This window comes from Dipteris shenzhenensis, chromosome 30 (assembly GCF_047967505.1).
Source record: "Dipteris shenzhenensis isolate YYH24624 ecotype China chromosome 30, Dip_SZ_1.0, whole genome shotgun sequence".
NCBI classification, from domain to species: domain Eukaryota; kingdom Viridiplantae; phylum Streptophyta; class Polypodiopsida; order Gleicheniales; family Dipteridaceae; genus Dipteris; species Dipteris shenzhenensis.
This window is the reverse complement of record NC_141625.1, coordinates 35,115,611-35,187,699: the sequence shown is the minus strand read 5'-3', so window position 1 is coordinate 35,187,699 and position 72,089 is coordinate 35,115,611. Positions and strand designations below refer to the sequence as shown.

Sequence of the window (72,089 nt, the reverse complement as noted above, 5' to 3'; positions counted from 1 at the left end):
TGCCGCAGAAATTGCATCGTATGCCTTTGTGCAGAGATATTGGGAGTTGCAGATTCATGCTTGTTGCCTATTGATGCAAAATCGTCACTAGGAAGTGACTGTGTGGTGAAATACCACTTTCGTCAGTTTTGCAGTTCTGCCCATGTGAGGCAAAAGCTGTGTTTTTTGCAGTGACAGAATATTTTGCAGTGTTCTGTAATGGCATCTGATTCTCTTTCACAGGTTGTCACTGAAAAGCTTGACAAGAACAACTTCCAGGTATGGAAGTTTAGAATGACGAATTTCTTGATGGGAAAAGGCTATTGGGAATTCATTACAGGAAATGAAGAACCTGTTCTTCCTAATGTTCCCAATCAACAGGAAATGCAGGCATTCAAAGGATGGCATGAGAGAGCCAGGAAAGTTATGTACTGGTTGTTTATCAGTATTTCGGACTCCATGATTGTGCATATTCAGGATGCAAATACGCCAAAGGAGGCATGGGATACTTTGGCAAAAATGTATAGCACAAATACGCAAGCCAGGAAAATGCAACTCAAACAGGAGTTGCACAATGTGCAGAGAGAAAATTTGAGCATAAACGACTACCACATGAAAGTGAAGAAAATTGCAGATGCACTTGCTTCCATTGGGTCGCCAGTGGATGATGACGATTTGGTTTCTGTGACCTTGAATGGTCTAGGAAAGGATTATGCACAATTCCGGACATCCATTGCCGTCCGTGAAAAATTTCCAGATTTTGAGGAGTTGATTGCTCTTCTAATTTCTGAAGAGCAGAGAAATGGGGGTGCATCTTCTTGAGCAGGAACTTCAAAAGAAACTGTCTTCTACTCAAATGCTGGTAGAGGTAGAGGCAGAGGTAGAGGAGGCCGATCTGCAGGCCGTGGTAGAAATCAGAATATGCAGCAAACGCAAGAAAACCAGTCCTATGCAGGAGGACGTGGTAACTCTAGAGGCAGGGGGAGCCAAAGAGGCCGTGGTGGATGGCAGAGAGGCCAAAATGCAAACAGCAATGTTGAATGCTACTATTGTGGAAAAATGGGTCATATGGCTAAGGACTGCTATAAAAAGCAGAATGAAATTATGACTGGAAAATTGCAGCAAGGCAATTATGCATCTTCTAGTAGGCAGGGTGATGACAGAAATGAGCATCTATTTATGGTGCAACATATGACCAATTCTGTGACAAGTGCAGAAGAACGAAATGATGTGTGGTATGTTGACTCAGGTGCGTCAAACCACATGACAGGTCATGCAGAATGGATGCAAGATGCAAGGAAAATGGAAAAACCAGGATTTGTGGAGACTGGTGATGATACTGCACATCCTATTGTACATATTGGCAAAATTCCTTTGTCTATGCAGGATGGGAAAAAGAAATACTTGTCTGATGTATTTCATGTCCCGAACATCACCAAGAACCTGGTTTCTGTTGGTCAGATGGTTGAGCAGGGCTTGCAGGTCAGATTTAATCCTCATGGATGCTTTGTTGAGGATATGAAAAATGATGGTCGCTTGATAGCAAAAGGAAAGAAGAAGGGCAGGATGTTTACATTGGATGCGGACATGCCTGAATTGAGTGCAGCAATGTTTGCACATGGGACCGGTGTAGTTGCAGATATTGATATCTGGCGCAAACGCATTGGTCATGTTAATATACAGCGACTTAAATCAATGCAAGCCCAAAATATTGTTGCAAGATTGCCTAAATTCAAGGTTGTAGAAATGCACAAGGTTTGTGAAGCCTGTCAATTTGGGAAACAGGTAAGGAAACCTTTTCCTAGGCATGTTCAAGAGAGTAAAAAGCCATTGGAATTAATCCACTCTGATGTGTGGACTACAAAAGCTCCATCTATTGGAGGCTGTCACTATTTTGTCACATTTATTGATGACTTCAGCAAAAAACTGTGGGTGTATTTTATGAAAAAGAAAAGTGAAGTGTTTGGGCACTTCAAAGCTTTCAAAGCTATGGTTGAAAAAGAAACAGGCCTGCAAATAAAATGCCTAAGGTCAGATGGAGGGGGAGAGTACCTCTCAAATGAGTTTGCAAAGTTCTTGCAAGAGCATGGTATAAAGGAGCAATATTCATGCAGCCATACCCCACAGCAAAATGGAATTGCAGAAAGAAAAAACAGGCATATTGGAGAGGTATCTCGGGCTATGCTAAATGAAAAAGATCTACCAGATTATTATTGGGCTGAAGCAGTTGCTACAGCAGTCTATATAATGAACAGGACTCCCACTGCAGCGCAATACATGGCATGACGCCAGAGGAGATGTATACTGGTAGGAAACCAGATATTTCTCATCTGAAGATTTTTTGTTGCATTGCCTATGTCCATGTGCCAGATGAGTTGAGGTCCAAGTTGGATCCAAAAGCTGAGAAGTGCGTCTTTATTGGTTATTCTCTGCAACAGAAAGGGTATAGATGCTATAACCCTTCTACACGTAAGTTCATAATGAGTAGAGATGTTGTTTTTGATGAGATGAGCAGCTAGTATAAACCAATAAATGTGATGATTGATGTAGATGCACAAAATGGTAATGCTGCACAGAATGCATAGCAGCAATCACAAAATATCAGTGGACCTGGAGTGTCCTCTACCAGTGGTTCACATACTTTGCCATGGAGAGGCAGATTGAGATCAGGAGAATCCCCTCAAAGCAATGCAGAGAGTGGTACGCAGGTATCACGAAAAGGAAAAGAGAAGGTAGATCAGCCCATGTTTGATGTGAATGCAGGTCACTCTTGTGTGGATGGTGAATCCAGTGGCTGGCTCAGAACAGAGCATTGATGATGAGTTGGGTATTCCTTCTGTTGTTACACCTGGAGTAAGGAAGACCAGGGATGTTTTGAGAGCACCTGGAAGTGAGCCTATTTTGCGCAGGTCTACCAGGGTTAGGTATCCTGTGGATAGGCTGAAATATGATGGATTTAAAGCCATTCACTATGCCTATATGGTCAAAGTGATACAGGAACCAAAACCCACTTCTTTTGAGCAAGCCATGGGAAATGAAAAATGGGAGAAAGCCATGGATGAAGAAATGGATGCCTTGGATGCTAATGCTACATGGGAATTGGTGCCTTTGCCTAAAGGCAAGAATGCAATTGTTTGTAAGTGGGTTTATAAGATCAAGCACAATGCAGATGGTTCTGTGAATAGATACAAGGCAAGATTAGTTGTCAAGGGGTATGCACAGACATATGGCATTGATTATGAAGAAACTTTCAGCCCGGTTGCAAGGATGGCAACCGTAAGAGCAGCCATTGCTATGGCTGCATCAAAGGGATGGTCTTTACATCAGATGGATGTAAAGAATGCCTTCTTGCATGGTGATTTGCAAGAAGAGGTCTTTATGGAGCAGCCAACAGGTTATGTTCATGCTATTCACATTGAGTTTGTTTGTAGGTTGAAGAAAGCCTTGTATGGATTGAAGCAAGTACCTAGAGCATGGTTTGACAAGATAGGACAGTATCTTGTCACTATTGGCTTTCAGATTTCCAAGGCAGATTTCTCACTCTATGTGAGAAAAATAGAGAAAGGGATTATGCTGCTGGTCATTTATGTTGATGATTTGATCATCACAGGTGATAGTGATGAAGATATCCTTCATGTGAAAATGCTATTGACGCAGAAGTTTGAGATGAAGGATTTGGGAGAGCTGCGTTATTTCTTGGGCATTGAGGTGATTAGATCACCAAGTGGGATACAGCTCTTGCAGAGGCAGTATGGATTGGACATGCTGTCCAAATATGGGATGACAGGCTATAAGCCTATTTCAGTTCCTTTGGAGCAGAATGTGAAGCTGAGCGTAGATGCAGGTGAGCTTCTGGAGGACCCTACTATGTAGAGACGCATAGTAGGAAGTTTGATTTACATGACTATTACCAGGCCAGATTTGAGCTATGCTGTTGGGTTGGTAAGTCAGTTTATGTAGGCTCCAAGGAAACTGCATTTGGATGCGGCTAGACGCATACTCAGGTATGTGAAGTCCACATTGTAGTATGGACTATTTTATGAGGCTGGGGTTCAGATACAGTTGCATGGATACACTGATGCTGATTGGGCTGGTAGCATTTCTGATAGATGATCTACCAATGGATATGTGTTCTCTTTTGGGAGTGCTGCAGTCACTTGGAGCAGCAAGAAATAGCCTATAGTTGCCTTGTCGAGCACAGAGGCTGAGTACAGGGGTGCAGCAATGGCTGCATGTGAGGTAGCTTGGTTGCATAAGCTACTCTATGATATGCATCAGTCTACAGATGGGCCAGTTGTCATTTATTGTGACAACATGAGCAGCATACACTTGGCAAAGAACCCAGTCTTTCATGCCAGAACAAAGCACATTGAGGTGCATTATCATTATGTGCGGGAGAAGGTTTTACTAGGTCCTATTGATTTAGTTTATGTCAGCATAGAGGATCAGGTAGCTGACATATTCACGAAAGCATTGGGCGCAGAGAAGCTGCACAAGTTCAGAGACCTGCTTGGTGTGCAGGATTTGGGATTGAGCTCGAGGGGGAGTGTTGAGATATCGAGCTCCACTCGCGATATGCTAGGGTGACTGTTGTGCATTTATGTCACCGACTTGTTAGCTACAGATGCGGTTGGTACACCGCCCATGAATAATAGCTGGATGACAGCTATCCTTATCTACACTAGTACGTGGCTCAGTTAGTATGCCACCTTAGTTAGTTGAGTTTGGTTTGAGACCCACATATAGGGTTCTTCTATTTCTTTGTACTAGAGTTCTTTTGGCTTTCACAACTAAGAAGAGGAAAACTGTTTTCAGCCTCCACCTTTGTGTGTATTCCCCCATTGTGTATGTGAGAAAGCCACAAGTGAGACTCCTTCCCTCTCTCCCACAATCTTCACATAGGGACCCTCTCTTTTCCACATGTCCACATCCTCCTTATTCCACATAGGAGTTCTAGAAGGATTCCTCTTGACTTTACACTCCTCCACATGCCTTCCACACGCTTGGCATGTGGCCTCTCTTATATTATTGGAACACATGGACATGAGCCCACCTCTTTATATGACTCACTCTTCCTATTTTCTAAAAAACTGTATAATATGCCGATTGCCTAAATTCAAGGTTGCAGAAATGCATAAGTTATGTGAATCCTATCAATTTGGAAAACAGGCAAGGAAACCATTTCCTAGACATGTTAAAGAGAGAAAGAAGCCATTGGAATTAATTCACTCTGATGTGTGGACTACTAAAGCTGCATCTATTGGAGGCTGTCATTATTTTGTCACTTTTATTGATGACTACAGTATAAAAGTTTGGGTGTATTTTATGAAAAAGAAAAGTGAAGTGTTTGGGCATTTCAAAGCTTTTAAAGCTATGGTTGAGAAAGAAATAGGCCTGCAAATAAAATGCCTAAGGTCAGATGGAGGGGGAGAGTACCTCTCAAATGAGTTTGCAAGGTTCCTACAGGAGCATGGCATAAAGCAACAATATTCATGCAGTATACCCCACAGCAAAATGGACTTACAGAAAGGAAAAGCAGGAATATTGCAGAGGTATCTCGTGCCATGCTCAACGAAAAAGACCTGCCAGATTATTATTGGGCTGAAGCAGTTGCTACAGCAGTCTACATGATGAACAGGACTCCCACTGCAGCAATACATGGCATGATGCCAGAGGAGAGGTATACTAGTAGGAAACCAGATATTTCTCATTTGAAAGTTTTTGGTTGGATTGCCTATGTTCATGTGCCAGATGAGTTGAGATCCAAGTTGGATCCAAAAGCTGAGAAGTGCATCTTTATTGGTTATTCTCTGCAGCAAAAAGGGTATAGATGCTATAACCCTTCTACTCGTAAGTTTAAAGTGAGCAGAGATGTTTTTTATGAGATGAGCAGTTGGTATAAGCCAATAAATGTGATTGATGATGTAGATGCAAAAAATGCTAATGCTGCATAGAATTCATAGTAGGAATCACAAAATATTAGTGGAGTTGGAGTGTCCTCTAGCAGTGGTTCACATACTTCATCATGGACAGGCAGATTGAGATCAAGAGAATCTCCTCAAAGCAATGCAAATAGTGGTATGCAGGTATCACAAAAGGTAAAAGAGAAGGTAGATCAGCCCATGTTTGATGTGAATGCAGGTCACTCTTATGTGAATGATGAATCTAGTGGCTCAGAACAGAGCATTGATGATGAGTTAGGTATTCCTTCTATTGTTACACCTAGAGTAAGGAAGACCAGGGATGTTTTGAGAGCACCTGGAAGTGAGCCTATTTTGCGTAGGTCTACCAGGGCTAGGTATCCTGTGGATAGGCTGAAATATGATGGATTTACAGCCATTCACTATGCCTATATGGTCAGAGTGATACAGGAACCAAATCCCACTTCTTTTGAGCAAGCCATGGGAAAAGAAAAATGAGAGAAAGCCATGGATGAAGAAATGGATGCCTTGGAAGAAAATGCTACATGGGAATTGGTGCCTTTGCCTAAAGACAAGAATGCAATTGGCTGTAAGTGGGTTTATAAGGTGAAGCACAATGCATATGGTTCTGTGAATAGATATAAGGCAAGATTAGTTGTCAAGGGGTATGCATAGACATATTGCATTGATTATGAAGAAACACTCAGTCCGGTTGCAAGGATGGCAACCGTAAGAGCATCATTGCTATGGCTGCATCAAAGGGATGGTCTTTACATCAGATGGATGTAAAGAATGCCTTCTTGCAAGAAGACCTCTTAATGGAGCAGCCACTGGGTTATGTTCATGCTATTCATTCTGAGTTTGTTTGCAAGTTGAAAAAAGCCTTGTATGGCTTGAAGCAAGCACCTAGAGCATGGTCTGACAAGATAGGACAGTATCTTGTCACTATTGGCTTTTAGATTTCCAAGGCAGATTTCTCACTTTATGTGAGAAAAATAGAGAAAGGTATTATGCTGCTTGTCATTTATGTTGATGATTTGATCATGACAGGTGATAGTGATGAAGATATCCTTCATGTGAAAATGCTATTGAAGCAGAAGTTTGAGATGAAGGATTTGGGAGAGCTGTGTTATTTCTTGGGAATTGAGGTGATTAGATCACCAAGTGGGATACGGCTCTTGCAGAGGCAGTATGGATTGGACATGCTATACAAATACGGGATGACAGGCTATAGGCCTATTTTAGTTACTTTGGAGCAGAATGTGAAGCTGAGCGCAGATGCAGGTGAAGACCCTACTATGTACAGACGCATAGTAGGAAGTTTGATTTATATGACTATTACTAGGCCAGATTTTAACTATGCTATTGGATTGGTAAGTCAGTTTATGCAGGCTCCAAGGAAACCGCATTTGGATGCGGCTAGACACATACTCAGATATGTGAAGTCCACATTGCAGTATGGACTATTTTATGAGACTGGGGTTTAGATACAATTGCATGGATACACTGATGCTGATTGGGCTGGTAGCATTTCTGATAGACGATCTACCAGTGGATATGTGTTCTCTTTTGGGAGTGCTGCAGTCACTTGGAGCAGCAAGAAACAACCTACAGTTGCCTTGTCGAGCATAGAGGCTGAGTACAGGGGTGTAGCAATGGCTGCATGTGAGGTAGCTTGGTTGCATAAGCTACTTTATGACATGCATCAGTCTACAGATGGGCCAGTTGTCATTTATTGTGACAACATGAGCAGTATACACTTGGCAAATAACCCAGTCTATCATGCTAGAACAAAGCGCATTGAAGTGCATTATCACTATGTGCAGGAGAAGGTTTTACTAGGCCTTATTGATCTAGTTTATGTCAACACAGAGGAGTTGAGATATTGAGCTCCACTCATGATATGACAGGGTGACCGTTGTGCATTTATGTCACCGACTTGTTAGCTACAGATGCGGTTGGTACATCGCCCATGAATAATAGGTGGATGACAGCTATCCTTATGTACTCTAGTTCGTGGCTCAGTTAGTATGCCACCTTAGTTAGCTGAGTTTGGTTTGAGACCCACATATAGGGTTCTTCTATTTCTTTGTACTAGAGTTCTTTTGGCTTTCACAACTACGTAGAGGAAAACTATTTTCAGCCTCCACCTTTGTGTGTATTCCCCCATTGTGTATGTGAGAAAGCTGCAAGTGAGACTCCTTCCTTCTCTCCCACTATCTTTCACAATTCCATGTAATATCAAATGTGACCCCCATCGGCCCTCATAGCCCGCCAACCCCCAGATTTAGCAAGGTGTCCCTATGGCTAGCTCTAGCTAGTATAGCCAACCCCGTTGCCACCACCCATACAAGGTCCACAACCCCCGCTACCTCGCATCGCCCCAGTCAACCAAGTGTTGGTAGAAGAGTTGCCCAAAGACTGGAAAAAAATAGATTCTGATCATGGACCTCATGATTATTACCCCTACGAGGAAGGGAGTGGAGCCCTAGCTCACTACCTCCTGCTAGAGGATCAACATTAAGTCCATGTATTCTAGACTACCCCCCTAAATGCAAAAGTGAGAGATTTGAACTCAAATGCTCGGAGGCCCCTACTCCAATGTTATGCCTGCCAAGGTCCCCATAGAGCAAGTGAATGCCCCTACCAAGGCACTTCAAACCCACCAATGTCGTGTTTCAAATGCCAGGGGCCACACTTCTTGAAGGACTATCCATGCAGGGATCGTACGCCCACCGCCCCAACCGCAACCAACCCCACCCCCTTATGTGTAGGATGTGGCATGGAGCATGTATTCCAGGACTGTCCTACAAGAAGACCAACCACTCCACTCACCCTTCCAAAGAGCACCAACCTTAATCTACTTAGCATCAAACAAGGCCATGTGGCCACAGTGCCACTACAAGTCCTTACAAGGATGTAGGCCAAGGCACTAGGCAAGGCCATGAAGAATCTCACCAAGAAGGGTAAGGTATCCCCGTTGCCCAGTCCCGAGATTCCTCTACAGCCTTAACTTGTTCCAAGAAGGCCATTCGAGTAGGTGATGGTTCCAATCAGGTGCTCATCTAGGATGGTTCCAATGAGGAGACAACTACCCTTGCCACCTCCTCTGCTTCCAAATAGTCTTCCACCCAGGGTGACCCTGAGGTACCCCTAGTGCGAGCTGGCTACCTTCCTATCTACAAAAGTGAAAATGCTGATCGCGTCTCTGCTAAGAGGAAATCCCATCCTATGGCGTGATCTGTCCAATTGGATGAATAGATCGTTCTTACCTCTAGCCCTTGCCAGCCCTAAGACCAACCAATCACTGCTAGAAAAGGCACATAACCTACCCAAGTTTTGTTGCAGATATAGCAAGCTCCAGTCGTCATCATCCACCTGATGGATGATCTTATTGTGTGGATGTCGTTCTATCGGCAGTATGTATAGCAGAGTAAGCAATAGCTACCCGCCAGTTGTTCATCTAGGATTTGATATTACTAGATAGACTTATGTCTTGTACACTATGACCACTATGTTAGTCATATGTGGACTTAGGGTATGATGGAATAAAAAGTAAGAAAAGGGGACACACAGAGTAGTCTTCCTACTACTCCTCAACACTTGTGTCTTGTGCTCATTGTCTCTCCACCTCCTCCTTCTCTTTTAACATGGTATCAGAGCACCAGGTGTGCATCTCGTAGTCACGAGGGAGTTGCATCGGAGAGAGTCTTATGCTCAGCCAGTGAGCAGCTTTTTCGAGCACATACAGAGGAGGGGCAGCCGCCATACCACAAAATCCAACGGTGGAATTTTGGGACGCCGTTCGCGGTGAAGCTTCGGGTGGTCAAGGTCTCTCAGCATTCCGGGGCCATCTTGACCTTCATTTTTTCGATATTCGTCATTTCCGCAAGCGATTTCAGACACCCTGTTTCTGCGCGACAGAGTGGTCGCATCCTGAAAGCGAGTCTGTTTTTCATTCTGGACTCTGTCCAAAGTTTTTCCTTTGCTACCTTCTATTTTGCAAGGTTGTATATGCCAGGAAAGAGGACAGGTACACTGCAGGTATCAGATTTGATGCAGGAACAGTGAACTGTTTATGCCAGTTTGGTTGGACGCTGTAGTCACCATTTGGCAGAGTTGTTTGATTCATGCTTCGAATCTTATGCTAGTTACATACGGCAGTGGAAGGCCTGTATTTCTGAGTTCTTGGTGTTGTATGCCCTTATGCAATTGAATATTGCAGAGTTGTATGCTATTGGAAGGCAGTGAAAGTGATACTTGTATGCTCAGCAAGAGCAGGTTTCTTATGCACAGAGTTGCAGTAGTTTTTGTTGCTATTTGACTTGAGTCAAAGGTCTTGCAAGGCAGTGATTTGCTGTGTTTTTTTCTCATCTCGCTGTGTTTATACAGTAAATATGACAGAACAAGCTTCAGCCTCTCACATCACAGGAGAGAAGTTGGATAAAAATAACTATCCTGCGTGGAAGTTCAGAATCAAGAACTTCTTGATGGGCAAGGAGTTGTGGGAGCTATGCATTGGCACAGATCAAAAGCCAGCAGGTGATGCTACAAATGCACCAGTAAGAGCATGGGTAAAGAAAGCAAGGCAGGCCATTCACTACATTTCTATCACAGTGAGTGATAGTATGATTGGCCACATACAGGATGCTGAGACACCCAAGGAAGTTTGGGATACACTGTCAAACCTGTTTGAGACATCTACAAAGGCGCGTAAGCTGCAGCTAAAGCAGCAACTAAATGAAGTAAAGAAGGGGTCATTGAGCATCAATGACTATGTGCTAAAAATAAGAGCACTAACAGATCAACTTGGCAGCATTGGGGTTGTCATTAATGATGATGATTTGCTGCTTGTTACTCTGCAGGGTCTTGGCAAAGAGTACAAACCCTTTGAAACATCTATTGCTGTAAGAGATACCTTCCCTACATTTAATGAGCTTATTCCTCTTCTTGTCAGTGAAGAGATGAGGCTTGGACATTCTACATCCACTGGTGGAAACCAGGAACATGCATTGATTGCAGGCAGGGGGAGAGGTAGAGGACGTGGTCATAATAGAGGCCGAGGTGCAGGACGCTATGGCGCACAAGGAAGAGGCCAAAACAATCAAAATCAGCAAGGACAAGGAGATGCTCAAAATGAACAACAATATGTTCAGCAGAATGCAAGAGGCAGAGGAAATAATCATGGTAGAGGTAACTACCGAAATCAAGGAAGAAGGCCTGGTGTATGCAACTACTGTGGTGCAAAAGGACATTGGGAAAAGGAGTGTTTCAAGAAGCAAAATGACATAAGAAGTGGCAAGCTGCCACAAAATAATTATGCTTCTACAGACTATGAGAGTACCAGCAGAAGTGATCATCTATTGGCGATGACACATTCAATGGATAACACTATGCAGGAAAGTGCAAAAGATTGGTACATCGATTCAGGAGCGTCAAATCATATGACTGCTCATGGGGAATGGTTCACATCCTTGGAACCAGTAAAAGCCCCATCTTATGTGTTCACAGGTGATGATTCTCAACATGAGATCACACACATGGGAAATGTCCCAGTTAATACAGATGCAGGCAATATCAAGGCATTGGGTGAAGTGTTGCATGTGCCTAGCATCACCAAAAATCTGATTTCTGTTGGTCAAATGGTTGAGCGGGACTTGCAGGTTCGCTTCAACAAAACAGGATGTTATATTGAAGATATGAACAATAACATGCAGCTGGTTGCAAAAGGAAAAAAGACAGGAAGAATGTTTAAATTGGATGCCAATATGCCTGCAGTAGAGGCAGCCATGTATGCTCATAGTGATGCGCAAATTTCAGATATTGAAATGTGGCATAAGAGGATAGGACACATGAACTACCAAAGGCTGAAAACTTTGCCTACCTCAGGCATAGTTACAGGGGTGCCAGCATTTAAGGTTAGTGGTCCATCCACAGTTTGCAGTTCATGCCAAATAGGCAAGCAAGCCAGGTTGCCATTTCCCCAACATGGGAGAAGAGCTCGCAGAATTTTAGAGCTTATACATAGTGACGTTTGGATCTGAGTGGCTATGAGTACTATGTTTCATTCATTGATGATTACTCAAGTAAGACTTGGGTTTATTTTATGAAACAGAAGTCTGAAGTCCTTGCAAAATTCAAAGAGTTCAAAGCACTTGTGGAAAAGCAAACAGGACAGCGCATTTTGTGCCTCAGATCAGATAATGGGGGCGAATATGTGTCTGATGAGTTTAATGCCTTTCTCAAGGAGCATGGCATTAAGAGGGAGAAAACATGTGGTTACAGCCCTCAACAAAATGGAAAGGCTGAAAGAAAGAACAGATTTGTAGCAGAAGTTTCCAGAGCCATGTTGGATGAGAAGAATATGCCTAGACCATATTGGGCAGAGGCAGTTTCATGCGCAGTTTATCTCATGAATCGGGCACCTACATCTTCAGTGCATGACATGATGCCTGAAGAGGCCTTTACAGGTGTCAAACCAGATATTTCTCATTTGAAAGTATTTGGTTGTTTATGCTATGTACATATCCCTGATGAAAGGAGAAGGAAATTGGATCCCAAGGCAGTAAGATGTGTGTTTTTGGGTTATGCCTTAGAGTCAAAGGGGTATAGATGCTACAACCCTTCTACCAGGAAGTTCTATATTAGCAGGGATGTTGTTTTTGATGAGCTGAACTCATGGTTCAAGCCACCTCATGCCAATGGGCAAGATGCCAGTGTTTTGGCAGAAACAGAAAACAATGCAGTGCGCAGGCCCGCAGCGGACAGCCCACTAAACAGTGCAAGTTTGGGGCCCGGAGAGGTTGATAACAGTCCAAAACTGTCACTCCATGGACAGGAATACTAAGGTCAAATATGGGCGGTTTAGGGCAGCAAAGATCAGCCCATGACAGTCCGGAAAATTCAGCGAGAAATGCACAACAATTGGGGACTCAAAACAGTCCAAGAAATAGTGGTGCAGTAGTAAGAAGTGGACAGCCAAGAAATAATGGTTATAACAGTCCAAACTTCAGTTCTGGGACTCATGGATTTGATGAGAATATGGGCTTTGATGCTGCGTATGAAAATCCAGAAGTACAATCATCAGGAAGGGTTTCTTTTTCTCCAGGTACAGTCATAGTTGATAGACACAATGCACCTACAGTTCCCCGCAGGTCAATGCGAGTTACTTATCCAGTTCAGAGGCTTACTTATGATGGTTTTATGGCAGTGCATCATGCATATATGGTTAAGGTTATCCAAGAGAGGGAGCCAAGTTCCCTTGAGGAAGCATGTGATAGCCCAAAATGGGTTGATGCCATGAATGAGGAAATGGATGCACTAAGTAAGCAGCACACATGGACACTTGCAGATTTGCCAGAGGGCAAGAAAGCAATTGGATGCAAGTGGGTGTACAAGGTGAAACATAAATCTGATGGTTCAGTGGGTAGATACAAAGCAAGATTGGTTGCTAAGGGCTATGCTCAAGAGTATGGAATTGATTTTGAGGAGACTTTCAGCCCTGTTGCAAAAATGGCAATTGTTAGAACTGTCATTGCTTTGGCTACGCACAATAAATGGGTTATGCATCAAATGGATGTTAAAAATGCATTTCTGAATGGTGATCTTATGGAAGAGGTGTATATGATGCAGCCACCTGGGTATGAAGACCCAAATCAGCCCACAAAAGTATGCAAGTTGCAGAAGGCATTATATGGGTTGAAGCAAGCGCCACGCGCTTGGTATGGTAGAATAAATGCATACTTGCAGAAAATTGGTTTTCAGACATGCCAGTCAGACTCATCCTTGTATGTATATATTTAGGGGGAGCATATGATATTGCTGATTCTATATGTTGATGATCTGATATTGACAGGAAGCAGTGATGTGCTTATACAGCAGATGAAGGACAAACTCAAGGCTGAATTTGACATGAAGGACTTGGGTGAGCTGAGATACTTTCTTGGCATTGAAATCATAAGGGATGCCTATGACACTTGGATGGTGCAAAGGCAGTATGCTCTAGACATGCTCTCACGCTATGGGATGACGGCTTGTAAGCCAGTTTCAGTTCCCATAGAGCAGAATGTCAAGTTAAGAGCAGATACAGGTGATGTCTTAGAAGATCCAGCTATGTATCGGCAGATGGTTGGTAGTCTGATTTATATGACGATCACTAGGCCTGATCTTAGTTATGCAGTTGGCTTGGTTAGCCAGTTTATGCAGACGCCTAGAAAGCCACATTTGGATGCTGTGAGGAGGATCCTCAGATATGTGAAGTCCACTGTGCAGTATGGGCTTCACTACATATCTTTTGGTGACCTCATCTTGTTCGGGTACACTGATGCCGATTGGGCAGGTAGTTCTATGGACAGGAGGTCCACATCTGGGTATGTATTCAGCATTGGAAGTGCCGCTATCACGTGGTCTTCCAAGAAGCAACCCACAGTTGCATTGTCATCTACAGAGGCTGAGTACAAAGGGGCAGCATTGGCCGCTTGTGAGTCTATATGGTTATGCAGCCTACTTGCAGATTTGGGAAAGTATGTCAAGGATCCTGTTGCTCTCTATTGTGATAACATGAGCAGTATTCAGCTTGCTAGTAACCCCCAGTGTTCTTGAGAAAATGCTATTGAGGCAGAAGTTTGAGATGAAGGATTTGGGAGAGCTGCGTTATTTCTTGGGCATTGAGGTGATTAGATCACCAAGTGGGATACAGCTCTTGCAGAGGCAGTATGGATTGGACATGCTGTCCAAATATGGGATGATAGGCTGTAAGCCTATTTCAGTTCCTTTGGAGCAGAATGTGAAGGTGAGCGCAGATGCAGGTGAGCTTCTGGAAGACCCTACTATGTACAGACGCATAGTAGGAAGTTTGATTTACATGACTATTACCAGGCCAGATTTGAGCTATGCTGTTGGGTTGGTAAGTCAGTTTATGCAAGCTCCAAGGAAACCGCATTTGGATGCGACTAGACGCATACTCAGGTATGTGAAGTCCACATTGCAGTATGGACTATTTTATGAGGCTGGGGTTCAGATACAGCTGCATGGATACACTGATGCTGATTGGGCTGGTAGTATTTCTGATAGACGATCTACCAGTGGATATGTGTTCTCTTTTGGGAGTGCTGCAGTCACTTGGAGGAGCAAGAAATAGCCTACAGTTGCCTTGTCGAGCACAAAGGCTGAGTACAGGGGTGCAGCAATGGCTGCATGTGAGGTAGCTTGGTTGCATAAGACACTCTATGATATGCATCAGTCTACAGATGGGCCAGTTTTCATTTATTGTGACAACATGAGCAGTATACACTTGGCAAAGAACCCAGTCTTTCATGCTAGAACAAAGCACATTGAGGTGCATTATCACTATGTGCGGGAGAAAGTGTTACTAGGTCTTATTGATCTAGTTTATGTCAGCACAGAGGATCAGGTAGCTGACATATTCACGAAGGCATTGGGCGCAGAGAAGCTGTGCAAGTTTAGAGGCCTGCTTGGTGTGCAGGAATTGGGATTGAGCTCGAGGGGGAGTGTTGAGATATTGAGCTCCACTTGCGATATGCCAGGGTGACCGTTGTGCATTTATGTCACCGATTTGTTAGCTACAGATGCGGTTGGTACACCGCCCACGAATAATAGCTGGATGAAAACTATCCTTATCTACACTAGTTTGTGGCTCAGATAGTATGTCACCTTAGTTAGTTGAGTTTGGTTTGAGACCCACATATAGGGTTCTTCTATTTCTTTGTACTAGAGTTCTTTTGGCTTTCACAACTAAGAAGAGGAAAACTGTTTTCAGCCTCCACCTTTGTGTGTATTCCCCCATTGTGTATGTGAGAAAGCTGCAAGTGAGACTCCTTCCCTCTCTCCCACTATCTTCACAATCTCCACACCACTCTGGAACAGCATCTATTATAGTGTGGCATCTAGTAAATCATCTTCTACTCCAGTGGCTTCTTCACACGAGACATGTGATCGGCAATGTAGTGTTGGGCACCTTTGCCAACCACTATTTTGAAGTTGAATTCTTGAAGCAAGAGGAGCCATTTGGTTATTCTTCCTGTTGTACACGGACGGTTCACAAGATAAAGCAATGCTTGATGGTCGGTGTAGAAGAAAAAATCATTTGCCAGTAGATAGTGCCGAAATTTCTTTACACTATACACCATTGCTAGGGCTTCTCTTTCTGTGGTGATATAGTTGATCTCTGCATCATTGGGTTGTCAACTGGCAAAGTAGAATGGGTAGTCTTTCTTATGTTCACCAGGTTGACAAAGCACACTCCCAATTGCATACTTGGATCCATCAGTATGAACACGAAAATCAATATCCCAATTGGGAGATATAAGGATGGGTGCTGTGATTGAGCACCACTTTAAAAGCTCAAAGGCTTGGTTGCACTCTTCGGTCCATAAGAATTCCACTAATAATTTGTAAAGTGGTCTAGCTATCATGGCATACTGCAATATAAGTCTTCTATAATAGCCGGCATGTCCCCATAAAGACCTATACACCTTTGGAATTTGTAGGAGGAGGCAATTCCATGATGATTTTGATTTTGTCCATGTCAGTTGCAATCCCATGTTGAGATACAACGTGTCCCAAAACAACTCCATGGGTGACCATGAATTGGCATTTTGTTGGATTTAGGGAGATGCCATACTCCTTGCATTTGATTAGTACTACTTCAAGACATTTGAAGTGGTCTTTTTTGTTTGAATGGATGCATAAATCATCCAAGAACACCTATAAAAACTTATTCAAAAATGACTTGAAAGCTATGAACATGACTCGTTGGAATGTGGCTGGGGCATTACAAAGGCCAAATGGCATGACTCTATATGCAAAAATACCCCATTCTATAGCAAATGATAATTTTGATTGGTCTTTAGGAGCAATTTGCACTTGGTTATAGCCACTGAAGCCATCCAAGAAGCTATATATTTCTGATCCTGCCACCTTTTCCAACACTGTTTTGATTAAGGGTAGGGGATAGTGATCCCTAATTGTGACATCATTCACATTTTTTAAGTTTACGCATATTCTAAGCTTCTTGTTGCATTTAGGCACAATGACGATGGGTGAAACCCAATCAGTGTGCTCTATCTCGTAGATCAACCCAGCATCTAGGAGTTTTTCTAGCTCGTCATAAACCATGGTGCCATACTTAGGATTTGTGCAATAAGGTCCACATACCTTAGGGTGAGCACCTTCCCTTATAGGTATCATGTGTACTGCCACGTCTAGTGAAATTCCTTTCATCTCTTTGTATGACCATGCTAGGCAGTCACGGTATTCCATTAGGAGTCCTTTGAGTTTGGTATCTTCTTGTCGAAGTTGTTCCCCAATGAAAACCAGTTTTTCTTCCTCCCCTTCAAGGGCGAGGTTTATTGTGTGTGTTTTTGCTGGTCCCTCATAGATTGGAGTTTCTCCAATGCTATCAGTTTCTTGAACTTCATATTCTCTTAGTGGTCTTGGCATTACTATTGGCATGCTATCACTTGTGTAATTCTTGAAGTATTCTAGCACTTCTCAAAGATCGACCTCTGATGGTGTTAAACTAGCTTGACATGTGCCATGTGTACTGTTGGGATATCTCAAGGTGTATGCCTCAGGCACACCTTGGTTTCTATGTGTGAGTGCTAGAGGCACAGTTAGGTGCCCACAAGCACAGTTAGGTGGTGGAGAGCCACATAGGATGATTGAGTGAATCTAGGAGCAGATTGAGGAGATGATTGTGGAGCTTTGAGGTCATCAGTGATGTCAGTGACCTTGTATGAGGTGCCCACTTAAGGACCTCTTTCTTCTTCATTCTATAAGCAAGTATTCTGATTTTGTATCCACTCTACTCTTTCCTTTCAGTATTCCAACATGGTATCCGAGCCATTTGATCCCCCTTGAGCCCATTTCTGCCACATCATCTTCTTCTTCTTCATCTTCTTCTTCTCCATTTTCCTCTTTCTTCCCAAAATCTTTGAGAGCTTGGTTCTCCATCTACAAACGACCATTGCCCAAACCCTCTGAGCTGGAAACTCCTCTAGTATGGGCAAACTTCCACCTGCAAGCAATTGAAGAAAAAACGTCTGTGGTGGCTGCCATTCTCCAAACAGCGAATTTCTTCTGTTGCTCAATACTCCCTGCCTGCTCCGCCATTGCCTGAGCCCTCTTAGGAGTAGATGGGCGACCTCAAGACGAAGATTTTGAGCCATTTTTCAAGTCATTTGGTTCAGTAACGAGGGAGAAATCGTCAAAACTCAGTTTCAGCCTGTAGCAACTCTCCCGGGCAAAAGTGCGCACCATTTCGTCCAACCTCTGTGCTGGACCTTCTCTGGTATATGAGCTTTCTTTTGCTTCAGAAAGCCCTCTTTTCTTTTCTTTGAAGAGTGTGATATGAGCCCTCCAAGTTCAGCTCTCTAGTTTTGACAGTTTTGACATACTTTTGAAAATGATGCTACATAAAATGCTACTCTAGCATTTCTGGTCTTTTGAAGTTTTCAATAACTTCACTACAAGTGTTGCTTCAGTTTTGTTTTGACTTGCTAGACCTGGTTTTGATTGGAAAGTGTTTATTTCACCCACTTCTATGAAGCATGTAAGAAGAAGCATCATTGTTTGAAATTTGGTCACAAGACTTTGCTACATTAAATGCTTATATTTTGAAGCATTTCAGTTGTTATTCTAAGCCCTGTAAGAGAGAAGACACTGCCCAATATCTGGGTTAGACCCTCTCATGGCTTGCTTATGCAAAATATGTGAAAAGCCAAAACATAAAGCAATGTCTTGTTATGCTACAAAGGATGAAAATGCCAATCTGACTTCCTTGTTGAAGATTGCCAAAACAATGGTTGCCAAAAAGGAAGCAACTTCAAAGACAGAAAATGCAAATCTACTTTCAGTTGATTTGCCTCCACAAGATGAGGCATCCCATGAAGATTATGCATTTTAAATCATCTCTATGTATGCTCCAGATCTCTTTTCTTTTTATGTCAAGGTACTCAGCCTGGATAGTCCTCCAAAATGAATGAAAATAAACTATTGTGTTTTGTGTGTTTTGTAAACACCTCTAGTCACCTTATGATGTAGGCCATGTGTATGTTTTGTTCCATGGTACCTCCTACAGACATTGTGTGCATGTACATGCAGGGGAGATAACCATTGGAAGGTCTTTTTGTATCCCTTTTTGTTTACCTTACACCCATGGGAACCCTTGCTAGCATGAGAACCTAGCCATAGATTTATCCTTGACCACCATGAGATGGCATGAGAAACTATGAGACTAGATGTATCCTTGACATAGCCTGAGGCATTCCCTTGAGGGGGGGTTTGTTGGGATATCTCAAGGTGTATGCCTCAGGCACACCTTGGTTTCTATGTGTGAGTGCTAGAGGCACAGTTAGGTGCCCACAAGCACAGTTAGGTGGTGGAGAGCCACATAGGATGATTGAGTGAATCTAGGAGCAGATTGAGGAGATGATTGTGGAGCTTTGAGGTCATCAGTGATGTCAGTGACCTTGTATGAGGTGCCTACTTAAGGACCTCTTTCTTCTTCATTCTATAAGCAAGTATTCTGATTTTGTGTCCACTCTACTCTTTCCTTTCAGTATTCCAACATGTACTAGGTGGCATAGTTTCATTTACCAATTTGTTAGGCTGTTTTTTATTATCTTTTTATGAAGTCTCTTGATGGAGCTTCATCTGCATATGTGGCTTATATTTCTGAAACTTCTTACGTTGGGAACTGTGGGGTAACTTTTCCACTAGTAAGGTGTTTCCAAGTAAGGGTTCATTTGCTGTGCATACTCCTTCCAGTCCCTCAGGGGACCATTCAAGAGACAATGGTTCTGATTTTGAGGGAGCTTGCTTTGCAAGGTACAATTCAACGATCCTAGTTTGGACTCATTCGAATTCATTGAAGTGCTCGGCCTTGGCTAGTCTGTGATTTCCTCCAACTTTCTTGTGGGATCTTCTACTGTTATTCAATATTGGAGGTTCAACTTATGGGAGCTCGACTGCCATTAGGGCATGCAGAATGGCTAAGTCATTATCAAAGATTTGATCTTCAATTTCAACATTCGCAGCCTCTATTTCAAGGTCCCAAGGAAAATTAGAGTCATCATTGTTATGGGTACCTTCTTCAGGTTCATTATCCCACTCGAGGTCAGCCATAAAGAATGACATCGCTAGATCGATTGGTTCTTCATGTGTCAATGGAGGATCTACTTGTAGCACCTGTAGAGAAAAAGGAGAGAGAGATAGGAGACTCAAGTTCAGCTTTCTTCACAACACACAAAAGAGAGAGGACACAAGGTTGGAGGGTGAAGCCTTTCTTCACTTTTGCACACAACAACAATACAATAGAAGAGGGAAATACCCTATATGTCAAAACCTAGAATACGTGGTTCATATGTGAACCCAAACCAAAAACATACGTGGTAGTCTAACTACACCACGAGTACAACTAACATAGGCGGTGACATAAATGATAGTCATCCAGGAGATATGTCGGGGATAGAGCTTGATATCTCAACACTCCCCCTCAAGCTCAAATCCATCTCACGTACACCAAGCAAGCTCCTAAATCTGCGAAGCTTCTCGGTACCCAATGCCTTCGTAAAGATATCAGCCACCTGCTCCTCAGTGCTGACATAGACAAGATCAATCTCACCAGCTAGAACCTTCTCTCTCACAAAGCGATAATGCACCTCAATGTGCTTCGTTCTAGCATGATAAACTGGGTTATTAGCAAGCATGATGTTGCTAATGTTGTCACAATGAATGACAACTGCTGCATGAACTGACTGTCCCATATCTGCATGAACTGACTGTAACCAAGCTACCTCACATGCAGCCATTGCTGCACCCCTGTACTCAGCCTCTGTGCTCGACAAGGCAACTGTTGGCTGCTTCTTGCTGCTCCAACTGATGGCACCACTCCCAAGGGAAAACATAAAACCACTAGTAGATCTCCTGTCTGAGACACTACCAGCCCAGTCAGCATCTGTGTATCCATGTACCTGTAATGCACAGCCAGCTTCATAAAACAGTCCATAATGCAATGTGGACTTCACATACCGCAGTATGCGCCTAGCCGCATCCAAATGTGGCTTCCTCGGTGCCTGCATAAACTGACTCACCAGCCCCACAGCATAGCTCAAATCTGGTCTGGTTATAGTCATGTAAATCAAGCTACCTACTATGCGCCTGTACATAGTAATATCTTCAAGAAGCTCACCTGTTTCTGCATTGAGCTTCACATTCTGCTCCAATGGAACAGAAATAGGCTTACAGCCTGTCATCCCATATTTGGACAGCATGTCCAAACCGTATTGCCTTTGCAACAGCCATATCCCACTCGGGGATCTAATAACCTCAATGCCCAAGAAGTAACGCAGCTCTCCCAAATCCTTCATCTCAAATTTCTGCTTCAACAGCAGCTTCACTTCATTAATGTCTGCATCACTATCACCTGTAATAATCAAGTCATCAACATAGATGACTATAAGCACAATCCCTCTGTTTGTCCTTTTCACATAAAGTGAAAAATCTGAATTGGAAATCTGAAATCCAATAGTGACAAGATATTGCCCTATCTTGTCTGACCATGCCCTCGGCACCTGTTTTAAGCCATACAAGGCTTTGCGCAACCTGCATACAAAATCGGGGTGTGCATTATCCTCATAACCTTCTGGCTACATCATATAAACCTCTTCCTGCAAGTCACCATGCAAGAAGGCATTTTTCACATCCATCTGATGCAAAGACCATCCCTTTGCAGCAGCCATAGCAATTACTGCTCTCACGGTTGCCATCCTTGCAACTGGGCTGAAAGTTTCCTCATAGTCAATTCCATATGTCTGTGCAAAACCTTTCGCAACCAATCTTGCCTTGTACCTGCTAACAGACCCATCAGCATTGTGCTTTACTTTGTAAACCCACTTGCAGCCAATAGCCTTCTTATCATGAGGCAAAGGCATCAAATCCCAAGTGTGGTTTGCATCCAAGGCAGCCATCTCTTCATCCATAGCTGCTTCCCAATTTTTATGCCCTGCTGCATCCTCAAAACATGTGGGCTCTGGCTCCTCTAGAACCTTGACCATATAAGCATAGTGATGTGCTGTATACCCATCATATCTCAGCCTGTCAACTGGATACTTAATACTAGTGGACCTCCGTACAACTGGATCAGTTGCAGGAGTCTTTAAATCATGCCTGCTTTTCCTTGCACCAGGTGTAACAACAGAAGGAATCCCAAGTTCCTCATCAAGGCTCATTTCAGAGCCGCTTGACTCTCCATCAACATGAGAGCTACCAGCAGACACATCAAACACTGGAGCATGGTCCACTTTTTCTTTTCCCTTATGTGATACCTGCACAACACTATCAGGGCTGCCATGTGACGATTCACTAGATCTCAATCTCCCTGTCCATGCATTAGATCCACTAGTAGAGGACTCTCTGGGTCCACTCAAGGCTTGAGATTGCTGCTCTGCATTTATTGCAGCATTCCCATTTCCTGCATCTGCATCTCCTACCATAATAGTTGGTGCATACCAGCTGCTCATTTCATCAAAAACAACATCTGTGCTCACTTGCATTTTGCGGGTGGAAGGGTTATAACAGCGATACCCTTTCTGATGCTGAGCATATCCAATAAAGATGCATTTTTCTGCCTTTGGATCCAGCTTGGTTCTCTTCTCATCAGGAACATGAACATACGCTATGCAACCAAATACCTTCAAGTGAGAAATATCTGGTTTTTGGCCTGTATACATTTCTTCAGGCGTCATGCCATGGACAGCTGCAGTGGGGGTTCTGTTCATAATATAAACAGCAGTTGCTACTGCTTCAGCCCAAAAATAATCAGGCATGTTTTTCTCATTTAGGATCGCCCGTCCTACTTCTGCAATATGCCTGTTCTTCCTTTCTGCAACCCCATTCTGCTGAGGGGTAGACCTGCATGAGTACTTCCTTTGAATTCCCTGTTCTTTCAGATATTCACAAAATTCTTCTGAAAAGTACTCTCCCCCTCCATCAGATCTTAGCACTTTAATATGCACACCTTTCTCTTTTTCAACCATGGCCTTAAAAGCCTTGAAATGGCTGAACACTTCACTTTTGTGCTTCATAAAATAAATCCACACCTTCCTAGTGTAGTCATCAATAAACGTCACATAATAATGGCATCCACCAATAGAAGCAGCTTTGGTTGTCCAAACATCTGAATGGATCACTTCCAAAGGTCTTCTGCTCACCTTAGCATTTTTGGGAAATGCATGTCTGGCCTGCTTACCCATTTGGCATGCTTCACATACCTTTTGCATTCCCTCAACTCTGAATTTAGGCAAACCTGCAACAATGTTTTTCGTTTGCATAGATTTCAGCCTTTGTATATTCACGTGCCCAATGCGCTTGTGCCATATCTCAATATCTGCAATGACACCTCTCCCATGCGCAAACATAGCAGCTTTCACCTCAGGCATATCAACATCCAAGGTGAACATTCTGCCATTTTTGTTGCCTTTCGCAACCAAGCGGCACTTATTTTTCAAGTCCTCAACGAAGCATCCATCAGGGTTAAATCTAACCTGCAGACCTTGCTCAACCATCTGGCCAACTGAAACCAGGTTCTTAGTGATTTTTGGAACATGAAGTACATCTGCCAAGTACTTGGTTTTGCCATCCTGCATAGCCAATGGCACTTTACCAACCTGCGTAATTGGGTGCGCAGTATCATCACCTGTTTCAACATAACCTGGCTTATCCAAATTTCTAACATCATGAAACCACTCACCATGACTGGTCATGTGATTAGAGGCACCTGAATCAACATACCAAACATCATTGCAAGTTGCAGCATCTCCTGACATGGAGTTAACCATATGCTGCATCACAAAAAGGTGCTCATTTCTGTCGTCACCATGCCCACTTGATGATGCATAGTTGCTTTGCTGCAACTTCCCACTTTTGATGTCATTCTGTTTTTTATAGCATGTATTCTCCTTGTGTCCAGGCTTTCCACAATAATAGCATTCTGTGCTGCTATTTACTTGCTGGTTCCTTTGCCATGAACCACGGCCTCTTTGGCTCCCCCTGCCTCTAGAACTACCACGTCCTCCTCCATAGGACTGGTTTTCCTGTTGTTGCTGCTGGTTCTGATTTCCTGCACGGCCACCAAAACGGCCTCTTCCTCTACCCCTGCCTCTACCTGTATTTGAGTAGAAAGCAGTCTCTTGAGAAGCTGAGGTGGCTGAACCACCATTCCTTTGCTCTTCACTCAGCAAGAGAGCAATAAGTTTCTGAAAATCAGGAAATGTTTCACGGACTCCAATGGATGTCCGAAACTGTGCATAATCTTTCCCAAGACCATTCAAGGTCACGGACACTAAGTCCTCATCATCAACAGGTGCTCCAATGGAGGCAAGAGAATCTGCAAGGCCTTTCACCTTCAAGGAATACTCATTTATATTCAGATTTTTCCTTTGCACATTGTGCAACTCCTGCTTTAGCTGCATCTTTCGTGCTTTGGTATTTGTGCTATACAGCTTCACCAATGTATCCCATGCTTCCTTAGGCGTCTCTAGATCCTGTATATGCACAATCATAGAATCTGAAATGCTAACAGATAGCCAATACAAGCATTTTCTGGCTTTTTCATGCCATTCCTTAAAGGCCTTCAATTCAGTAGGAGTGGGAGCAGTACCCAAAACTGGTTCTGCAGTTTCACCACTGATGTAATCCCAAACTCCCTTTCCCATAAGGAAGTTTGTCATCCTGAACTTCCATGCTTGGAAGTTGTTCTTGTCAAGCTTCTCACTGACAATGGTAGACAGATTCTCAGACATTTTACAAATCACGAATTGCAACAGCAACCTGTAAACACAGCAAATGCCTCACAAGGGCAAATAGCAAAACTTCTGCGAAAAGCCTCACAGGAGCAGATCTGCAACACTGACGAAAGTGGTATTTCACCACACAGTCACTTCCTCGTGACGATTTTGCATCAACAGGCAACAGGCATGAATCTGCAACTCCCAATATCTCTGCACATAGGCATACGATGCAATTTCTGTGGCACCTTTCCACCGACTAGCCGCGCGGTGGTCGCACAGCAAAAACAGGGCCTTTTTCTGAGTGCCTGCGAAGAACTTCCGCCTTCAAAACGGGCCCCGAAACGGCCTCAAATCAGAAAAATAAAGTCACCGAGGGCTTCCCCCCCCTCCCGCAGCATATACTGCGCTCTCGCCGCACCGCGAAGGGCCTCTCAATCTGAAGCAATGCACTCCTGCACTTTTGGCTGTGCTACCTGCAGAGATTTGCTCCCAAACTCGAAATAGGAAAGCTACACTGGTCCTCTTACCAGGACACCAGAAACTTGGCTAGCTTTCTTGAGCTCCTTACCACGAACAAGGCTCTGATACCATGTAGAGAAAAAGGAGAGAGAGATAGGAGACTCAAGTTCAGCTTTCTTCACAACACACAAAAGAGAGAGGACACAAGGTTGGAGGGTGAAGCCTTTCTTCACTTTTGCACACAACAACAATACAATAGAAGAGGGAAATACCCTATATGTCAAAACCTAGAATACGTGGTTCATATGTGAACCCAAACCAAAAACATACGTGGTAGTCTAACTACACCACGAGTACAACTAACATAGGCGGTGACATAAATGATAGTCATCCAGGAGATATGTCGGGGATAGAGCTTGATATCTCAACAGCACCTTAGCATCTATTTGTGAGAAGATGGGGTCTAATGAATGGTAGTTGTCGATGGTTGCCAATGTTTGTATCTAGTTATTGACATTGCTTTGTGAATCGTCCTCTATGGCATTCTGTTGCAAGGGAGATGATTTGCTTAAGATTGTCATTGAAGATGTGTCATCCAATGCTCTAGGCACTATTGGTTTATAGCTCCTATCTCCACATTCACCTTGACTGCAGTGTCACAATTCTGAATTATCAGTCTATCAGTTCCCAGTCATCGAGGACTGATGCTTCCCATAACCAAGGATGTCCCAGTAAGATTTGATAGGATTTTTTGGGGAGATCCAAGATTGTGAATTGAAGGGAAAAGCGGACTCTTGCAATCTTTGTGGGCACGCCATTTACTATTCCCAAGGGTTTAGCCCGTGAATCATCAGCAAGGTGTATGTTGAAATTAGCCTTTTGCATTGGTGGGAGACCCCATTCTTCATAGAGCTCCTTTGATAGGACATTTATACTTGCTCCACCATCCACTATGGCTTGGACTTCATTATATTCCTTGTGGATCAAAGGCACAGTAATGTTGCATATGTCATCTCTCTCACCCATCCGTAAAGGGATATCTTCAATGTCATTCATAGGTGGAGGGGGATTTGTGAGTTCAATCCATCCTTTGAAACTCTCCCAGAGATTGGGACAATTCTATAGGAGGATTTCGATGGGAATTGACACAGTGCAACTCACAATGCTAGAGAGTGCAGCTCCTTCAAGTTGATGTGGTGGTACATTATGTTGTGGCATCTGTTGTTGGAACAAAGGCTTGAGTACAGTATCATTACTTTGTGGTGGAGATGGAGGGGGGAAGGGGGGAGGGAGTGGTGGAGATGGAAGGGGGGAGGTGGGAAAAGGGGAAGTGGAGATGGAGGGGGGAAAGGGGGAGGGGGTGGTGGAGATAGAAGGGGGGAGGTGGGAAAAGGGGAGGTGGAGATGGAGGGGGGGGAGGGGGGGGGGGGTCCTAAGGGTGGTGGAAATGGGAGGGGTGGTGGTGGTGAAAGGGGAAAAGGGTGGAGATGGTGGGGGGTGGGGGGAGGGGAAAAAAGAAAGAAAAAAAAAAAAACTTAACAAACAGAAAACTTTGACGGAAATTCAAAGGGAGGAAGAGATGGTTACTTGAATGCTCTCCAAGTCTTTCTCAATGTAACAGGATTCTTGAGGACCAATGGATGATGGGTGGATGGCTAGGCTATCGGTGCGAGATGGGCTCGAAGTCACTTACCATGTGAGGATGGGAGTAGGGTGGTGATCGATGGAGAGGGAGGAGTGTCTTATGTAGGGATCAGAATGAGGAAGAGGATGGAGGGGGCGGAGGGGGGAAAAGGGCAAGTGGAGATGGAGGGGGGAAAGATGGGAGGGGGTGGTGGAGATGGAGGGGGGGAGGGGGGAGGGGGTGGTGGAGATGGAGGGGGGGAAGGGCAGAGGGGGGAAAAGGGGAGGTGGAGATGGAGGGGGGGGAGGGGGGAAAAGGGGAGGTGGAGATGGAGATGGAGGGGGGGAGAGGGGAGGAGGTGGTGGAGATGGAGGGGGGAAGGGGGGAAAGGGGAGGTGGAGATGGAGGGGGGGGAGAGGGGAGGGGGTGGTGAGATGGAGGGGGGAAGGGGGGAGGGGGTGGTGGAGATGAAAGGGGGGAGGTGGAAAAAGGGGAGGTGGAGATGGAGGGGGGGGATGGGGGAAAAGGGAAGGTGGAGATGGAGGGGGGGAGAGGGGAGGGGGTGGCAGAGATGGAGGGGGGAAAAGGGGAGGTGGAGGTGGAGGGGGAGAGGGGGTGGTGGAGATGGAGAGGGGAAGGGGGGAGGGGGTGGTAAAGATGGAGGGGGGGAAGGGGGGAGGGGGAAAAAGGGGAGGTGGAGATGGAGGGGGGGGAGGGGCGAAAAAGGGTGGTGGAGATGGAGGGGGGAAGGGGGGAGGGGGTGGTGGAGATGGAGGGGGGAAGGGGGAAAAGGGGAGGTGGGGGGGAAGGGGGGAGGGGGTGGTGGAGATGGAGGGGGGGAGTCAGGAAAAGTGGAGGTGGAGGTGGAGGGGGGGGAGGGGGTGGTGGAGATAGAGGGGGTGGTGGAGATGGAGGGGGGAGGGGGGAAAAGGGGAGGTGGAGGTGGAGGGGGGGGAGGGGGGAAAAGGGGAGATGGAGATGGAGGGGGGGAGAGGGGAGGGGGTGGGGGAGATGGATGGAGGGAAGGGGGGAGGGGGTGGTGGAGATGGAGGGGGGGAGGGGGGAAAAGGGGAGGTAGAGCTGAAGGTGGAGGGGGGGGAGGGGGTGGTGGAGATGGAGGGGGGAAGGGGGGAGAGGGGAAAAGGGGAGGTGGAGATGGAGGGGGGGGAAGGGGGGAAACGGGTGGTGGAGATGGAGGGGGGAAGGGTGGAGGGGGTCGTGGAGATGGAGGGGGGGAGGGGGGAATAGGGGAGGTGGAGGTGGAGGGGGGGGAGGGAGGAGGGGGTGGTGGAGAGGGAGGGGGGAAAAGGGGAGGTGGAGATGGAGATGGAGCGGGGGGAGGGGGGAAAAGGGGAGGTGGAGATGGAGGGGGGGAGAGGGGAGGGGGTGGTGGAGATGGAGGGGAGGAAGGGGGGAGGGGGTGGTGGAGATGGAGGGGGGGAGTGGGGAAAAGGGGAGTTGGAGGTGGAGGGGGGGGAGGGGGTGGTGGAGATGGAGGGGGTGGTGAAGATGGAGGGGGGGAAGGGGGGAGGAGGGAAAAGGGGAGGTGGAGATGGAGGGGGGGAGGGGGGAAAGGGTGGTGGAGATGGAGGGGGAAAGGGGGGAGGGGTGGGTGGAGATGGAGGGGGGGAGGGGGGAAAAGGGGAGGTGGTGTTGGAGGGGGGGGAGGGGGTGGTGGAGATGGAGGGGGGGAGGGGGGAAAGGGGAGGTGGAGATGGAGGGGGGGAGGGAGGAAAAGGGGAGGTGGAGATGGAGGGGGGGAGAGGGGAGGGGGTGGTGGAGATGGAGAGGGGAAGGGGGGAGGGGGTGGTGGAGATGGAGGGGGGGAGGGGGGAAAAGGGGAGCTGGAGGTAGAGGGGGGGGAGGGGTGAGGGGGTGGTGGAGATGGAGGGGGGGTAGGGGGGAAAAGGGGAGGTGGAGGTGGAGGGGGGGAAGTGGGGAGGGGGTGGTGGAGATGGAAGGGGGAAGGGGGGAGGGGGTGGTGGAGATGGAGGGGGGGAGGGGGGAAAAGGGGAGATGGAAGAGAATGGAGAAAGAGAATGGAGGCAAGAATGAGGGGGTGGAGTGGGTTTTAATAGGAAATGGGTTTAGGTTTAGGGTTAAACCCTAAACTCTTCCCGAGCCATAACTTGTTATGGATAGCTCGGTTTGCTCTTCTGCAAAAAGTTAAAATGATCAAAATTGCGAGCTCTACGCATTCGTGTCCACTACCTAGCCTAGCTCTTTATTAAGTGGCTTTTTTTAAAGAAATAAGGAAGTTTTCTTGAGGGAGTAACCTAAGGTTGATGCTTGGGGTTGATATGTTTGGCTAGAAATGGAAAAAAAATTTACCCTCCTTGCCCTTGAGTGTTATGTTCGTGAAAGTTCAAAGTAGTTTGTTTTTTACACATATTTGCATGTGTTTACTCGTTACTTGAGATGCTAGTCTCCTCAGTAGTGGCACCAAATGTTGGCTCTTTCCTACGGCTTTCATAGGAAGAGTAGGGTATTCTCAGTATGCAGGGTTCCGAGGCCTTTTGTCACCTACAGATATATCAGGGTTGTCTTTTGTAGTATACGTGTAGCTTAGGGCCTCGAGTCATGTTCTAGTGAGAGATGTAGGCTTAAGTGTGGTAAGCAAACATAGTGCATGCATGTGTAAAAGGAACATGTATCATCATGGTTGAGGTAATGAAGGCTTTAGCCTTCATTGGGGGTTGCAAGGTTTAGGAGAAGTTTAAGGGTTAGAAGGAGGTTTCAGAGTTTAGAAGGAGGCTCCAAGGTTAGAAGGAGTTCCAAGGTTTAGAAGGAGGTTCCAGAGTTTAAAAGAGGTTCCAGGGTTAGAAGGAGGATCCAAGGTTTAGAGAGAGTTCCAAAGTTTAGAATATGTTCCAAGGTTCAAGGTAGAGTACATGGTGGAGAACTCGTCTCCGTTGTAGATCATGGAGATTTAAGGATTGAGGAACTAAGGGTTTAGGGGGAGCATAGGAGTGGGAGAGGAAGAAGGTGTAAGAGCATGGGGGAAGGAAGAGGGAGGAGGAGGAGGAGGAGGAGGAGGAGGAGGAGGAGGAGAAGGGAGGAGGAGGGAGGAGGAGGGGAAAGAGGGAGGAGGAGGAGGGAGGAGTGTAAGAAATCCTAGATATACTATATTTAGAAAATGTGCTAAGGAACAGAAAGGAGACTGAGATAGCAGAGAACAAGGAATAATTGTATTGCTTGAATGTCTGTAGGGTGGATGTAGTTGTCATCCATACAATTGGGCCTCTCTTATATAGAGAGTGAAGAGTCACACATGAAAAGGTGTGTACTCCAAAGGGTATGTGCATGAAGAGGTGTGTACCCCTTGTGAAGGGTGTGACCCTTAATGAGAGGGTACATTACAATAGAAATGTCTCTTCAATAGGATGTCTCTTGTGAAGGGTTGTGCCTCATTAGGAAGTGTCCTGTCGAAAAGGCAAGTGTCTCGTCGAAAGGGCATACCCTTCCACAAGTGTCCATTCATCAAACCATCCATAAGTCTAGAAATAGAGAAAGGAATACGTCACAAATCGTGACATCCCCTCCCACTCAAAAGAAGACCCTAGTGGAGATAATGAACTGATATAGAAAATATCACTATAAATTCTGAAAATACTGCTGTAAAATGTCAGGGTACTACTTTAAGTCTTCATCTGCAGACTGCCAAGTAGTGTCGGAGTCGTCCAGATCTCGCCAAAGAACAAGGAATTTCGTGATAAGTCGATGTCGAGTCTCTCACTGTCGATGGTCCAAAATACGCTCAGGAATAAGGAGAACATAATCGTCTTCGATTTCTGGGACATAATCACCTGCAGGAGGAACTGCTTCATCGCTTGGAATGTACGTCTTTAGCCAAGAAATATGAAATGTTGGATGGATTTTACCCCATGATGGTGGTAATTCCAATTTGTAACTTAAAGGTGAATTTTTCTTGACGATCCGGAAATGTCCATAGTATCTTGGTCGCAACTTAGGAAACACAAACTTAACCGTCTTATAGCCATGTGGGGCTACAAATAATAGCACCATGTCACCAGTGTTAAATTCCAGGTGACGTCTATGTTTGTTGGCAGACCGTTGATACCGCTCTTGCGCTTTTCGCATATGATCCCTGACTTGCAGTAGAATGTATTACATTTCTTGAACCAGTTGATCAGCTAGGGCCACTCGATGTTGAAGTACAAAATTCGTGGGTACAATTGGAGTGTGTCCATAAGTTGCTTGGAATGGATTCTGCTGATGGCACTATGGAAAGAGTTATTATAAGCAAACTCAAGGAGTGGTAGATACTCTTCCCAAGCTGCTAGGCATGACTGAACATAATGTCGAAGCATTTCTTCCACAACTTGGTTGACTCTTTCACTCTGGCCATCTGATTCTGGGTGGTAGGCTGAACTGAACAGTAGAGTTGTACCCAAAGATTTGAACAGTGAAATCCAAAAGTGACTGGTAAACTTAGGATCTCTGTCGAATATGATATTCTTGGGCAATCCATGGTGTCGAAAGATGTGTTGTATGAAGAGTTTGGCTATGTCCGAAGCCTGTGCATTGCTTTTGCAAGCAACAAAGTGTGCCATTTTGGACAAGCGATCAACAATTACGATAACCTGAGTGTTACCTCTGGAAGATCATGGTAGTGTTGTAATGAAATCCATGGAAATACTTTCCCACCTTTCAGTTGGAACTGAAAGAGGCTGAAGAAGTCCTGTTGGAAGTCATCGACTTTCTTTCATTTGTTGACAAGATAAGCAAGATGTAACCATTTTGATGACGTCGCTTTTCATCTGAGGCCAGTAGTATGTTGCACTGAGTAGCCGATAAGTCTTATTGATGCCTGGATGGGCAGCATATGGAACTACATGATGCTCTTTTAACAAAAGACGTCGAACATCCTTGTGTTACACAGACGCGATCTTGATAATACAGAAGGTCATCCGTATAAGAATAGTAAGAGAAAATCTTTTGTTCGGAAGTCGAAGGTTGATCTTTGGAAAGAACCTGTACTGCTGTGCCGAAGTCTTTATCATTGAAATACTTTCCTTTGAATGAATTCGGAACATCCACAGATAATGTAGAGATTACCATAGCTGATGCTAGAGGTAACCTGCTGAGAGCATCTGCAAGTACATTGCGTAGTCCTCGAATGTACTCAATGGTCATGTGAAAGTTGGCCAGAAACTCAACCCAGCGTGCTTGACGAGCGTTCATGACTGGCTGAGTAAAGATATACTTGAGAGAGTGATGGTCTGTCTTGACCACAGAGTCGACACCCATGAGATAATGTTTCCAAGAGCGATAAGCATATACAACAGCAAGAAACTCCTTATCATAAAACGGATATCGGGTTTGGATATCAGAATGTTTATGGCTGTTAAAAGTAATAACTCTGCCTTCTTGCATCAAGACTTCTCCTGTAGTGATGTCGGAAGCGTCGGTCATGACCTCAAATGGAAGATTGGGGTCAGCAATAGCCATAACTAGTGTGGTAGTGAGTGCTTGCTTGAGTTGTTGGAAACTATACTCTGTTTCAGGAAGCCACTGAAAAACTGCTGTGCTTTTCAATAATTCGGACATAGGAGCTACGATTTCAGAAAATTGATAGACCTTTGTATGGTAGAAGTTTGCCAATTCGAGAAAAGAGCAGACATCATGAATATTCTTAGGAGTAGGCCAGTTTTGGATTACCTTGACCTTCTTGGGATCCACAGAGATGCCTTGAGCGGAAATAACATGTCCCAAATATTCAAGTTGGGTCTTGAAGAACTCACTCTTCTCAATGTTGATGTAGAGAGAATTTGCACGGATAACTTCAAAAACTTGGTGAAGATGTTGTTTGTGCTCAAGTAGGGATCTGCTGAAAATGAGGATGTCATCGAGGTAAACGATGACGAACTTATCGAGGAAAGGCCTGAAGATGTCGTTCATTAATGTCATGAATGTGGCCGGGGCATTGTTTAACCCAAAAGGCATGAACAAACATTCATAGTGTCCATACTTTGTTCAAAAAGCTGTCTTGTACTCATCGCCTTCTCGTATGTGAATTTGATGATAAGCTGAACGAAGATCAATCTTGGAGAATTGTGTTGCGTGTAGAAGTTGATCGAAGAGGTCATCGATGCAAGGCAATGGATACTTGTTTTTGATAGTGAGCTTGTTGAGGGCTTGGTAGTCAATGCAGAGGCGCGTTGACTTATTCTTTTTTCCCACAAGTAGTACAAGAGATCCGAAAGGGCTGCGACTGGGCCGAATGTGACCTTTGTCGAGTAGTTCGGTGACCTGTCTTTGGATTTCTTCATTTTGAGTGTGAGAAACCCGATAAGGAGGTTTCGACGGTGGATTATTGCCGGGAATAAGTTCAATTGGTGATCCACTGGTCGTCGAGGTGGTAACTGCTTTGGCAATTCCTGTGGAAAAAGGTCCAGGTAGGGCTAGAAAAAAGGTTGGTTGAGGTATTCAAGAGGATCCTTTTTGGTGTCTCCTCTACTGCCGTAACCAACAGAAGTGAAGTCTTTACTTGGCGTTTACGAACCCACTTCTTTACTTGTAGGGCAGAGGCAACTGGGGTTAAAGGAGAGTCCCTAGAACCAGTTAGCTCAATAAGTTTTCCCTGGTGGACAAACTGGATAGTATGGCTGCGAAAACTAATTGATGGATCATAGTCGTAGAGCCACTGTTGTCCGAGTATGACATCGTACCAAGAAAGAGGCATGATGTCGAAGTTCAACTTGTCTGTATAGTGTTGGATGTGAAAAGACAAGTTTTTGATCTTGGTGTTGCACAAGAAAGTCATTCCATTTGCAAGTTCAATCTGATAGTCCATGAGACTAGGACTGGTGGTCAACCGAAGTTTATCGACCACAGAACTGGCTAGGAAATTATGAGAGCAGCCACTGTCGATGAGGATAGTGATCATTGTTCCACGAATCGATCCTTGAACACAAAGTACTTGAGTGGTCAGGGAAGGTTCGGGGTTGCGGGCAAGGCTCAGGTGGATGGTATTTGCCATTCGAACAACTTTGCCTTTCTTGTCTTGTGCTAAGGTAGCATCTTCTTTTTGGGAAGTGCTAGGTTCCATATTAGAATTTTGCTTTGGTCGCTTGGGACAATCGAACCATCTATGGTCGCCTGTACAGATGGTACAAAGTCCTTTTGTGTTGGAGCTGTTCTTCTTGTCAGTGGCTACACCTTTATGTTGGGGATGTCGGTAATGACTTTGTGAAGAAGAAGAAGCGCGATCCTTGGAGGGGTGCTTCTGTTGGAATCCAACAAATGATTTTTGAGGCTTCTAGGGATCTTGAGACTGTCGCTGACCTTGATTACCGAAGTTTTTTTGAAACCTGGTGTTATCTTGAGGGCAAGCACCTTTGGCCATAGGAGAGTTCTATGTGCGATTAGCACTCTGCTTCCCTGTGTTTTGGAAATCTGTAATGCGCTCCGCGTAAGCAATAGCGCCATCTGTGGTGGTAATGTTTGCTTTAAGGACATCAATGCATAACGAGGGATTTAGGCCTGAGATGAAAGCATGAAGGCAATCATCCTCAGTTAAACCATCAATCTCCAGCACCAATGTGGTGAACTAAGAGATGTAGGAAGACAAGGAGCCCATTTGCTCTAACTGTCAGAGTTTTGAACATGCTTGGAAGTCCGCATTGGCAGGTATGAACTGCTTACGGAGCACGTGTTCAAAACGTTCCCATGTTAACACACTTTTGCCGTCCTTTAAGCATCTTTGCCACCATAGAAAAGATGTATCCTTGAGGAGGGAGGCTGATAAGGTGATCTTTTTGCCTTCAGTGAGGTCAACAGTATCAAAATACATGCGCATTTTTGCAAGCCATTGGTCAACTGTTCGGCGATTGCATTGACCAGTGTAGGCTTCTGGAAGTTTGATGTCAAGTCTTTTAGTTTTGGAAGCTTGAAGTAATCGGTAGAGGGCACGTAGTACAGTGTTTTCTACCTCTGGTGGGAATGAATCCGCATAGTTGTCTGGTTGCGTCACGTCATCCTCTGTATGTGTGGTACTTCGAGAATCTTGAAGTTGTTGAACTTTCTGGACCAAGTCGGAGATGCTGTCCTGAAGCTGGGATATTTGAAGTTGCAATAGTGATTCGCCTTGTACGTTGACTTCAAGGGTCTTTTTGGGATTTGATTCTTTGATCTCTAGAGAGGCTTCACGTGAGTGTTGTGACATATTGGAGATCCCTGTGAGAAAAGCGTGAACTTGCGCTCTAGTTTGTACCATTCCTGGAAGAGGATTCGGGCTGCTCCCTGAGGTTGCTCATGTTGGAGGGGGCAGGCGAGGCAGGATGGAACCACCCGTGGAAATCTAGTAAAGGAGTTCCTGTCTGAGGTAACACTGGAGATGCCGAAAGTGGTGTTACTGCTCGTGAGAGGACAGGGGTAGGTAGCAGAGTCCACACATCTGAAAAGGGATAAGGAGCTGCTGTCAGAAGTGGAGGATATCCAGGAGAGGGAGTGCCTTCAGAGTGTAAATACTGACTTGGAGAAGGTACAACTTGTAGAGGAGGATATCTGGGAGCTGAAAGAGGTAGAGAGTACCCTAGAGATGCCGAAGGTGAGGGGTAAAATTCTCTCCAAAAATGGACAGCAAACTCTTGAGGAATATCGTGTTCAGGGTATCTTCGTGTCTCGTGGAACACAACCTGTACTGTGCTGAGGAAGTAATGTAACTGAGGTGCCTCACGCAGAAGGTAGAGGATGTGGTCCAAATTACTAGGAGGGCACGTGACACAGAAGACCCAAGATGCAAAAGCTCCAAAATGGGCTAGTTGTGCAATTTGAACACAATATTGTGTGGTACCTGATTCCTGAGGTGTCCTTGAAATGCCGGGTGAATTACCAGGGGTTTCCGTGCTTTAATGTGGATTCTTTCATTTGCTATAATTTGTTAAAGAGAATCCTTAAAAGCAGAGTGGAAAGACTCCACGTGGCAATAATTTAATCTACCAAATTGTTGCGTAGAAGAGGGCTACAAATTGTTTTCCGGAGATCCATGTTGCAGTGTTTTGCGAGGAGGGATCGAGACTTGTCTAGTCCGGGCTGTCAACAGGCGGTCTTCATTGCGCGAGGAGTTGCAACTGATGCTGATTTGGCAGGACCAAAAAAATTGTGAACAAGGGACTGGAGGCTGTCAATGGCAAGGCTCTAGCATTTCCCAAGGTTGGACTGCGCAGGAAAGGCAAGAGCGAAAAGCCTGGCTGGTCAAGGACTGCGCAAGAGGGGGGGCTGGCAAGGCCAAACGATGTATGTAGGGCTGGTCATGTAGAATGGCGCAGGGTTGTGGGCAGGACAGTGCAGGAGGCTGGCTGTATGGCAGAAAACATGCGCAGGGCTGTACGGCAAGGGTAAGGCTGGCTGCAGGGCTTGCGCAGGGTTGTACGACAGGCTGCTGATGGTACGGCGCAGGGCTATACGGCAAGTCCATACATGCAGGGCTGGTGCTGCGCAGGCTACCAAAAATCCGTACAGTGCAGGCTAGAAATCTGTACGGTGCAGGCTGGCGATTTGTAAGGTGCAGGCTGGAAGGCAGTATGGCGAGGGCTTGCGCAGCGCTGTACGGCCAGGGCTACGCAGAACTGTACAGTGAGGGCAAGGGCTGGCACAGGCTACAGGCTGGTCCGTACGGCGCAGGCTGGTGCTGTGCAGGTTGCCAGGAAATCCGTACGTAGCAGTTTTTCGGTGGGGAAAGAATGTGACTTTTCGTTGGGGCTGCCTAAAGGGTTAGTCGCCCCAAAAATTAAATGGGGGGTTTAGTTAACCCTAGGTAGCTAGGGTAATCCTAAGGGTAGGGGATGGGTTTTTTTTTTTTCCCTTTTTACCCCTCTAGGTACCCTTTTGTAGGCACTTTGGGCCTAAAAGGTGTGCCTATTCGAAGGGGTGTGACCCTTGGAATAGGTGCACCTTTTCATGAAGGGGTATGTCCCTATTGTTAAAAGGGGTGTCCCTGTATGAATAGGTATGTCATTTTGTCCACGATGGGGTGTGTCCCGTGAGTGAGGAGTCGAGACTCATCACCAAAAGGTGTGTCCCATGGTGAAAAAGGTGCGTCCCTTGGTTTTGGGACAGCCCAAGCACCTGAAAAGACACGATTTTTATCGTGTCCATTCACATCAACTTGTGATGTGAGGGAGATGGAGAGGCCATAGATGACTTTAGGCAGGGTAGGCGTTTAAAATTTTTACGCTCATCCTCTCCATCTCTTCCATGCACAATGTGCACACATAACCTTCTAGCGGAAAAGATGTATCAGATCGGTGCTAGAAGGTGAGGGGCATTTCCTATAGGCAGGAGCGAATTTTGCTCTGATACCACTGTAAGAAATCCTAGATTTACTATATTTAGAAAATGTGCTAAGGAACAGAAAGGAGACTGATATAGCAGAGAACAAGGAATAATTGTATTGCTTGAATGTCTGTAGGGTGGATGTAGTTGTCATCCATACAATTGGGCCTCTCTTATATAGAGAGTGAAGAGTCACACATGAAAAGGTGTGTACTCCAAAGGGTATGTGCATGAAGAGGTGTGTACCCCTTGTGAAGGGTGTGACCCTTAATGAGAGGGTACATTACAATAGAAATGTCTCTTCAATAGGATGTCTCTTGTGAAGGGTTGTGCCTCATTAGGAAGTGTCCCATTGAAAAGGCAAGTGTCCCATCGAAAGGGCATACCCTTCCACAAGTGTCCATTCATCAAACCATCCATAAGTCTAGAAATAGAGAAAGGAATACGTCACAGATCGTGACAAGGAGGAGGAGGGAGGAGGAGAGGGAGGGGATGGGTTGCAAGGTTGGAGGAGAGGGGAGGAGGAGTTGCAAGGTTAGGACATGCTTTTGGACGTGGAGTGCAAGGAAGCATGGATACTTGAGACAATTGCTTGGAATACCAAAGTAGAACTCAACACAATGCCCCAAAGAGTGTGTTCTTCATTCCATTATGGGGTATTTATACAAGGTGGAGAGCTTCTCTCTTTGCATGTAGGAATTGTAACACATTCTCTCTCTACATGTAGAACTTGCATATATAAGTTGCATGTAGAACTTGCATGTAGGAGTTGCATGTAGAACTCGCATGTAGGAGTTGCATGTAGGAGTTGCATGTAGAACTCCTATGTAGAACTCGCATGTAGAAGTTGTATGTAGGAGTTGCATGTAGGAGTTGCATGTAGGAATCATATGTAGAACTTGCATGTAGAACTCGCATGTAGAAGTTGCATGTAGAACTCGCATGTAGAAATTGCATGTAGAACTCACATTCAGGAGTTGCATGTAGAACTCATATGTAGAACTTGCATGTAGAACATGCAAGTTGGATATCTAAGAGGGATTATTTCTAGCCTTATGCAAGTACAAGCAGAGCTTTTCTGCTACTCTACACACACATTCGGTTCTACCTAAGTCCATGTTGGCATAGAGACAACAATGAAGAACAAAATGCAATCACCCTCTTTCATACCACTGCCCCCTTGCAGATATTCCATTACTGCCTCCACTAGATCCTACCCAACCCACCTAGCAAGCTGCCCAACCTCCCCTCTCTCGAACAACACTGCCCGAGTACTCATCCAATGCCTCCAACACCACCACCACACAACACAGACCCTCCCAATCCATCACCTCCAACACTCTGATCGACCTCCTTGACGAAGCCTTCAACACGCTACTCAAAGCAGCACATTTTGTACAAAGCATCGATGCTGCGACTCCTGCAAGCCCCATGGAGACAAAGCCAATGCCGCTTGCCGATGAAGAAGCTCTGCCATCTCTGGCAAGGTCTCCTCCTAAAGATGTTCATTGGCATCCAGACTTTCAATCCTTCTAAGAGTTACTGGATAGTATGCTAATGCACAATTGGAAGCACCAACTCAAGGGATCCAACCTCCACCTTTATGAAATTCTTGAGGTGCACCCTCTCACATAGTTCATAGTGCAGTCATTTGATGACTGGCATTGCACACATCCCAAGCGCACAAGAGGAGGATACAGCCTCACCCCTAATGCCCCCGTCCCCGTGATAGATGCAAATGTTGATCTACAATCAAATTGGCAGCTCCCATATTTAAAGCTAGAGAAATTTTGGCACTACTACCACAATGCACCCATTGATTGTCGAGTCCACCCACTCTACAGGCCCATGGAATGACGTTGGACTTGGGCCACCTTTCAAGCTCTCCAGCAACAGGACCCCAATGTGTTGTACAATTTTCCTAAGTACAACTTTCCAAAAGACATGATGCAAGAGGGTTTTTGCTTCCACCTCCAATCATTCAATGACACCTATGGCTCTGTCCCAGATCCAACTACCATCCATTTCAATTGCCTCATCCTCTTACTCCTCCACGATCTTCCCACCCATAGCCGCCCCATCGATGACCGCATTCACAATCTGACCAACCAAATTGTCTTCAACCCCGATGTTGATTCACCTCAGTTCCAGGACCTCCGCCTCTACCTTCGTGTCCGCAACCTCCACGGGCATCACCTCCACACTTATGAGGATATGCATGCCACCCATTTTTGGAAGTACCACTTGTACCTTGCTCGCCTCACGTCCAGGCAACTGGACCACTACACCATCCTACAGTCAGTCCTCTCCACCAACCTCCTCCAGTGTGGTTGACGATCAGCAACAGGAAAGGGGGCATGTTAACATCCATATAGTATAGCCGCCAAATGCAGGGTAGTCAATGAGTAAAAGGTGACCAAGCTAAATGATCTACATCAACAAGACAAGCTCAAGGGAGTTTGATACCCAAATACACCAAGGTCAATGATTACGAGCAATGTGCACATGGAAGGAGTATAGCTCAAACTCAGGGAGCTTGATTCCCAAATACCCAAAGTCCGCTCCAAAGTCCAAGGATTCAAACATTCCAGGCAACGTACATAGGCTATATGTTCCAGCTGCCCCCACCCGAAACAAGGAGGTGCATACCAAGAACAAGGAGATGCACACTTCTAGGCCACGAAGAGTGCATGCGCTTTGCACTTTTCAGCTCCACATCCACATGGAATAGTGACACTAATGAAAATAGCCACGGAAGGAATACAACTCAAACTCAGGGAGTTGGTTCCCCAAATATCCCAAAGAAAAGGATTCCTAGCAACATTCATGGTTGTTGTGGGGTGTTTTGCGGAAGCCTAGCCGTCACTCTAGGCTTTGAGCCTAGTCTATGAGGTTCGAACCCCAAATAGGTGAAGGTGTGAGGGCGCTCAAGGAGTTTGAGCCCCAAATCACCCAAGCCTAGGAGTGGTGAGGCTAACACAACCACTATTTGGGAACCAATTAGGATCACCTCCTAGTGCCAGGCTTGTCCCAAGCACTTTAATATGGTTAACACAAGCGCTATTTCCACTAGTAGGGAGAGTAGGTAAGAATAGCAATATGCCTTGGTGCCCTACAAGCCCAAGAGCCCATGGTTGTAAAGTCAAGGAGAGTGCTAAAAAGAAAAAGGGTTGGCCCTCCCTTCAAAAGTTGACTTGTATAAAAGGCCAAATGGTTGACTTTGGTCTTCATTGTTGTTTGCACAAGTTTGAATACAAGCTCCCTCTTCTCTTCCAAGAGAGTTTTTTGGGTGTTCTCTTGTTTCCATTGTAGTGCCTTTGTGGTTGTCACTCTATCTCCCTTCACTCTGTTCTCCTTCTTCCCTTCCTCCTGCTCCCTTCTCCCTAGGCTTCTCTCGCTCCCCTCCCCTCTTCCCCTTCCCTCTTCCTCGCATGAAACTACATTGCAACAATCCAGAGGCCGCTTGGGTGACACTTGCGGATGACACATGCTATGCATTGCTTCCACAAGGAGTAGCCAACTTGAGTCTAGACTCCGTCGGCATATCTTCAACTACCCCATGACATGTGAGTCACCGTGGTTCTGCATGTCCACCCTCAATGCTCCTCAGGCCCATCAATTGTATGAAGTTCTTGGCATTGGAGCAACATTTTCAGTAGATCCCCAGTTGCAAAGATTGTAACTTCTACATAAGTTGAATGACATATATCAATTTTGGTAATGGATTTTGGAGAAAATGCGCATAATTAGAATATGTTCCTATGCTATATTTTGCATTTACAAATTACTATCTTTTTCTACATAAATTTTTTCACAATAGTTTTGAGTGTTGCATTTTAAATGTTACAATATTCTAAAATGTTGAGCGATTAATCTAGTTTTTACAAATCGATATTCTTCAGACAGTCAATCATCTTGCAATCATGTTGGTCATCATTCTCTCCATCCTTGCTACCCTAGTACTAATGATCTTGCTATGTGGCCTCTTCACTATACTGTTGCACAATTGTCACCAATGCAATTGTTTGTGTGGACCACCGAGCTGATGCTGCTTTAAGCGACTATGAGATGTTAATGTTTTTGGCTTGATTTATGGTACGTGGCCACCTATGTGAAAGTAATTTTTGTAGAATGGGCACTACTTATATTTTTTTTGCCACATACAGTTTGCCTAACAATTTTGTAAAATGAGTACTCCCTATACTTTGTTCAAATCGAACGTGGTGAACAATGTATATATAGTGCCCAAATTCTAGGTGGATAGGCATGTATACTTTAAACTTAAATAGTATAATGGCATCCCGCTATTTTCATGTCTAGTTCATGTTCGTTAATGAAAATTGGCATGGTTATTGATCCTACACTTAAAAGTTACAGTTTGATTTTGTTTTGCAAATTGTAAATGGAAGCTGCAAGTTTGCCTTCACAAATTGGCCTCTAATGAAATTATAAATCTAGCCCACATACTTTGATGAGGTTTAAGCTCCCTGAGTAAAGTATGTTGGGAAAGATTTATAGCTTCATCAACGGCTAGCATACATCGCTCCACCATTTGCTATTTGCAACGTCATGATGCGCATATCAAAGAAATTGGAATGAATTGCATATTACATACAAGAATTGAAAACGATGATGTAGAAGAGTTTCATTTCAAATGATTTGCATTTTAGAAAAATTTCAACATTTCATTTGATGACAAAAAAGAAGTGTGAATTGCGATGTCTCATTTGCATTTTCCCTCCAATTGCAACATTAATAAGACATGTGACGTACAGTATGACAACACCTATTCTTCTGAGTTGCTAGAATTTGGTTCAGGATATGTAAGTATAAGGGCATCATGCAAAGGACCTCAAAGCATCATCCAAAAATCCTCCCCTATTGCCCCAAAGATTTCCTCTCCATGTAATGATTACAAGGGCTACGTCTACTCTCTTGGTCACGGAATTCATTGAACACATGGACCTTGCTGCCTGTCACCTCCACGTGATGATACTACCTCGCAACTTATTTTGCTCATGGAGCATACATAATGTGCTGCCTAAAGTCCTATTGCCCAACATAGAAGAGACTTCCCCTCACAAAACAAATAAGCGCACGATGTATGCTCAGATACCACACCAGACCCCTCGATCACAAAGCTTGAGGCTTCACTCCACCTCCAGAACCCATCACTCATGTCCTCAGAGCCCCCTCAAGCATGATCCTCTAGGCTTCTATCTTCGAGATGCTCTTCAAAAGCTCCCAGCTTACACAATCCTCCTTTCCTTGCTTCCTAGCTCCCGTCTTCTTCATTGTGTGTTTAGGATCTCCTTTGAGGACTCTCTAAGGTGCCAACTCACGTACGTGCCAAACTCTGCTCCAAAAGCTCCCCTCCATCCTCACGTAGCCACATTTGCATGCTTGCCTTTCTTGATTCCAGCCACATCATCTTGATTAGCCACCTCATGCTTGTCTTTTTACCACTCTCCAAGCTTTCCCACAAAACTTGGACCAAGGATTTTAATGGACCACTAATGCTTGCCACAAGCATTTAGCATCTAATTACTCACCGACTTGTGCACAAAACTTAGACTTTGTGCACACTAATGCTTGAGACAAGCACTTAGCATCTAATTACTCACCGACTAACCACATATGATGAATACGATCCTGACAAAGTGGATTTACAAGACACTCTTGACATAAAATGCTCATACTTTTATGCACATATGGATCGCGACAACCATGAAAACATTTGTCATCCCACACAATCACATAGTCACATAGTCGCACACTGGATACCATGCTTTGGGATGTCTAGTGCACCCACACTACTGTCATCATTTCCCAAGAGTCCCTACAAAAGCATTTATAATCTCAAAAAAATATTTACATGAGTATAGAGTCTTTTTATGAGACTGTCCATCACTCAAATCCACCACCCACTAGCTATGTGCCTACCCATCAGCATACAACAAGTGGAAAACTTATTTACAATTTTAGCCACACACTTTCTTCTGTTGTGACATTCATGTCTAGCAGTGAGTTGAAAAGAGAGTATATATCCAGATTCTCTTCTTCTCCACTGCACTGACTTGCACCACTTCTACCACAACTCATTATCTTCACAATCTTCATCTTTCAGTGCTATCATCAACTGTGCAAAGTACTTCTTCAAACGGATAACATTGACTCTCTTATTATGTCTTTTGCCATCTAAATCAATCAGCTGATAAGTGCCATTTTCAAATTTCTTCTCCACTCTGTATGGACCTTCCCACTTGGTTTGAAAAGTAGTATGAAATGTACTATCCAATTTGCTATTGTACCTGAGGCAAGTCTCCATCTTTGATTCACTTTTCTTTAATTTTTGCATTCTCCAAGTCTTGCCTCTGCATTTGCACTCTAGCATAATGCTCAAAAGCAAATTCATATCTAACAGCATCACCTGTAGTGCCAATAATCTCTTCTTGGAATTGTTTGCAGGCTCATATCCTTCTTCAACCAACAATTTTAAGGCTGGTATTTCCACATCCAGTGGCAATATTGCTTCTTTCCCATACACCAAATGAGATGGAGAAAATTGAGAGATGTTCTTCACTACTACCCTATACGCCCACAAAACTTGATTCATCTCCAAATCCCAGTTTTTTGTGTGACTTCTCATCATCTTAGTCATCATTAATTTCAAAACTCCATTAAAATTCTCATTTCAATCTATTACACTGAGGGTAATATGGGGTGATGTACTGTAAGAGCCATATCCCACTTGTGGATCTAATCACCTCAATGCCCAAGAAGTAATGAAGCTCTCCCAAATCCTTCATCTCAAACTTCTGCTTCAATAGCATTTTCACATGAAGGATATCTTCATCACCATCACCTGTGATGATCAAATCATCAACATAAATGACAAGCATCATAATGCCTTTCTTTGTTTTTCTCACATAAAGTGAGAAATTTGCCTTAGAAATCTGAAAGCCAATAGTGACAAGATACTGTCCTATCTTGTCAGACCATGCTCTCGGTGCCTGCTTCAAGCCATACAAGGCTTTCTTCAACCTGCATACAAACTCAGGATGAACAACATGAACATTATTTGGTGGCTGCTCCATATAGACCTCTTCTTGCAAATCACCATGAGCATTCTTTACATCCATCTGATGTAAAGACCATCCCTTTGATATAGCCATAGCAATGACTGCTCTTACGATTGCCATCCTTGCAAGTGGACTGAATGTTTCTTCATAATCAATGCCATATGTTTGTACATACCCCTTGACAACTAATCTTGCCTTGTATCTGTTCACAGAACCATCTGCATTGTGCTTCACCTTATAAACCCACTTGCAGCCAATTGCATTCTTGTCTTTAGGCAAAGGCACCCATTCCCATGTAGCATTTGCTTCCAAGGCATCCATTTCTTCATCCATGGCTTTCTCCCATTTTTCTTTTCCCATGGCTTGCTTAAAAGAAGTGGGTTTTGGTTCATGTATCACTTTGACCATATAGGCATAGTGAATGGCTATAAATCCATCATATTTCAACCTATCCATAGGATACCTAGCTCTGGTAACTTGCGCAAAATAGGCTCACTATTAGGTGAGGTAGTATGGATTGGACATGCTGTCCAAATATGGGATGATAGGCTATAAGCTTATTTCAGTTCCTTTGGAGCAGAATGTGAAGTTGAGCACAGATGCAGGTGAGCTCCTGGAAGACCCTACTATGTACAGATGCATAGTAGGAAGTTTGATTTATATGACTATTACCAGGCCAGATTTGAGCTATGTTGTTGGGTTGGTAAGTCAGTTTATGCAGGCTCCAAGGAAACCACATTTGGATGTGGCTAGATGCATACTAAGGTATGTGAAGTCCACATTGCAGTATGGACTATTTTATGAGAATGGGGTTCAGATACATTTGCATGGATACACTGATGCTAATTGGGCTGGTAGTATTTCTGATAGACGATCTACCAGTGGATATGTGTTCTCTTTTGGGAGTGCTGCAGTCACTTGGACCAGCAAGAAACAACCTACAGTTGCCTTGTCGAGCACAGAGGCTAAGTACAGAGAAGCTGCATAAGTTCAAAGACTTGCTTGGTGTGCAAAAATTGGGATTGACCTTGAGGGGGAGTGTTGAGATATTGAGCTCCACTTATGATATGCCAGGGTGACCATTGTGCATTTATGTCACCCACTTGTTAGCTACAGATGCGGTTGGTACATCACCCATGAATAATAGTTGGATGATAGCTATCTTTATGTACTCTAGATAGTGGCTTAGTTAGTATGCCACCTTAGTTAGCTGAGTTTGGTTTGAGACCCACATATAGGGTTCACCTATTCTTTTGTACTAAGGGAGTTCTTTTGGCTTTCAAAACTAAAAAGGAAAATTGTTTTCAACCTCCACCTTTGTGTGTATTCCCCCATTGTGTATGTGAGAGAGCTACAAGTGAGACTCCTTACTTCTCTCCCACTCTCTTCAGAAGCTCTACTTGTATATATCTCCTCTCTGCTTCTATCTTAATGGTGTTAGCAAATACACAGGTCTCATATAATAAGACTCCCCCCCTTTCTGCAATAAGATGGCTCCCACATCATCTGGTCCAAAATAAGGGTTTACATAAAAGGTCTAAGAGAAATCTAGAGCTTTCACACATGCAATCTCTCACAACACTTCCTTCACTCTATTGAACACTGATTAACAATCCTCACTCTGTTGCGGAGGCTCTTCTTTCATAGCTTGTTGCAAATGGTACAACAACTGTGAGACCAAATGTATGAACCTTGTCACATGCTTCACTTTCTGCACAAAAGTCTACAACTGTTAAGATGTAGAGGGAGTTGGTAGTAAGATAAGTTCTTTCACCTTCTTTGGATCAAGTTCAATGCCATTTTGAGACACTATATGTCTCAATAACTTCACTCTAGAGCATCCCAAATGACACTTCCTAAGTTTCCGAGGAGAGAAGATTAGCATGGCCCCTGCGCAAGGATGACACGCACAAATCGAGAATGGTCCAAATTTTTTTAGACCTAGAAAAAAAGATGGGGACAAATACAGGGGGAAGAGCTTTAAATCTAGCCTCCTCTCTTGATGTGACCTCTCATGTGCATGGATTTGACAATGATAGCCTCGACAAGGACATCCTGAAATGAAACAAAACTCACTTCCCATTGTTGAAAGACCTTTTTGCTTTGCCACCTTCTGATAATGGACATGGAAGACCTCTCGCTACAAATTCTATTAGTACAGTCTCTAGCAGTAGAGACCCCAGTAGACTCCAAGGCCCTCCTACACAGGGGTGGTGCATGAATTTAGAGGAGGGCTCTTCAACCCCCCTTTTATGTGTAGTATTGCTAGCCTTACTAGCAAAGGTAGCCATGAAGGACCCGAAGGAGCTTAGAAGCCTCTCAAGCCACGCTTTGCTGACAATATACTAGGATGGGATGCAGTAGCTTCAGACCATGGAGAACCCAAATGAGGAGAACTAGACCGAAGGTCAAGCACTCCTGATACTAACAGCTGGCCTCAGGCGCTCTTTCAGAGCCAGAAAGAAGCGAGTCTTCCATCACCCAGCCAGAACTCCACTCCCCGCCTCCCGGTTGATGCAAACGCAGTAGGAAAGTCAGAGGGAAGATGCCCCATTACTCAACCAACGGATGGCCCAGGACTCGGTCGCCCCTAAACCCACAAGTATAGAGGGAGGAACCATCCAAAAATACAGTAGAAGAGAAGCTGAAGGCCATCCTTCAGCAGACCCATGACAACCTCAACATTAGGATCAATAGTCTGAAGCTAAGGAGAGCTCACCTTTTAAAAGTAAGGTGGCAGCTTTCTTACACGAAGATAGGCTTGAACAATCAAATGATTGGTTATAATATCATGCGCTAATTGGATACTTTCCTGGCCCTAGGCCCCATGCTCCTTTCCTAGAAGGTTGGCTTAGGGATAATTGGATTAGAAAAGGCCTTGTAGTTACCAGTGTTAGATTTTTAAGAAAAGGATTCTTTTTCTTTCTTTTTGAAACTGAAGATATGTCTTGGAAGGCCCTTCACCATGCTTTATGGACTATTAGGCATCAACCTCTCTATCTTGAGTTTTGGTCTCAAGATTTTAACCCTGACAAACCATGATCCACTTTTATTCGTGTATGGGTAGAACTTCCTGATTTGCTTTTCTCCCTAGTTAACCAAGCTCTTAATCTATGTAGAAGCTTAGGCCAAGTTATAGATGCTGAAAAGGAGAAGTTTATCAACCCCAGAGGTCGCGCCCTCAGGTATGTGTTAGACTAGATGTTGTTGAGGAACTTCCTAAAACCTTGGTTATAGTTAATAGTAACAAACCATGCCTTATACATCTTAGATTTTATGTTTCAAAAGTTTTTTGGGGTAATATTTTGAAAGATCTACGAGCCGGACCCCCTTTAAACAGATCATCGGTTAGTAAATGCGTGACGTGTTTGATCGACCTTCACATACGCCTAGTAAATGCGCAGTTAGTGGATTTCTTGCTGATAGCGAGATTCTCTGACTGCACTTTTCGCTGTCCTTGTGCAACAGGCGTTAAATTGAACTTTTCACATGGTTACGGCTTCGTCTCGAAAGCAGTGGAGATTGCCGGATTGAAATACGAGGCTGGTTGATTGTAGAACTTGATAAAGGCGGACTGAATTTGAGTTTTCAATGGATGGGACCAAGATGCGAGTAGATTCTCGTGTTGGGGCATGATCACGCTAACAGCTTAAGTAGAATTTTGAGGAATGCCTGTGAAATTGCCATACATATATTTTATTCTTGAGATGGGTGGGCTGAACCCATCAGTTATTTAGAGGCTGGACTTTATGGTGGAGCCATAGTTAGAAGTTCTATCATAGGCGAAGCTGTAGAGCATCACGCCTCCATAGTTGCTCGCCTGTTTGATCGTTGGTAGAACTTGAGATATCAAAACGTCCGTAGGCATAAAGCCTGATGATGCTGCGTCCGTAGACGCTGGAAGACCCATCAGAATCGTGGCAGCAGGGACTCCTGCGGTCCATTGATTCCAAGCAGCAAGCAGAGAAGCGACGCCGTTTGAACTAGAATACTCGCAAGGTGGGTTGTTGTAGAATTGAACCGACACGTAGTCGAAGGTTCCTGTTCCTAAAGCAGTGCCGGAACCGGGACCGAGGTTGGCGTCGGGGTATGGACATTGGGGAGCTGCAGTAAGGTAGTATTTCTTGGAGCTGCCGGAGCTTAATTGCCGCAGGGTCGTAACAAGAGTGGCATAATAAGCGGAGCCACCAGTCTCGATGTCGAAGTCAATACCATCCAGAACAGCCGATCCCAAAGGTCTGGAACTAGATTGCCCACCAAGATAGTTGTTCCAAAGATAAGAAGCTACAGATTGTGCATCCTGGTCGGAATTCAGACCATAGCTTCCAGCTCCACCGCCAATAGATAACAGCACTAATACGTTCTGGGACTGGCAAGTCTGGATGTCGGAGCTAATGGAAGTGCACCCGTTCTGAGAGGGGTCGCAGTGCCCGGCCAGGTTGAGAACCGGCTGCTGGTTATCTCCGAACTGAGAGAGGAAGGAGACGATGACTATGTTGTAAAGGCCAGTTTGACAGGCTGAGGCCAAGCTTCCTTCGTTACCATCTTGGCCCCAGTAAGTCACTAGCATTCCTTGCTGGTGAGAAAGAGGGAGGGAGGCAAACAGGAGGATGGCTACGGCGGCGAGGGACAGGTTATCAAGGCTCCTCATGACGTCCAAAAAAGCTTAGAGAAACAACGGCAAGGTACATGGGAGCTAACACAAAGAATGAGAGACAGACAGATGTGCGGAAAGCCATGGATGAGCATTCGTATTTATATCCCTTCAAGGCACGAAATGATGAAAGAGTAAGTCGGAAAAGGAGTCAAGCTTCTATTAGTTCCAACTTTCAATTCGTCAAAGAGTCGTTTTTAAAGACGGTGTGGAAAAAGACTGCTAGAAAAAAACCTTTTTTGGAACCAATAAAAAAACCTTCTACTCTTACATTCAACCTGGATTTAAATCCTGGCCACTTCTCAAAGACTTCCATATTTTTGAGGAGGTAATTTCAAGCTTAGTTTATAATTTGCCCTTAAATTAAAGACTTTACATTTTACATCCCATATATAATAGTTTCATTATAAAGCAAATAATCATTGTATTAGCATTTAAGCTTTAATAATACATTTTAAAATATGCAAAGATATTCATTGTTTCTCCAATTCACTGTCTTCATGGAGCAGCCCCTTGTCTACAAAAATCTCCCCAATTCCTTCTTTCTGTGTGGGCTTTCAAGTCGCATAGTCAAAGGCCGCCCACTAAAGACCCCTAACTATGTTGAATTGCTCTTACAAGATATATGCTAAAGCAATGGCTTTGAGACTCAGGCACAAAATGGACAAGTGGATCCTGGAAGAATAACAAGGCTTCATCAAGAACAGACACTTATTGGAGGCAATTATCAATCTCTGGGAAGGGTGCACACATGCTGAGGAAACCAAGTAGGAGACATGTCTTACTAAAATAGATTTTGATAAGGCCTATGATAGACTTAACTGGGACTTTCTTCTATAGCCCCTCAATAGCTTGGGTTTGGGGAACAACTTCATCTCCTATGTAGCCTTGCTACTTTCCAATGCCTCTACAAAGGTTTGTGTTAATGGGGAGATGTCTCAGAGTTTTATGTTAAAAAGATCCATCAGACAAGGGTGCCCTTTGCCCCTCTCTTATTTGCAATTGTTGCTGATGCCTTGGGGTGGCTTATTAAAGAACAAGTAGATGCAGGTGAAATCAATGGCATAGAACTCCCCTCAGAAAACCAGTTGGTCAATCAGCAATTTACAAATGACACCACCCTCACAATGAGAAACACAGATGTGGACATCCAAAGACCCAATGGAGTGCATGGACATTTTTTGCATAGCATCTGGATCACACCAAAACAGGGTATGCTATATTAATAAGGGACAACTTAAACTTGTTAGACCAGTTGGGATGCAAAAAGATACCTCATGGTTAGATATTTCGGCTGCAAGGTATTGTTGAGATATCGAGCTCCACTTGTGATATGCCAGGGTGACCATTGTGCATTTATGTCACCGACTTGTTAGCTGCAGATGCGGTTGATACAGTGCCCATGAATAATAGCTGGATGACAGCTATCTTTATGTACTCTAGTTAGTTGTTAAGTTAAACAAAAGGTGGCATTGTTCTGAAATGGGCACTCAGGTTTGAGTTGATATGGAATAGCGAAATCCCTGAGAAAATGTCTACCCTACTATGGCTAACTTTGCATAAGGCAATCTAGACCAATAGTAGAAGCCTCAACATTAGCAAGGGGGATGGTACATGCAAATGCTGTGTGATAAATCAAGAAGATATTTTTCACCTCTTCATTGCTTGCCCTAGAGCAAGAAAGGTATGGAAACATGAGCAAATCAGAATTGGGGAGCCTATAAACTGGAAGGCCATACTATTGGGGGATGCTCTCAAAACACCTTATGCCAAATAGTTACATATCAAAGCCCATGCATTACCGTTTATTTCGATTTCCAAGAATGCCTTACAATTCAATGTTGAACTCATGCATGCTGACCACCTTTTTAGTAATTGGTATGATTGATTTTTTCTCACTAACTGAACATTCTCTATTGTGCCCTAGGCAAAGTTTCTCTTGGATCGGGAATATGATTTTATTGTGTTTATATTCTCACACTTTCTTTGAATGAATATGTAATATTCTTTCAATAGAATGTGAAAGAATACAAAGAGTTTTAAAGTGTACGAATTGAAAGTTTTAAAAGTTATTAGAAGAGTTGTCTCATTCTTACACTTTCTTTTGAATGAATATTTAATATTCTTTCAATAGAATGTGAATTATTTTAAAAGAGCATGATTGAATGACAATTAATATATTGCATGCTTGAACGTGTTTTTCAAAGGATATGTGTTGTTTTTTATAAAATGTGCATTGCAATATGTTTCTATTGTATACTCAAATTAGTTTTTTTTGCATTTTGTTTTTGGCAACTTCAAAAGCATGGTGCGCGGCAAAATTTGGTTGTACGTGATGGAGATACGAAAAGTACATGCCTCGATCTCTTTCTTATAGTGTAAATATTGTGGACACAAATTCACAGGTGGTTCTACTCGCATCAAGCAACATTTTCTTGGAAAAGGAAGTGACGTTGGAGCTTGCACATGCACTCCGTCTTATGTTCTTCCATTATGCAAATCATATTTAGAGAACGTGAAGAAAGTGGTTAATGTGTATCCATACATGAAGGTGATGTAGATATGCTAGCAAGCCGGTCGTAGGTGAGTTTTGATGCGACTAATGTCTGTCAGGTAAAGAAGAGAAAAAAGGGAGAACAATCTTCTATGGAGGATGGATTTCTTCGACAAGTGCATGAAGAGCACTTAAGATGGACAGAAGCATTTGTTAAAAATGGTATACCATTCAATGTCATGAGAGATGACATGTTTCGTAATGCCTTGAAATCATGTGCTAGACCAGGATTTATTTTGCCAGATTATAATAAAATGCATACCGATCATCTTGATAGAGTCAAACAAATTGTGGCAGATTGCTTGAAAAAAAAGATATTGGACTTTATTCCTGTATATGGGTGCACTCTTGCGTTTGATGGATGGACTAGCAAGCAGGCCAGACCCTTGATAAATGTAACGTGCATTACTCCCAAGGGAACTATGTTTTTTAAGAGTATTGATATGTCTCTAAAGGAAAAAACTTCGGCATATATTGTAAAAATATACGAAAGAGCAATCCGCAAAGTTGGTGGCAGTGAGAATGTTACTGCATTAGTAACAAATAATGCATCAAATTACAAGACCACAGGTGAGATGGTCATGGCAAAGTATCCCACTCTGACATGGGTGCCATGTGGTGCTCATACTCTCAACTTATTGTTGAAGGATATTGGACAATTGCCATTTGTGCAACTAGTACTACAAGATGCTAAATCATAGTGAGTTTTATAAAGAGTTATCAATACTTGCATGCAGTATTCAGAGAGCACTCTGTGAAGCAACTCAAGCAATTTTGTCAAACTAGATTTGCCACTTCTTTTCTAGTTCTTGCTAGATTGTTGGAAGTGCATCAAGCTTTAGTCGAGACTATTACTGGTAAAAAATGGGCAAATTGGCTAGAAAAAAAGACGCAGTACGCAATACTAGTCTCTAAATGTGTACATCTTGTACAATCATCTATATTTTGGAAAAATGTTGAAAGAATAAAAGAAGGTGTAGAACCATTTGTAACAGTATTGAGGATGGTTGATGTTGATGTATTTGTTATGGGTAAAGTGTATTGGAAGATGTCAGAAGCAATACGACAAGTTAAAGAATTTGTGCACTTTGCTCCTAGGGAGAAGCAACAAGTGGTATATTTGGCCGATAAGAGATGGAAGCAAATGCACACCCCTTTGCACGGAGCTGCATTTGTAGTACATCCACAATATCAAATGCATGCTCAATCATAGAATCCTGAAGTCATAAGTAACTTTCGAGAGGTTTGTAAAAAGTTACTTCTTGGAGATCAAGGAAAACTAGCCTACTAGCAACGAGTGAGATATATGAATCGCGAAGGCTCTTTTGGAGACTCCGGGGGGTCACTATGTATAAACCCTCTATAAATCTGTAAAATTTTCCCAAAATTATTTTAAGTCCCTTACGTAAATTAATTTTTGTAAAATTTAGATATTAAAAATATCCTTTTATTGAACTCACGTGATAGGGTTACATATGATGACTGACCCCCCCGAGTTTGGAGATCCTTGGAATCTTGATGCTATTAAGACGACTATTGCACCTACTTGGTGGAAGGAATATGGTGGAGAGACATTGGAGTTACAGCATGTTGCAACTCGTCTGCTCTCTATTGCTGCATCATCAGGTGCATGTGAGCGAAATTGGAGTGCATACGATTTTATTCGTTCTAAGAGACACAATCGCTTAAAGCCATTAAGAGCTGCAGATTTGGTATTTTGCTTTGGAAATCTATGATTGTTGAAAGGATTTAATGTTGCGGCTAGGGCAGCAAGTGAAGCCGTTGTAATGAGAATTGCTGGACAATGATTGACTACAGAATTAGTTGTTGAGGGTGCATTCAGTGAAGAGGAAGATGACGAGCTTGAGCTACTCAGTGACAACAGCGAAGTCGAAGAGATAGATGATATTGTACCTGTGTTGAATTAAATATAAAGTGATAGAAGAATATGATAGGTGATAGAAGCGGTGGATGAAGCTCTAATTATATCATATATAATGTTGTATGTGAGGGGATAGATGGGAGAATATGTCAAGCGATGGGAGAGTGCATATGCTCGTATCCATCTCGTCTCCTTTTGTATTGAAATCTAGAACCTTGTGCTACAAGCGATGTTGTGTTGTAATTATTGAGATTGTGGATGATTTTGGTATACATAATAGTTAGAGACAACCTTGTGACGTGCAAATACTTTCAAGGCAACATCGAAGGGAACATCAAAAAGTTGGAAAGAATAATCGAATATGTGCAATCAAAGTTTATATTTTCAAGTCTTAAGGGTTGATCTAGCTATTATGTGCACTAATTCACGTCGATATATTTTAATATTTCTGCATTAACTTTATAAGTCCACCTAATCCATTGAAAACCACGTAAATCACTTATACCACTTAGTTCACTTAAATCACTTAGTCCACTTAAATCACTTAAATCACTTAGTCCACTTAAATCACTTATACCACTTAATTCATTTAAATCACTTAAATCCATATAAAATTACTTGAATCAATTATACCACTTAGATCACTTAGATCACTTTAATCACTTAAGTCACTTAAATCACCTAGTCCACTTAGATCACTTATACCACTTAAATCACTTAGTCCACTTAAATCGCTTGTACCACTTAATTCACTTAGATCACTTAAATCACTTAGTCCACTTAAATCACTTAAGTCACTTAAATCATCTAGTCTATTTAGATCACTTATACCACTTAAATCACTTAGTCCACTTAACTTACTTATATCACTTGAACCATCGTTGCAGAAGAAGAGTATCATAAAGTTATATATGAAGTTTACAATGTACATAATTATGCGGTAGGATCCACATCTACCGTTCCCCGAGTGCTTGGTCTTACACCCTGCGAATCTATATTAGTGAGGTCCTCAAGATAAAAAATATCGGTATCCTCAGCTGCATCCAAATCTCCAAAGGACTGTCTGTAGCGTGCAAGCTCAGACTCCAACGTCTCTACGCGTGCTTGTAGGTCCTCGATCTCTTTGGCTTGTGATGCAACACGATCTTGTAACTCCTCAGTAGTAACACCTTGTTGACAGAGAGGTATGGCAGATGTGGCAAAGTCAACAAGATCACTGTGTGCCTCGAGAGTTAGCACACGAGATCTTTGAGACACGGGCTTTCTATTCTCTGTCCTTGCTCGCTTGCGCTTGGTAGGACATCTCTTTCTTGTTCCTAACAAGTGATGCTTGTCATTCCAATCCACGTGTCGATGCAAGACATCGTAGACATACACCTATTGGATGAAATATATGGGTATTTGCTGGTTATTGGGGATGCTTCCTTCCACCTCTATGAATCATTAGAGAAGGATGTGGGCTAGGGTTTTCTGCCGCAAGTCTGACAACTTGGGCTGTGCATATTTATTCCTAGCACTTCCTGAACGAAGAAACAAGGTGTTTCTTATGAACTCTGATGGGCATAGTCTCTATACTTATCAAAGAGAGACCGGGTCGCCTTGCATGGTATCATCATCCACTGGACCAGTAGCAAAAATACCTGATCACTCTCTGCCCAGCATCTCTCTTTGTGCTTATAAGATAGCCTAAGCCTCGGCATGATTTAGCTGGTCTGCTAAATCAGCCTCTTGAGGCACAAAAGCACCTTGTGGGCCCTCTTGGACTGGAGGTTGCTCTGGTTGGGAAGGATCTTGTGGGAGAATCTTCTCTAAGTTCTCTCCCTCCGTGCTCATAATTAGCCTAAAAAATGACAACAAGATAAAATTAATTTGTAACCATAATTAATATTAAATATTTAAACAATACTAAACAATTAAATTATATTAAACCTATACAAATAATGTTTAAATATTTATTGTCGCATCATTTATCATATTTTAAAATTGGACCATCATTTTTATCGCAACATTCAGTTATACAAATTATATTTAAACATTAATTATTGCATCATTTATCATATTTGACAATTGGATTATCATTTTTATCGCATCATTTACTTATACAAACAATATTTAAAATTACTTATCGCATCATTTATCATGTCACTGTAAATATACAAACTATTCAAACAATGGAGTGGATCCAAACTTGGATGATATATAAAACTAAAAATGTTACAAGTTCCATGATCACTCACTCATGTTACATCCCATTGTCCAAGAAAGACTCAGTCATTGGCTGGTCTAAGTCCTTGGTTTGGACTGAGCTGTATACCACATCTTGGAGCAATGTCAAAAATCCCATAAAAATCTGCAGTACTTGGACATCTATTCGGTTGGGTTGACTTTCCATGAACCGCAAATCATCGTAAACGCCCGATTAGAGCTTCTGCGGGCCTTGTACTTGGCGATGGTGCACAAATGTCCAAGATTTTCAGGATGTGATGAGACATGGCATACACATCCTGTTCAACATCGAAAGGTGTGGGATTGGTGCAAAGGCACTCTAGAGCAACGTGATGAAAAGTAGAAATGGAGCTTTGCACAGTGTTGGGGCTATCACTGAGTAATGCGGGATAGTGCTTTCTAGTGCTACATGGGGTCATCATTCCCCAATCACAAATGCCCAAATACACCTCCGGATGACTCCAAGAAGTGTAGCATAATGTTTTGCGCGTGCAAATCATTATGTAGGACATTGTGTTGGTGCATGTAATGAATAGTGTGAACTAGTGCACTTAAAATATCAAATACATGCTGATGGACCCATGGAGCTCTAGCAGGCATTTTCGTATCATCTCTGTGAAACACCGGAGATGGTGGCTTTCCGTCATGTCTGAGGTAGGTTAGCCATCTTTCCAAATGATTTCTATTCCAAAATGGAAATAGTATCATTGGGTTATCGTCATGGACTAGACCTATTGCCCGGATGATGCTCGGATGTATGACATCGCCCAAGCATGTGGCTTCTTCCAATGCACTAGCCTTCAATGCATCAACGGACATAGAAACCCTCAGCACCTTACATGCATAAATCTTGTCCCTTTCAAAGGGAGCGACAAGAATATTGCACATGTTGACTATTCCTTTTGTGCCTGTGCCCACAGCTGCACTAGGCGTGAATCGAATGTCTCGTCGCTGAAGCAGTATGGGCCACATGGGTCTTGGCACTTCTACATGATCATGCAAGCCATGTGCGTGGTGCTTATACAGGCGAGAATGAAGGAGATGGGAATGTATCTGCTTATGCAAATAGATTGTGCATTTATGGTGCAAGCAAAAATACGAGAGATGAAAACTGGTCTGCGCGTGTGGTAGGAGGCACAAAAGATGTGGTGAAATGTGATCGTGCATGTGGTGGGAGATGTGAAAAAGGAGGAGGAACTTCTAGGTATGAAAGATCTTGGAAAAAAGGGATACGGGGTTCGAAATGTTGTAGTGGATGCACTGGTGCATACACGTGGCATGGCTGTAGTGGTGCTTGCAGCTGCATTGGGTGGAATGCGACATATGACTGGGGACGTGGGTGCATTGGTGCTTGTGGTTGTGGTGGATGTAATGCAGCATCTGACTGGGGGCATGGGTGCATTGATGCTTGTGGTTGCAACTGTGCTTAGGGGCATGGGTGCATTAATGGAAGGGAGGTCGAGGCAGCTCCTTTGCCTTTGTAACCTCGCCACGCATTCTTGATGTACATGAGCCTGGCATCTACAGTAGGACCCTCCCACTTTGTGTCACATGAATTTATGTCTCGATCTATTTGACCGAGGCATCGTCCGCCCTCCTTCGCTAAGTGGTACAAATACTAGTCTATAGACTCTACTATGAAAACATCTGGAAATCGATCATGCAAGGTCCTCCCTCCACGCTCTACCATTGTCCTCACCAAATTTTGTACACCACTTTCACCATTTTGGAAAGTTGTCTCAATGATGTCCTGATCGACATTCATTAAGAAGTGTACATTCTCATTTTTCAACACCTTCGTCTGAGACTTTGTGAGATTGACACTTCCTCTTCTCACCTGCATGAGCCATCTCATATGTAGTAAGTTGCAACACAAAATTCAAAAAATAATTCAGTGCTAGGTGCAATAAGAAAATCAATGCAAGCAGTCTAAGAAATGCAAGCACTCTAAGAAATTACTTAGGTATAACCTCTCAACTCAAGCTCAAGCCTCAAATCATGTAACATACTATAGAAAATCAAAACACAAAAAATGACCTAGGTATAACCTAATCTTGGACTTCACCATGTAACACTAGGACTCAACTGCAACACACAACTATCAAGGGATAGTTGAGTGCCATACTAAGTGTCTAAAAGCACATCGCATGATTTCTAACTTAGGTTGCAACACACAACTATCCAGGGATAGTTGAGTGCCAGACTAAGTGTCTAAGACAACGTCGCATGATATCTAACTTAGACTCCAACACACAACTATCAAGGGACAATTGAGTGCCAGACTAAGTACTTGAAAACATCTCTAAACTTAGACTGTAACACATAACTCTCAAGGGGGAGATGAGTGCCAGAATAAGCATCTATGAAAACGTCACTAAGCTTGGACTGTAGCACACAACTCTCTTAAGAGAGATGAGTGCCAGCCCAAGAGTTCCTACAAACAAACATTTTTATACAAACTGAGACTGCAACACACAACTCTCTTAAGAGAGATGAGTGCCAGTCTCAGGTAAAAGATAATTTTTTATATTATAATTAAAATTGCAACACACAACAAAAACAGGCTGCAACACACAACTCTCGCAAGAGAGATGAGTGCCAGCCTGTCTAGACACTTAAATACAATACAAAATAAATATTAAACAATTTTAAAATACTGCAACACACAACTCTCCTAAGAGAGATGAGTGCCAATATTAAACAAAACAAGAGAGAGAAACATTGATTACTAACGAAAGACTATAACAAAAGTAAGGTGCAGTAAGGTACCTATGACGAGAGCTGGTAGGTATGGAAGTAAGAAAGAGGTAGCAAGTAGGCAACCAAGAGGTGGTAGGCAGGCAAGCAGGTGGCTCAAGAATACAGCTGGATGTATTCGTACGAATACCAAAAATAACAATTGTTTCAAATTTATACTACATTTATTCGTACGAATAAAGGTTTATTCGTACGAATAAAGGTTTATTCGTACAAATAATCTATTTGTATGAATAAATTAGGAAAAATCATTGGATTCATTTTAATTCGCAAAAATCGCAATTTTTCGCGTTTTTTCCAATTGAAAAAAAAAATTGAGCAAATTAATGCAACTTAGTTATGCAAAACTATCAAAAAATATTATTTAAGGTGTGTTATTCGTAGCGCACATACCTGATGGGCAAGATAATCTTCACTTATGTCAATACAACCTATTTTGAGGCCTGTACAAAGTATCATGCCCATCGGATATGCTTTGGATGGTTAAACTTGCCACAAACCCCATTTTTCACCGTGTTATGCACAACCATCAAAAAACATGCTCTGAGGTGTGTCATTTGAGCATGCACATACCCTATGGGCATGAAACTTTCCACGTGTATAGATCTAACCTGTTTTGAGTTGTCTACAAAGTATCATGCCCATCAAATATGCTCTGGATGGCCAAAGTCACCATAAATCCCGTTTTTCACCAAGTGTTATGCACAACTGTAAAATAATAGAATCTAAGGTGTGTCATTCGAATGCGCTCATACCCAATGGTCACGATACTTTGCACACACATCAATAAAACTTGTGTTGAGGCATGTGCAAAATATCATGTCCATCGAATATGCTTTGAATGGTCAAACGTGCCAGAAACACCTTTTGCCACGAACTGTTATGCACAACTACCAAGAAATAGTACCCGAGGTGTATTATTCGAATGCACTCATACCCAAAGGGTACGATGCTTTGCACAAGTATAAATCAAACCTATTTTGAGGTGCATCCAAAATATCTTGCTCATCGGATATGCATTTGATGGTTAAACGCACCACAAACCCCGTTTTTCACCAAGTGTTATGCACAACTACCAAAGAATAGTATTTGAGGTGTGTTATTCAAATGCTCTCATAACCTGCTAGATATTCTCAATGCCCCACCCTCTTGGTACAAACTTCTACTTCAATAGCATTTTCACATGAAGGATATCTTCATCACTATTGCCTGTGATGATCAAATCATCAACATAAATGACAAGCAACATAATGCCTTTCTCTGTTTTTCTCACATAAAGTGGGACATTTGCCTTGGAAATCTGAAATCCAATTGTGACAAGGTACTGTCCTATCTTGTCAGACCCTGCTCTGGGTGCTTGCTTCAAGCCATACAAGGCTTTCTTCAACCTGCAAACAAACTCAGGATGAAAAGCATGACCATAACCTGGTGCCTGCTCCATATAAACCTCTTCTTGCAAATCACCATGCAAGAAAGCATTCTTTACATCCATCTGATGTAAAGACCATCCCTTTGATATAGCCATAGCAATGACTGCTCTTACGGTTGCCATCCTTGCAACGGGACTGAATGTTTCTTCATAATCAATGCCATATGTCTATGCATACCCCTTGACAACTAATCTTGCCTTCTATCTGTTCACAGAACCATCTGCATTGTGCTTCACCTTATAAACCCACTTGCAGCCAATTGCATTCTTGTCTTTAGTCAAAGGCACCAAGTCCCATGTAGCATTTGCTTCCAAGGCATCCATTTCTTCATCCATGGCTTTCTCCCATTTTTCTTTTCCCATGGCTTGCTCAAAAGAAGTCGGTTCTGGTTCATGTATTACTTTGAGCATATAGGCATAGTGAATGGCTATAAATCCATCATATTTCAACCTATCCATAGGATACCTAGCTCTGGTAGACCTGTGCAAAATAGGCTCACTACTAGGTGCTCTCAAAACATCCCTTGTCTTCCTTACTCCAGGTGTAACAACAGAAGGAATACCCAACTCATCATCAAGGCTCTGTTCTGAGCCATTGGATTCACCATCCACATAAGAGTGACCTGCATTCACATCAACCATGGGCTGATCTACTTTCTCTTTTCCTTTTTGTGATACTTGCATACCACTATCTGCATTGCTTTGAGGAGTTCCTCTTGATCTCAATCTGCCTATCCATGGCAAAGTATGTGAACCACTACTAGAGGACACTACAGGTCCACTAATATTTTGTGATTGCTGCTGTGAATTCTATGTAGCATTACCATTTTGTGCATCTACATCATCAATCACATTTACTGGTTTATACTAGCTGCTCATCTCATAAAAAACATCTCTACTCACTATAAACTTATGAGTAGAAGGGTTATAGCATCTATACCCTTTCTACTGTAGAGAATAACCAATAAAGATGCACTTCTCAGCTTTTGGATCCAACTTGGATCTCAACTCATCTGGCACATGAACATAGGCAATGCAACCAAAAACTTTCAAATGAGAAATATTTGGTTTCCTACTAGTATACCTCTTCTCTGGCGTCATGCCATGTATTGCTGCAGTGGGAGTCCTGTTCATTATGTAAACTACTGTAGCAACTGCTTCAGCCCAATAATAATCTAGCAGGTCTTTTTCATTTAGCATGGCATGAGATACCTCTCCAATATGCCTATTTTTCCTTTCTGCAAGTCCATTTTTCTGTGGGGTATGACTGCATGAATATTGCTGCTTTATGTCATGCTCTTGCAAGAAACTTGCAAACTCATTTGAGAGGTACTCTCCCCCTCTATCTGACCTTAGCCATTTTATCTGCAGGCCTGTTTCTTTTTCAACCATAGCTTTAAATCTTTGAAATGCCCAAAGGTTGACTCTGTACCAACATGAACTTATGTAGAAAGAGAATGTGATACAACTTTGTGTTTCAACTTTGTGATACAACTTTGAGATACAACTTTCTGTTACAACTTTGTGTTACAACTTTGTGATACAACTTTGTGTTACAACTTTGTGTTACAACTTTGTGATACAACTTTGTATTACAACTTTGTGTTACATGCAGAGAGAGAGCTTGTAGAGAGAGAAGCTCTCCAACTTGTATAAATACCCCATAATGGAATGAAGCCCACACTCTTTGGGGCATTGTGTTGAGTCTACTTTGGTATTCCAACCATTTGTCTCAAGTGTCCATGCTTCCTTGCACTCCACATCCAAAAGCATGTCCTAACCGTGCAACTCCTCCTCCCCTCTCTTTCAACCTTGCAACCCACCCTCTCCCTCTCCTCCTCCCTCGTCCTCCTCCTCCTCCTCCTCCTCCCTCCTCCTCCTCCTCCTCTCTCCTCCTCCTCCCTCCTCCTCCTCCTCCTTCCTCCTCCTCCCTCCTCTCTCTTCTTTCCCCCATGCTCTTACACCTTCTTCCTCTCCCACTCCTATGCACCCCTAAACCCTTTGTTCCTCAACCCTTAAAACTCCATGATCTATGAGGGAGACGAGTTCTCCACCATGTACTCTACCCTGAACCTTGGAACCTCCTTCTAAACCTGGAACCTCCTTTTAAACCTTGGAACCTCCTTCTAAACCCTGAAGCTCCTTCTAAACCTTGGAACCTCCTTTTGAACCTTGGATCCTCCTTCCAACCATGGACTCCTTCTAAACCCTGGAACTGCTTCTAAACCCTGGAACTCCTTCTAAACCCTGGAACCTCCTTCTAAACCCTTAAACTCCTCCTAAACCCTACAACACCCAATGAAGGCGAAAGCCTTCATTACCTCAACAAAGATGATTTATGCTCCTTTTACACATGCATGCACTTTGTTTTCTTACCACACTTAAGCCTATGTCTCTCACTGGAACACGACTCGAGGTCCTAAGCTACAAATATACTACAACCGACAATCCCAATATATCTATAAGTGACAAAAAGCCTCAGAACCCTACAAACATAGAATACCCAGCTCTTCCTATGAAAGCAGTAGGAAAGAGCCAACATTTGGCATCGCTGCTGGGGAGATTAGCGTCTCAAGTAGCGAGTAAGGATACGTAGGTATGTGTAAAAAACAAACTACTTCTAACTTTGATGAACATAACACTCAAGGGCAAGGAGAGTAAAAAAATTTTCCCATTTCTAGCCAACCATATCTACCCCAAGCATCAACCTTGGGTTACTACCTTAAGAAATTTTCTTTATTTCTTACATAGAAGCTGTTGGGATATCTCAAGGTGTATGCCTCAGGCACACCTTATGTTTCTATGTGTGAGTGCTAGAGGCACAGTTAGGTGCCCACAAGCACAGTTAGGTGGTGGAAAAGCCACATAGGATGATTGAGTGAATCTAGGAGCAGATTGAGGAGATGATTGTGGAGCTTTGAGGTCATCAGTGATGTCAGTGACCTTGTATGAGGTGCCTACTTAAGGACCTCTTTCTTCTTCATTCTATAAGCAAGTATTCTGATTTTGTGTCCACTCTACTCTTTCCTTTCAGTGTTCCAACATGGTATCAGAGCCATTTGATCCCCCTTGAACCCATTTTTGCCACATCATCATCTTCTTCCTCTTCTTCTTCTTCACCATCTCTCCCTCTTCTTCCAAAAATTTGCTTGAGCTTGTTCTCCTCCGATTCTCACCCATTTCCCATGCCCTTCCTGATGGAGATCCCTCTTGTTGGGGCAAATTTTGGGCTGCAAGCAATTGAAGAATAACACGCTCTGCTGGTTGCCATTGTACGAAAGTCGTCGAATCTTCTTCCTGCGTTTTCTCTGCACCTGCTCCGTCTTTGTCTAATTCCTTTCAGGGCAAGCTTCTCCATGCCTAGAGCTACCTTGTGCTGAAATCTGAGTAGCAATGGCTGCATATTGAAGGAGAAAACAGAGAAAAACCAGTCGACTTTGTTCAAGAAGGTGAAGGCGACCTGACGCATATTTTCGCCTCTTCTTCCCAGAGGATCTACTGTGGTATACCAGCTTTCTTTTGCCTCAGAAAGCCCCCTTTCTTTTGCTTTGAAGAGTGTGCTATGAGCCCTCCAAGTTCAGCTCTCTAGTTTTGACAGTTTTTACATGCTTTTGAAAATGATGCTACATAAAATGCTACTCTAGCATTTCTGGTCTTTTGAAGTTTTCAATAACTTCACTACAAGTGTTGCTTCAGTTTTGTTTTGACTTGATAGACCTGGTTGTGATTGGAAAGTGTTTATTTCATCCACTTCTATGAAGCATGTAAAAGGGAGCATCATTGTTTGAAATCTAGTCACTACTATTTGCTACATCAAGTGCTCATACTTTGGAAGTATTTCAGTTATTTTTGCCTTGTAAGAGAGATAGACACTGCTCAATATCTGGGTTAGACCCTCTCATGGCTACCTTATATAATCTTGAGAAGTTCAATGGAAAGGGCTTCCATACATGGCAAATGAAGGTGAAATTTGCATTGATGCGGGAGAACTTATGGGGACTTGTCAAACCTACTCCTACCGCTTCTTCTACGGCCTCAAATGCTGGACAATCTTCAACTCCGACACGACCGGCAAGGGATATAGCAAGAGAAGAAAAAGCATATGGTATAATTGCTTTAGCTTTGGGTGATGATTACATACATCATATCTCTGACTTGGAGTCTCCTTCGGAAGCTTGGCAGAAGCTAGACTTGATTTTTGGAGAAATCTCTCACATCTCTAAACTATCACTTAAAATCTCTTTCTTTGAATTAAAGATGGCAAGTGATACTACTTTAGCTGCTCATGTCAACTATATGCGGAGTCTTATGACTCAGTTAGCTTCTATCAACTCTCCTATCACCCCTGATGATGCTATGGCAGTGTTACTTAAGAGTATGCCTGAAAGTTTTGATCACATTGTTAGCACTTTGAAGAATCTTCCCAATCCTAACCTTGAAGGCATTATCTCAGCTCTCCAAGAAGAAGAAAGATATATGGAGCTAAGGAAAGGCAATGACACTGCTTATGTTATGAAATTCCAGAAGGGCAAGTATACTCCTTGCAATCACTGTGGAAAGACAAATCACCTTTCAAAGGACTGCTTCAAAGTTAATCCATGCAAGCACTGTGGCAAAAACAACCATAGTGAGAATTTTTGCAGAGCCAAAGCAAAGACAGAAAATGCAAATCTACTTACAGTGAATGAGCCTCCACAAGATGAGGCATCCTTTGAAGATTATGCATTTTAAATCATCTCTATGTATGCTCCAGATCTCTCTTTTTATGTTGAGTCAAGGTACTCAGCCTGGATAGTCCTCCAAAATAAATGAAAATAAACTATTGTGTTTTGTGTGTTTTGTAAACACCTCTGGTCACCTTATGATGTAGGCCATGTGTATGTTTTGTTCCATGGTACCTCCTGTAGACATTGTGTGCATGTACATGCAGGGGAGATAACCATTGGAAGGTGTTTTTGTATCCCTTTTGTTTACCTTACACCCAAGGGAACCCTTGCTAGCATGAGAACCTAGCCATAGAGTTATCCTTGACCACCATGAGATGGCATGAGAAACTATGAGACTAGATGTATCCTTGACATAGCCTGAGGCATTTCCTTGAGGGGGGGTTTGTTGGGATATCTCAAGGTGTATGCCTCAGGCACACCTTATGTTTCTATGTGTGAGTGCTAGAGGCACAGTTAGGTGCCCACAAGCACAGTTAGGTGGTGGAAAAGCCACATAGGATGATTGAGTGAATCTAGGAGCAGATTGAGGAGATGATTGTGGAGCTTTGAGGTCATCAGTGATGTCAGTGACCTTGTATGAGGTGCCTACTTAAGGACCTCATTCTTCTTCATTCTATAAGCAAGTATTCTGATTTTGTGTCCACTCTACTCTTTCCTTTCAGTGTTCCAACAGAAGCCACATGATATACAATCAGGCTAGGTAGTGGACACGAATGCGTAGAGCTTGCAATTTTGATCATTTTACCTTTTTGCAGAAAAGCAAATTGAGCTATCCATAAAGAGTTATGGCTTGGGAAGAGTTTAGGGTTGAACCCTAAACCTAAACTCAAATGCTATAAAAACCCACTCCACCCCCTCATTCTTCATCTTTCACTTTTTGCCTCCATTCTCTTCTTCATTCTGAGCCCTACGCAAGACACTCCTCCCTCTCCATCGACCACCACCTTACTCCCATCCTCACATTGTAAGTAACTTCGAGCCCATCTCGCAGCAATAAACCAGCCATCCACCCACCGTCCATTGTTCCTCAACAATCCCGTTACATCGAGAAGGACTTGGAGAGCGTTCAGATGACCACCTCTCCCTCCCTTTCAATTTCGGTCCGTCTATTTTTTATTTCTTCTCTCTCTTTTTTTTCCCCTCCCCCCTCCCCCTCCATCTCCACCTCCCCCTCCCCCTCCCCCCTCCATCTCCCCCTCCCCCCTCCCCCTCCATCTCCCCCTCCCCCTGCCCCCTCCCCCTCCCATTTCCACCACCCCCACCACCTCCCCCTTTCACTCTCTCTCTTTATTTCTCTCTCTATCCCTCCCCCTTTCTCTCTCTTTCCCTCCCCCTCTCTCTCTCTTTTTCTCTCTCTCTGTCTCGCTCTTTCTCAATCTCTCTCTCTCTCTAACACACACTCTCTCTCTTTCTCTCTCTCTCTTACTCTCTCTCTCTCATTCTCTCCCCCTCCCCCTCTCTCTCTCTCTCTCTCTCTCTTCCCCATACCCCCCTCTCTCTACCACCCTCCCCCTCTCTCTACCATCCCCCTCCCGCTTCTCTCTTTCCCCCCCTCTCTCTCTCTCTCCCCCTTACCCCCCTCTCTCTATTTTCCCCCCCCCTCTCTCTCTCTCTCTCTCCCCCTTACCCCCCCTCTCTCTCTCTTCCCCCCCTCTCTCTACCACCCCCTCTCTATAACCCTCCCCCCCACCCCGCGGCGGTGCATGCAGCGTCGCCCCGCCCCACCCCGCCCTCGCTCTCTGCCCCCCTCTCCGCACCCTACCCACCTCGTGGCAGCGCATGTAGCACCACCCCGCCCCGCCCCGCCCCCGCTCTTCACCCCCCTCTCTGCCCCCCGCCCAATTTGCGACGGTGCATGCAATGCCACCCTGCCCTGCCCCACCTCCACTCTCCGCCCCCCTCTCTGCCCCGTGGCGCTGCCCCACAGCGCCGCCCCGCCGCCCCCGCTCTCTGCCCCCCGCCCATCCTCTGCAGCGGCGCACGTAGTGCCGCCCCGCCCTGCCCCACCTCGCCCCCTCACTCTGCCCCCCTCTCTACCCCCCGCCTGCCCCGTGGTGCTGCCCCGTAGTGCCGCCCCGCCCCGCCCCACCCCCGCTCTCCGCCCCCCTCTCCGCACCCCGCCCGCCCCGCCCCGCCTGCACCCCGCTCTCCGCCCCCTCACCCCCCACCTCTCACCCGCCCTCACCCCCCCGCCCACCGCCCCACACCCTCCCCTCTCACCCTCGCCCCTGCCCACGTCCCGCCCCCCTCTCCCTTCCCCCCTGCTCAGAAACCCCCCCCCTTCCCCTGCGGCGCCGTCAGGGAAGCCCCCGTTCCAACAACAGACTCCACAACAAAATGTACCACCACGTCAACTTGAAGGAGCCGCACTCTCTACCATCCTGAGTTGCCCTATGTCAATTCCCATCGGAATCCTCCTACGGAATTGTCCCAATCTCTGGGAGAGTTTCAAAGGATGGATTGAACTTGCAAATCCCCCTCCACCTATGAACGACATTAAATATATCCGTGCAGATGGGTGAGAGAGATGACATATGCAACATTAATGTGCCTTTGATCCACAAGGCATATAATGAAGTCCAAGCCATAGTGGATGGTGGAGCAGGTGCCAATGTCCTATCAAAGGAGCTCTACGAAGAATGGGGTCTCCCACCAATGCAAAAGGCTAATTTCAACATACGCCTTGCCGATGATTCATGGGCTAAACCCTTGGGAATAGTGAATGGTGTGTCCACAAAGATCGCAGGAGTCCGCTTTTCCCTTCAATTCACAATCTTGGATCTCCCCAAAAAATCTTATCAAATCTTACTGGGACGTCCTTGGTTACGCGAAGCATCAGTCCTCCATGACTGGGGAACTGATAGACTGACAATCTCGAATCGAGACATTGCAGTCAGGGTGAATGTGGGGACAGGAGCTATTAAACCAATTGTGCCTAGAGCATTGGATGACACATCTTCCACGACAATCCCAAGCAAATCGGCTCCCCTGCAACAGCATGCCATAGCGGGTGATTCACAAAGCAATGTCAATAACTGGATACAAACATTGGCAACCATCGATAAATGTCATTCATTAGACCCCATCTTCTCACAAATAGATGCTAATGCACTACAAGTCGATCCTCCACTGACACATAAAGAACCAATCGATCTAGAGATGCCATTCTTTATGGCTGACCTCGAATGGGATAATGAACCTAAAGAAGGTACCAATACCAATGATGATTTAGATTTTCCTTGGGACCTTGAAACAGAGGCTGCGAATGCTGAAATTCAAGATCAAATCTTTGATAATAACCTAGCCATTCTGCATGCCCTAATGGCAGTCGAGCTCCCAAAAGTTGAACCTCCGCAGTTGAATAACAGTAGAAGATCTCGCAAGAAAGCTGCAGGAGGAAATCGTAGAAAGCCAAGGCTGAGCACTTCAATGAATTCGAACGAGTCCAATCAAGGATCGTCGAATTTACCTTGCAAAGACAACTCCCTCAAAATCAGAGCCACCGCCTCTTGAATGGTCCCCTGAGGGACTGGAAGGAGTATGTGCAGCACATGAACCCTTACTTGGAAACACCTTACTAGTGGAAAAGTTACCCCACAGTTCCGAACGTAAGAAGTTTTGAAAATATAAGCCACATCTGCGGATGAAGCTCAATCAAGCGACTTCAGAAAAAGAAACAAAAGAAGAGCCTAACAAATTAATACATGCAACTATGCCACCTAGTACAAATGGCACATGTCAGGCTAGTTCAACCCCATCAGAGGTCAATCTTTGAGAAGTGCCGGAATACTTCAAGAATTATACAAGTGGCAATGCGCCAAAAGCAATGCCAAGACCACTCAGAGAATCTGAAGTTCAAGAAACCAATAGCATTAGAGAAATTCCAATCTATGAGGGACCGGCAAAAACACGCACAATAAACCTCGCCCTTGAAGGGGAGGAGGAAAAATTGGTTTTCATTGGGAAACAGCTTCGTCAAGAAGATGAAACCAAACTCAAAGAACTCCTAATGGAATATCGTGACTGCCTAGCATGGTTATACAAAGAGATGAAAGGAATTTCACCAGAAGTGGTAGTACACACGATACCTATAAAGGAAGGTATGTGGACCTTATCGCACAAATCCTAAATGTGGCACCATGGTTTATGATGAGCTGGAAAAACTCCTAGATGCCAGATTCATCTACGAGATAGAGCACACTGATTGGGTTTCACCCATTGTCATTGTACCTAAATGCAACAAGAAGCTCAGAATATGTGTAAACTTAAAAAATGTGAATGCCGCCACAATTAGGGATCACTATCCCCTACCCTTAATAGAAACAGTGTTGGAAAAGGTGGTAGGATCCAAAATATATAGCTTCTTGGATGGCTTCAGTGGCTATAACCAAGTGCAAATTGCTCCTCAAGACCAATCAAAAATAGCATTTGCTGTAGAATGGGGTATTTTTTCATATCGAGTCATGCCATTTGGCCTTTGTAATGCCCCAGCCACATTTCAGCGAATCATGTTCACAGCTTTCAAGTCATTTTTGAATAAGTTTTTACAAGTGTTCTTGGATGATTTGTGCATCCATTCAAACCAACAGGACCACTTCAAATGTCTTGAAGAAGTACTAATCAAATGCAGGGAGTATCGCATCTCCCTAAATCCAACAAAATGCCAGTTCATGGTCACCCACGGAGTTGTTTTGGGACACATCGTCTCTCAACATGGGATTGCAACTGACATGGACAAAATCAAAATCATCATGGAATTGCCTCCTCCTACAAATTCCAAAGGTGTACAGGTCTTTATGGGACATGCCGACTATTATAGAAGATTTATATTACGGTATGCCATGATAGCTAGACCACTTTACAAATTATTAGTGGAGTTCTTATGGACCAAAGAGTGCGACCAAGCCTTTGAGCTTTTAAAGTGGCACCTAATCACAGCACCCATCCTTATATCTCCCATTTGGGATATTGATTTTCATGTTCATACTGATGGATCCAAGTATGCAATTGGGAGTGTGCTTTGTCAACCTAGTGGACATAAGAAAGACTATCCCTTGTACTTTGCCAGTCGACAACTCAATGATGCAGAGATCAACTATACAACCACAGAAAGAGAAGCCCTAGCAATGGTGTATAGTGTAAAGAAATTTCGGCACTATCTATTGGCAAATGATTCTATCTTCTACACCGACCATCAAGCATTGCTTTATCTTGTGAACCGTCCGTGTACCATAGGAAGAATAACCAAATGGCTTCTCTTGCTTCAAGAATTCAACTTTAAAATAGTGGTTCGCAAAGGTGCCCAACACTACATTGCCGATCACATGTCTCGGGTCAAGTCAGAAGAAGAAGCCATTGGAGTAGAAAACGACTTACCAGATGCCACACTATTTCAAATAGATGTTGTTCCAGAATGGTGTGGAGATATCATTGGGTACTTGATGGCAGGAAAACCACCCCCTGACATGAAAGCAGTAGATGCCAATAAATTGATTCTAAAAGCTGCACCCCCATCAACTCATTGCAGGACAACTGTACAAGATGGGCAAGGACCAGATATTAAGAAGATGTGATAATGCCTCATGAGATCATGCCAATCTTGAGTGAAGTCCATGAAGTCATTGCAGGAGGACACTTCCAAGGGGAAGCCACAGCAAGAAAAGTTCTCCTCGTAGGCTACTAGTGGCCAACACTGTGGGCAGATGCCTATGAATATGTAAAAGGCTGTGATGTACGCCAACGGACTATTAAACCACAACACTAAGACTTCAATCCCCTAACACCGATTGTTGCACAACAACCATTTGAAAAATGGGGGATTGACTATGTGGGTCCCATACATCCAGCAGCAAAAGGAACACATGCATGCTAGATCATTTTGGACACTGATTACTTTACAAAATGGGCTAAAGCTAAAGCAGTCAGAAAGGCAGATGCTAGAAGCATAGCAAGATTCTTATACGAAAATGTGATTACCCGATTCGGATGTCCCATTGAAATTGTGTCGGATAGATGCACACATTTTGTCAATGAGGCAATCCAAGAACTCTTGTCTGGCTTCAGTTGTGGTCCCACTCAAATTTTTAATACCAAGTCTACGCATCGCAGTATAGGAACGCATGGGTGACCATTAATCCTTGAAAGAAAGGCTCTATCAGGTGGAAAAGCATACAAAGACAAGACTAGTTGCCTACCATGCCATGACAATAGAGAAACGCAGAAGAAAAGCATGGTTTAACAAAAATCTTAAAGCTAAAGACATCAAGGAAGGCGACTTAGTCCAGTTATACAATGCCAAAGTACACAAGGGGAAACTGAAGTATCTAGGTCAAGGACCGTACCGAGTATGAAAGATGAATCCCATCAAAGCTGTGCTACTTGAAACACTGGATGGAGTCCAATTCAACACAACAATAAATGGAAGCCGACTGAAGCGCTACTACATCAACACGCAAGCCATCCCCGACAAAAATGAAGATTTGGGAAACCAAGTCTTCCTTAGTTAGGATTAGATTGTATTACGAGCAGTCACTTGCATATGTACGTCTTCGCACATATAGGTAGCATCAATTGATTTTACCTAGGGCTCAGAAGTGATGAATGAGTTCTAGCTACCCTATGAAAATCCCAGCAAAAAAGCATATAGTTAGTCCCTACCTAGCTACTAGGTCACATGCACTCACACGCTTTCGCTTAGACACATAGATGATTGCATGAATAATTGTAGCACACACTTTCATTCCGCACTCTCAAAGGATGTATAAAAAAATATCTCTCTCCCACACACACACACAGAAAGATCATATCGGCATGCCAATCAATCTAATGATCAATGGTACACTACATGCACATGGATGCAGGTTCAGAAAAGATGTCGCCACTAAAGAGGATGCATAGAAAGAGCCCACCGCCTCAACCACGGGACCCCCTCCAGAGTTCGCAGCCATCTACATCCTCTCAACCACGGAGACCACAAGCATTCGTGGTCCAAAGCGATAGCTCCGAAGAAGATTCAGTGCATGACCAAGCAGAACAAATGCTACCCCAGTCACAACCGGCCTACACAACCATTAACAAGGCCCAATCACTGGAACTTGTCTGGCCACCCACATCGACTTATGCTCTTTCCCAGGAAGCAACATCTTACTTAGAGCAATGGGGTCTAGGCAGTTTGCATGAGAGCCTCAAATCCTTGGAGGACAGTCCTACCTTGACCACCTACATCAAGGACTTTCTCCATTCTTACTACTCCAGCAATGCAAAGGATGGCAAGTACGGTACAATCACTATACAGGAGAGCCCACTCAACATTATCCTCACCGGTACAGTCATTCAAAGGGCTTTCTCACTGCCAAAACAAGGTGGCAAATACCCTAAATGGTCTGCTGATGCAAAGTTTATTGAAGTACAGTCTCTCCTCACCAAGGGCACACTAATCCATAGAGATGGCATATTGCTTCGTACAATCCTTGACCATCGCCTCAAGGAAGCAGCACAATTCCTATCCACAATCCTGGGAATTAAGTACGGCAAAGATCGCTCCCTTCCACTCCACACATTTGTTTTGTTGAGTAGGAAGCTAAAACAAGACTGGGTCCAGCACTTTGTCATTTTCTTTACCAAGAAACTCGATGGTTCTTCGGGCCAAAAATGTAAAATTCCACACTTATTGGCTATAATTATCAAA

The 72,089-nt window shown here is 43.9% G+C and overlaps 1 protein-coding gene and 1 pseudogene across 1 annotated transcript; one reads left to right on the top strand and one right to left on the bottom strand.

Annotated features, from left to right (window-relative positions):
- Window positions 1–46,042: 46,042 nt before the first annotated feature.
- Window positions 46,043–46,109, top strand: LOC147882034 (U6 spliceosomal RNA; annotated as a pseudogene).
- A 1,740-nt stretch (window positions 46,110–47,849) lies between these two features.
- Window positions 47,850–48,865, bottom strand: LOC147882033 (acidic endochitinase SE2-like). Its single transcript, XM_087401761.1, has one exon. It carries the CDS (start codon window positions 48,822–48,824, stop codon window positions 47,907–47,909), a length of 918 nt encoding a protein of 305 aa, XP_087257887.1. The 5' UTR covers window positions 48,825–48,865; the 3' UTR covers window positions 47,850–47,906.
- Between the last annotated feature and the right edge of the window lie 23,224 nt (window positions 48,866–72,089).

Coding starts and splice junctions, on each gene's coding strand:
- LOC147882033 (XM_087401761.1), bottom strand. CDS start 48,824: ATGAGGAGCCTTGATAACCTGTCCCTCGCCGCCGTAGCCATCCTCCTG.